Genomic DNA, 70711 nt, shown 5'->3' with positions numbered 1-70711 from the left:
TGGGGGTTCTCAGCTGTCTCTGGTCAGGGTGTCCCAGCTAAGTCCAGGAAAAGCTGGAGATCTTCTCTGGTGACAATGCTGAGGTCACGCAGGGTAGGGAGGCTGCTGGTGGGGGCAAGGGGTGTGTGGCCTCAGGAGCCAGGATTGCTCAACTGCTGGGCCTGGAAGGCAGTGGGAGTCCAGCCTGGCACCCAGCAAAGTCGGCCCCACGCCCAAAGGGATGCTTAGATCTTCACTTGCAGAGCCTGTTTTCCAGAGAAATTTAATTCCACATTGTTTGTTCTCTGCTCCGCAGACGCCTCAGCTGAGGAAACCACGGGAATCTCATTTGAAGAAGAATTTGGCCCCTGGAGCCCCCTCCCCACTTGCTGGTGGGAGGGTGCCAAACCTTTGGTCACCCGCCACCGCAACTGGAAACCCCAAACCACAGGAATGCAGTGGGGTCACCTGGGGACAGAGGGGGGGTGGCTGGACAGTGAGTGGGCAGCAAACCTGTGGGCCTGTGTCACATGGGGGTCTGCTGTCCTGGGGTGGGAGCTCTGGACCTGGAGTGCCCAGACCTCTGGGTGAATCCAGGCTCTGCCACTCTGGTCTTGGATCTTGGGTGGTCACATCTGTGGCTAACTATGCTCACCTGGCTACTCTGGCCCTCAGCCGGACGAAGGCAAGGAGCTGAGATCCGTGGTGAGGGAAGCCACATAAGGGGGTAGGGGAGAGAGGCAGGCATGGGAAGAGGTGAGTGAGGACAGAATTTTCTAGTCTGGTGCTCTGGAGGCTGAGCTGGGACGCACCCAGCGCTAACAGGTGCCTTCTAGTATCAGGGGAAAGGACCCACATCGATGATGGCATCAATTATGGGTCGAGCGCTGCTCCAGGCACTTTACAGGTTCATAGCATTTCTCCTTACAGCAATCTTTCCATGTGGATGTCATTATTCTTTTGTAGACGAACAACCTGAGGAAGGTGGAGGAACTCAGCCAGAGGAACAAGTGCAAGGGCTGAGGTTGGACAAAGGCAGTCATCCCCTGCTACTGTTCTTTCCACACCATGTCATGGGTCCCCGACTCGGCCCTCAGGCTTGTTTCTTGGTGGGATTACAGTCAAAATCGTAGTATCTTTGAACTAGAATAAACCTGGTGCAAGTTGTCATTATACAGATGGGGAAATTGCGACCCAGAGAGGGGGAGGGTCTTGTCCAGAGTCACCCACCAGAGAGCAGATCTATTGCCTGAGGCTCATTGACCACTTGGCCCACACGGGTAGAGAAGTGTCCCTTGAGCCAAGGCTGTCTGTAATACCCAGAGGGACAGAAACTTTTTGCTCTGCCGAGTTCAAAGCCTATCTGTTGGTCTGATCCTGCCTCTGGTCCTGAGAGAGTGTGAACGGCTCCGTGCACCCTGTCCTCACCAGCATGACAGCTCCAGCTCCAGTCATCAGGGTTCAGGAGGGCAATACTGGTAGGGGGAAGGCCTACTCTATGCTGTCTTGTCCTCAGAGGTGTATGTCACCTGTGTTGACTGCTTCCCAGCTCAGCTCAGCCACTGTCTGGAAGTGTCACATGGAGGGCTTTCTGGGAGCAGCCTACACGCTAGGTGCTGGGGAAACAAAGATGAAATAATGTCCCTGCCCTCAAAGAGCTCATAGTCTGGTGGAGGGGGGCAGATCTTCGATGAAGCAATGACTATTTCATGACATCCTTGTCCTACAGGAGGGTGTGTAGGCACAGTGGGGGAGATCAGAGTGGGCTCTCCAGAGGACGCAGGACTGCGCTGAGACTAGAAGAGTCCCTGGCCAGGTGGACAAAGCAGAGGCTACTGGTTTGAGAAAGTGGGAGTACAAGTGCAGAGGAATGGGTATGTGAGGTGGAATGAGGGATAATCTGAGTAGTTGGAGCAGATGAGGTGGAGCGGTGGTAATGATGGCATGCGGACATGAGGAGAGCTGGGCGTGATGCCCTACATGGAAGCCTTTGTGCATAAGCAGGTGTCCTTAGGGCAGTGAGGAGGCACGAAAGATTTTGATCAAGGGACTGACACAACCAGATCTGTGTTTTGGAAGGCTGACCTGGGATGGCCCAATGGGGGTGAGGAGGGCAGCCAGGGAGCCCATGTGACCTGGGTGAAAAGGGTGGAGGTGTCCTCAGGCTGGTCAGTGGTGACATGGACAAGGGAGGGGCAGGCCTGAGGGACTGTTGTCTGTTGGTTGGGGGCAATGGGGAGAAGGGGGTATGTTTGTGGCTTGGGTGACAGGGTAATTGGGGTAGCGTTCATCCCAACAGGGAAACTGGAGGTGTAGGTCTGGTGGTGGGGATGGGGACTCATCTGAATTAAATTTAGGACTTGATGATTTGAGGTGCTCATGGGACATCTACAGAGGGAGGTCTGGGTGATGGTGGGTTGATATAAAGATTTGGAGATCAGGGGACAAGTTAGGACTGGCGTTAGAGATCTTGGGGTAATCCCTAAATCAAACGCAGATGAGTTAAGGGACCACAGAATGCTCTGGAAGCGGTACAGGATGACTTTGGCAGAAACGGTCAGTGCCCTGTCCATATCCCTCTGGCACTGCAACTCTGCAACCCTGCCAGATGGCTTTCTCTGCAGCCGGAGTGCCCAGCCTGTGTGTAGGACAGGCCAGGAGTGTCCCCAGGAGTATGGAAGCCACAGCTCCCGCCTCTTAGGAAGTGCGCCCCTCGCTGTCTCCCAGAGGTTCTCAGCAGGATGGAGCTGGTTGCTCAGGGCTGCACGTCAGGCCCCACCCCCGCTATGGGCTTCCTCCCCTGCTCTGTGCCACTTCCATTTTCCTACCAGTGCTTCCTGGGCTCATCTCCCAAGTAAATGACTTGCATGCTCATTCTTGTCTTAGAGTCGGCTTCTGGGGGAACCCAACCTGAGACATCAGTTTACTGAAATAGGATGAGGGTCTGCTGGTTGGAGTAACTGCTTCCCACCTACCAGTACCCTGACTCTCAGCGGGCCTAGAGGTGGCTTGCAGGTGTGTTCACCTCTGTGCCTCCAGCACCAGAACAACCAGGTCGAAGGATTGCTCAGCAAGCTGTTGAGTGTAGGAATGGATAAACCCACCAGTGGCTTCTTCCTTTTAGGATCAAGAGCAAACTCTTCAACAAGTCGCAAAAGGATCCTTCCTACCTCTCCATCCTCATGTCATGCCATCCTCTCCTCCACTCGCCCAGCTCTGGGCCCCTTCCCTCTCCTCCCCCTCCATTTTCCACGCTCCTTCTCCCAGATGGTACATGCAGTTTTCTTGGCCTCCTCTGCTCCTTTGTCCCATCCGCCCTCTGCCCCAGGGAAGACGTCCCTGACCACCCCTCTCCAGCCCAGCCCAGTGGGGTCCTACTGTTCTATTCTCCAATCGCACTCTGTGTATCTCTGCACGCTCCCTAGCAGACACATTAGTTACAGGCTTCTGGAATTACTTAAATATGTTTAGACTGGTATTTTTCAAATTTTTTGGTTGTGACCCACAGTGGGAAATACATTTTATGCTGGGACCCAGTTCACATAATACATAAATAACTGAAACAATGCTTTTCCTTACTATGTGGGATACACGGATACTTTCCATCCTGTTCCATCCCGTCTCATTCCATTCCATTCCATTCTGTATTTCATTTTTAAATGTGCTGGCTGTGGCCCACTAAATGGACTGCAGGTTCACAGTTTGAAACTCATCTGGATGCTAAGCTGGATGCCTTAAACTCAAGATAGTAGTGGCCAGATCCACTTAAAAAAAGATTTATTTATTTATTTGAGAGAGAGAGAGAGAGAGAGAGAGAGTGAGGTGGAGGGGCAGAGGGAGAGGGAGAGAGAGAGAAAGAGAGAGAGAGAGAATCTCGAAGCAGACTCCCAGAGGGAGCCCGATGCAGGGCTCCATCTCACAACCCTGAGATCAGGACCTGAACCAAAACGAAGAGTCAGACGCCTAACTAACTGAGTCACTCAGGTGCCCCTAGATCCATTTTTACTCAGCACTGTATTTGCAGGGCATAGTACAGTGCCCGGCACAGAGAAATGTCCTCCACCAATATTTGTTGAGTGACCGAATAATAATGTATGAATACATATGAATAGGTGAATGAATTGTCTACCACACCCAGACAGGAAAGTGTGGCTTTGATCAGATTCTTCCGTTACTGAAAAAACCAGCCCACTTCCTGTGGCTTTGATCTGCAGCCTTCATTCTAAACTGCCTTGCCTCAGCCAACAACTCCCCACAGCTCATTTCCTGCTTTTTGGCCACCTTATCTCTCTCTCTAAATACTCCTCAGCTTTCCCTTTCCGGGTGAGTGTGCATGCCTCCCTGAGTTCCTTCTCCCCACACCTCTGGCACAGGGTGGGGCTGACCTCTTGGTTCAAGTACTTCCTGAATCCCAGCCCCCTGTGGTACAGGGCATTTCTAGGTCAGGTGCGTCCCTGGGTTGGGCTGGGCATTGGTCCACCATCTGCTGATGGTCTTTGGGGTAGGAGCAGCTTGAGTATGACATTGATAGACATTGATGAAATTACAAACTATGAAAAATACCCTGAAGGAAAAGCGGAGGTTGCCTTGAGGATATGTATTGGGGAACTTTCCACTGGGGGATCAGGAAGGGCTTCCCCATGAAAGAGACAGTTAATCTGAGATCTGAAGATGACAGGATTCAGGCAGGTGAAGAGGATAAAAGGGGGAGAAAGAGCTGGTAGGGAGGAGACTGTAAGTGCAAATGTCCTGAGGTAGGAGTGATAACAGTTCACTTGCGGTGCCAAAGGAAACTCAGAGCCACAAAGAATGAGGGGCTTACAGTGACAAGGCTGGAGAGGTAGCCAGGTACCAGCTCCTGTGGGCCAGGTTAGAGATTTTGGATTTCTCCCAAGAGCAGTGGGAAGCAACGGTGTTTGAAGAAGTATAATGACCCTATGTTTTGCAAGATCCTTTGTCTATATTATGGCTGAAGGATGGAGGTGGTGGTCAAAGTGAGGAAGACAGGAGACCAGTTTGGAGGCTGTGGCATCTCCGAGACGGAGTGGGGAATGCAGGCACCTGCCCGGCCTTAAGAAATACTGTACTTAGTGGGTCATTTATTCATTCAACACTTTTAAACACCTACCAGGCATCTGCTCTGTACTAAATGCCTTGAGCCAAAGTCAGGCTGGTCTCTGCCTTCAGGTAGCTCAGTCTTTCTGGAAGGACAAGCTAGAGGCATCTCAGCCAGGTTGAAAGTACAAAGTGCTCTGGGAGGTTCAGATGGCATGTGCCTTGGGGAGGGAGAGCGGGCACCTGGAGTGGGTACTCTCTGCAAGCGATGTCTGAGCTTCTGGCAGAGAGAAAGCAGGGTTCTGGCAGGGGAATCCATTAAGGTCTCCTCTCCACTCTGCCATCATCTGCAGGACTCTTGACCCCAGGAATCTATTTGGCACCCCTCCCTGAAGAGACCCTGGAGTAGGGGAGCCTGAGGGTATGAGAGGACACAGCGTCTCCCCAAGTGCCTGGGGCAGCTGCACCCACCAGGCCAGGTGAGGGCCCGGCCCAGTTCTCACTCTTTTCCTGCCTCTGAGTCACTCTCCTTGGAAGTGCTGTCGTTTGCAAACGTGCTTACTCACAGTCTCCACCCTCAGTCCTGCTCTTCCCTGGAGAAGGGAGTAGTGGAGGAGCCCTGAGGTGTCTCAGCCAGCAAGTCTGATCTTCTACCCCCCGTCAGGGCTGGGTCTCCCGCTTGGAGTGGGAGCTCCCTGAGGGCAGGGATGTTACTTTGCCTTGAAATGGAGGCTCCTGCAAGACCTTGAGGAGTGTTCCCTCCCAGAGGCCCTGTTGCCAGTAACCTTCCCGCCATCTCCGTGCCTCTCAAAAGGCTCTGAATGTCTCTCCCAAAGTCTGGAGGGCAAGTGGTGGGATGGGTTTGTGGGGCTGCAGCCGCTACCTCCCTATCTGTCCTCTGGGTGCTGAGGACTGGACTGTTGGGGGGTTCCAGCAGGGCTCGGGGCTTGGGCTGTGGGGAGCATTTGCCGCCTTTGAGGTGCTTCCCCACTCTGCCCGTTTCATCCATAAAGCCCCATGGCCCAACCCCTGCTGCGGCTGCGAATGGAGCGGGATTTATGGGCCTGCTGGGGATGCATGGTGTTCAGGCTTCTGATCTCAGGGTGGCTTTTATGACTGCCTTGGGTTGCTGACAGTATGCACTCCCTCCTCTACCCCCTGCCTGGCCTCAGGGGTCTACTTCTTAGACCAGGAAACAGACCTGCATATGGAGAGGAAGAGCTACCTTCTGGAAGGTCGGAAGGAGAAGAGACTCTGCTGACCAGCACAGGGCCTTGGGGCAGCCCCACCTTTGGTCTCCAGGGCTAAGAGCTCCAGGTGACCCAATCTAGCCCCCTACCTTCCTGCCAGGGAGGGATTCTCTCCAATGTGAGCTGTGGGCTGAAGCACCCTCAAATTCTTGCTCTGGTCTTACTGCCTTTGGGTGTCTAGTCAAACCTCCTCAGATCACCTGGAGGGGTGCTTGGGAGAATAGGTTACCTGCTCCCCCCGCCTTTTTCCCCTGGCATTCTGCATCTTTGGATGGAGTATCATGGGGCCGTGGGACTTTCAAGAAGGCAATGGGTTTAACAGCTGTGCAGAGGTGATGATGGGAAAAGGGAATTAATAGCCAACAAGCATTTACTGGATTTTTCTACAACTAGTGGGGCGGGAGACAGCTCCACAGGCTTCAATGTGCAGGTGAGTCCAGAAGACCATGTGGGACCAGGCAGGCACAAAGGGCTGTGAGAACATCTGAGGGCCCAGGCACAGCCTATGTCTTTGAAGGCCTCAGAAGTATCCCACACAAACTCCCTTCTTGAGGGACTGAGGAAAAAACTTGGGAATAGCACCCAAATTTGGCAGGGCAGGACCACAGGGAGTAAAAGAGAGATGTTCAGGGGTGCCTGTGTGGCTGTCGGTTGAGCATCTGACTCGGTTTTGGCTCAGTTCATGGTCTCAGGGTCATGGGATCGAGCCCTGCACTGAGCCCTGTATCAGCACCCGCGATCAGTGGGGAGTCTGCTTGAGATTCTCTCTTCCCCCGCCCCTCCTCATGCTCTCTCTCTCTCTCAAGTAAATAAATAAATCTTTAAAAAGAGAGGGATGTTCAGAAAGTTCAGATACTGAGGGGGGAGGTGTTTGGCGGAGATGGCCTCAAGGAGAAGCCACATTTTCAAGACTTCTGAGATTAACAGTGGGGGGAACTCAGGAGCAGCAAAGGTGAGAAAACTGCCCTGGCCCATTCCAGCCCCCGCCTGGGAAACTCCTAAACAGACAGGGGACTCCTGGTTTCAGCACACACAACACAAAGGATTGCGAACAAACCCTGTTCAAAGGTATTCCTAAGCAAGAAGGTAGGAGCCAGACCCTTTCTTCAAACAGAGGCCTACCAGTAAGTGTGGATGAGTAAAACAGTTAAGTCAAAGCTAATGCAGTTGAAGGGGATGGGCATTGAAGAAAGGCATAAGCACCCCAACTGTTTGGCCTGCTCCATCCTCCTGCCCATCTCAGAGGTTCTGTAGGGCATGATGTACTGCCACCCCCTGGTAGGCAGTGACGGAAGGCTGTCCTGGGTGTTGGGTTGTGGCAGAGCAGGAAGAGGTCTCTGTGGGCACCTGCCTAGAGCTCTTCTTTTTATAGCATCTGTCATCACTGCCTGCACCCCTTCCATTCACTGAGTTCCTTCTCTTGCCAGATTCTGCAGGAAACCTTGGAACTACCCAACAAACCCATATCCAGAGTCACTTGGTGGCCCCCGAAAGAACAGACAGAAGTGTCAAAGCCCCATCTGACCCATGGTTTTCGGGTGGGTTTGGGGATGTGGGAGTGAGCTGTAGAACCCTCTGTTCCTCCTGGGCAGCCTGGGCTGGCTGCAGGGTGTGGTGGAGCTCGGAAGGTCTGGGTGTAAGACAGGTCCCAAGTCCTCTGCAGTAGTGAAACTTCGATAGGCCCCAGTTTTCTTGCTTGTAAAATGTGGCAACTCTCCCTGCCCCATCAGCCTCCTGTTGTCAGAGACAGAGTCTCCACGTTCTGTGACAAGACACTCTGAGTGAATTCTACTCTCAGAAGTCCCCCGGGCCTACTCTGACCCTCCGTGAGCGTCCCTGCGCATCCTCCTCAGTGTGGGAGGTGTCTTCACAGCCCTCTCCCTGCATGTCCCCGGGATGAGTGGCTCTGCATGGAATGTCCTCCCACACCGTGAGCTGTAGGAAGTGGACCATGGCTGAGTGGAACTCCCTGTGGTCACCTCACCTACCTCCCAGACACATACAGACACAAACACATCCATATCCTGAGGTCTTGAAGAGTTTGCCACACCCTGGAGAAGGCTCTCCACAAAGCATTCCCTCAAAGTCCTGAGTCACCCAACTCCTTCACTCTGGGCACCCCGCTAATAACTGGTATTTGTGCTTTTAATGATCACGTTTCCCTGTGCACGGGAGTGTGCAGTCGTGGTGGGGGCAAGTCCCCGTTCTGCCACTTAGCAATGGCACGCCGCTGGTCACAGGTTATTTGCTAACTTCAGGTTTTTCCATCGATAAAGGAGAGATGATAGCACGAAACTTACGAAGTGGCTGGGAGACTTAGATGAGACAATATGTATGTGACAGGGTGGAAATTATTAGGGCATGAGTGTTCCTTCCCAGGCGTTCCCTCCTCCCTGCACATTGGAGTAGATTCAGCTTGGCTCACTCTGTTGCTTTGCCCCCCTCAGCCTCTAAGGACGGTGCTGACTTGTCAGAATAATCGTTGGGCAAATGTGATGTAGAATGGAGAGGAAAGTGGGTCGGGGCAGGGCTAAGAGAGGAAGGACGTTTGAAGGAGGAGGGGCGGGGAGAGCAAGGAGAGCTACACAGCATGGCTGTGGCTCATGAATCCCTTCTGTTGGGGTTCAGGCATTCAAATCAACGAGCTGAGTTTTTTCAAAATTTTCATTTTTTTGGGTTGCTTTCGTGGATGATAATACCCCTTGAGACTGGATCACTTGGGTGATGACCTTGAAAGTGATACATATGTCAAATGCTTGGCACACGGTAGGGACACAGGAGGCACCACGACCCGTGCTGTATCCACTCTGTTTTGGATGATGCCTGTGGGCATGTGCACTGTCTCCCACACTGGACTGGGTGTTTCCTGGATGTGGGTGTAACCACATCAGCCTGGGAGCTATGCTTTGTCTCCCCACCCCATTAGACTGGGGGCTTTTATTTTTTAAGAGAGGGAGAAGGAGAGAGAGAATCTTTTTTTAAAGATTTTATTTATTTACTTAGAGAGAGAGAGAGCAAGTGAGAGAGCAGGAGTGGGGGAGAGGGGAGGCAGAGGGACAGGGAGAATCAGGGAGCTCGTCGCTGGGCTCAATCCCAGGACTCCAGGATCATGACCTGAGTCCGAAGGCAGACACTTAACTGACTGAGCCACTCAGGTGCCCTGAAGAGAGAGAATCTTAAGCAGGCTCCATGCCCAGTGCTGAGCCTGATTTGGGGCTCCATCTCACAACCCGGAGATCATGACCTGAGCCAAAATCAAGAGTTGGACACTTAATTGAATGGACCATGCAATACCCCTAGACTGGGGGCTTCCTGAAGAGAGGGACTTTGTATTCTTCGTTAGGCCAACAACTCCCAGTGTGGGCTGTGTTCTTCCATCCACCCCCAGGCTCTGTGTGAGGCCCTGGAACAGGGTCCTGCTTATAGATTGTGTCACATCTCTATTTTGCCTGACTAATGGCCTGACCCTTCCTGGGTGGGAGGTGAAGGTAGAGGGAAGGAGAGGGGAGAGGTCCAGGCCCAAGATGTTTTCTTCTGCCATGTGCTGCCCGGGAAGGTAAAGAGAAGAATAACAGGGAAAGCATCCTGCCCCAGCCCAGCCCCAGAGCAAAACATGTCATTCTTGAGAATGAAAAATTCTATCCCCACCCAGTGGGTTCCCATAAATCCAGGTGAGCTCTGTCTAGTCCTCCTGACTGTCTCACGGGGCAGGGCAAGGGCCAAGCCAAACCAAGGTTCTGTCTCGTGGAGTTGAACGTGTTTACTTGCGTTTGGCATAGTGGCAGGGCTGGAGGCACAGGTCATTATGACAACAGCTCAGAAACTCCTGCAAGAAAGGAACGAGGTGTTTGCAACGTGGACAAGTCCGAATCTGTCTGTCTGGGTCATGGCTTGGTTTTTGTGTCTCAGCCTGGCTGTTGTTTAAGGCTGTCCATAATCCAGTTTAGTTTGTCACAATTCAGTTATTTATCTGTTGAAACGGTTATTGAGTGCCTACTATGTGCCAGCTACCGTATTGGATGCTAGGGAGGAATCTTTTTTTAAAAATTTTTATTGTTATGTTAATCACCATATATTACATCATTAGTTTTTGATGTAGTGTTCCATGATTCATTCATTGTTTGTGCATAATACCCAGTGCTCCACGCAGAATGTGCCCTCTTTAATACCCATCACCAGGCTGACCCATACCCCTCCCCCCCTCCCCTCTAGAACCCTCTGTTTTTCAGAGTCCATCGTCTCTCATGGTTCGTCTCCCCGTCCGACGTACTCCCCTTCATTCTTCCCCTCCTGCTATCTTCTTCTTTTTCTTTTTTCTTAACATACGTTGCATTATTTGTTTCAGAAGTACAGATCTGTGATTCAAAAGTCTCGCACAATTCACAGCGCTCACCATAGCACATACCCTCCCCCATGTCTATCACCCAGCCACCCCATCCCTCCCACCCCCCCACCACTCTAGCAACCCTCAGTTTGTTTCCTGAGATTAAGAATGCCTCATATCAGTGAGGTCATATGATACATGTCTTTCTCTGATTGACTTATTTCACTCAGCATAACACCCTCCAGTTCCATCCATGTTGTGGCAAATGGCAAGATCTCATTCCTTTTGATGGCTGCATAATATTCCATTGTGTATATATGCCACATCTTCTTTATCCATTCATCTGTCGATGGACATCTTGGCTCTTTCCACAGTTTGGCTATTGTGGACATTGCTGCTATAAACATTGGGGTGCACGTACCCCTTCGGATCCCTACATTTGTATCTTTGGGGTAAATACCCAGTAGTGCAATTGCTGGATCGTAGGGTAGCTCTATTTTCAACTGTTTGAGGAACCTCCATACTGTTTTCCAGAGTGGTTGCACCAGCTTGCATTCCCACCAACAGTGTAGGAGGGTTCGCTAGGGAGGACTCTTAAGAACAAGATCAGGATGCTGCATTTAAGGAATCCTTCACCAGAGGGAGAGGGGTGTGCACAGCTCCTTCTCTTGGAGAGAGATGGGAACTACAACAGAGGTGTGAACAATGAATCTTCTGGTGGGTCGGAGAAGGCTCTGTCAATGTGGGAATGTCTGAGCTGAACCTTGAAGACTGAGCAGGTTCTCAAGAGGTGGAGAAGGGGGAGGTGGGGATAACTCAAACAAAGTGGGGCATGGTGAGTAGCTCAGCATGAGATGGGAAGGAGGAAGAGTAATTAGCATTTACGGGGCACCTACTGATCTCCAGGTTCTGTGCTAGGTGCTTTGCATGTGTATTATCTCATTTAATCCTCCCAGTAATCAAGGAGGTAGGTATTGATGAGGAAACTCACATTTGGGGAGAAGAGATGATTGAACCAGGTTCTGAATCAAGTTTGTGTGAATCCAAATAATCATGTTCTTTTTACTAGGCCAGTGGTTTCTTGAGCATATTCTATGAAACTTAGGATTCTGAAGAGGTGCTTTAGGGACATGTCTGATTTTAGTTTCATATTTAAAATATATTTTCATCAACACACACTCAAATGTTGTGTAATAAAAAAAAGTTTTCATTCCATGTCTGTGCATATTTTTGAATTTCTTGTAAATGTGTCATTGATTAGGAAGACTGCACAGTCTGCTGAGGTCCATTCGTGTAAAATTGTGAAAGACAACAGACGCCCATGCCCACCAGCCTTCATTACAAGGCAGATGGGACTTCTAGTCCATGATGGTCAGCTAAATGCACATCATCTTCTCTTTCTTCAGAAATATCTTAGAAGAATAATAAAAATATACACCTTTCCAAAGAAAAGGGTTAGGGGAAGGGTATCTGTGGCAAGAGAAACCTCAACACATTTCTGGAGGAGTGGTTTGGTGGAGGAGTGGGGACTGAGGAAGCAGAATAGAGGGAGCTGCAGTCTGGAATGCACCTGTCAGGGTCTGCAGCTAAGCTGGGGGCTGACCCACCCACAGAAGCCTGAAGAAGCTTGGGACTTGGATTTGCTGGGTGCAGTGGAGGGTGGCAAGGGGGGATATGTGGCTGAAGACGGGGGCTTAATTGAAAGTCTGTAAATGGGACAATCAACTTCCTTGACCCTTGTGTGCAAAGTGCTCAGTCAGGCATGCAGAGTGCTCAGCTCTACCCTGTACCCTTATATTACTCCTTCCCCCTAAAATGGAGAGTCTTCTTTAAAGAAATTGAACAGTTTGAGGAAGACTAGGAAAGCTGGATTTGAAGGTGGCATCCTCCAGTAAAGCACATCGCAGGCTGACATTTGGAAATCCCAAAGCATAAAGACCAGCTTACTCTGAAACAAAGCCTGCCATTCATCTCTTCTTATCCATGTGAACAAAGCTTCCAGGAAACTTTTCTACTGCTTGATTCTTAAATATGAATGGACAACCACAAGCCAGAAGCTATTTAAGGAAGCCTGAAATATGAAATAGAAAGACAAAGATAAACAAACTGAAAATAAGACCTCTGAGGCAATCAAAACAATTTATAGGTAGAAGCTAAAAAGAGAATTCAAGAAGGCACTGAATTTATAAAACATAAGTAGTGTTAAGAAAAGGGAGCAATTAGGGGAAAAAATAGTCCTGGAACATGAAAAATATAACTAGTATTCAGTAGAAATATTGAAAGTTAAAGTCAGGGTAATCTCTCAGAAAATAAAGCATAAAATAAAATAATCAAAATTTTATTAGAGAATAGATAAGAGAAAAAAAAACAATGCAGGAAGTCCACATTTGATGAGTAAGTATTTTAGGGAGAAGCAAGCAGGGGAGAGAACTTTCAAATAAATAATTGAACAGAATTTCCCAGGCCAAAAACACTCAAGTCTTTAGAAGAACACAGCTCATCAAGCCTCCTGCATAAAGAACACACAAGATTTAGAAATTTCTGAATACTCAGGAAAATGAGAAGGCATCTCTTAAAAGTTCCCAGAGAGAGAAAAAAGTAACCTATGAAGGAATGAAAATCAGAAAAGCACCAGATTCTCACCAGCAGTGCTAGATGTCAGAAGACAGTGGAACAAGATCTTCAAAATTCTGAAGGAAAATGACTTTCACTTTAGAATTCAGTACCCAGCTAAACTGTCTATTAGGCACCAGGGCAAATCAAAGACATACGGAGACAGATAAGGGCTGAGGAAGTTTACTTGCCACAAACTCTTTCTTAGGAAGTTATTTGAGGATGAAGATGGGCTGAAGTAAAAACGGGGGAAACCAAGAAAGGGGAAAACAGAATTTTTGTCAGCCTGCAAGTTAGCTTGGTATGTGGTTTTAATTAATTAGTTAATTAATTAATTACTTTAGTATGTTTTTGTTAGGTTTAGGCATCAGTGTTATGCTAACTGTAAAATGAGCTGTTTCCAATCTTTTTTAAGCTCTGACAGTGTTTTGCACAGGGGATAATCTCACTCTTGAATGTTTACCCCCCTCCCCAATAAGCCCAACCCATTTAGATTTTCATTTTCAAAAGTTTCATTCATTCATTCATTTATTCATTCATTCAAGCAATCTCTACATCCAACGTGGGGCTCCAAATCATGACCCCAGGATCAAGAGTTGCATGCTCTACCAACTGAACCAGCCAGGCATCCCCAGATTTTTTTTTTTTTTAAAGAAACAATTCTTTGACAATATTTTCTCTGTTTTCTTTCACCATTGTTTGGTGACCTTTGTGACAGGTCCATCCTCCATACTGCTATCCAGTATTCGTTCTTAGTCTTCCTTTATTTGAAAGAACTCAATTTTGCCAAGTTAGAAATTAAATTTCAAAGGTCCCCTTGCAGAGAGGTAGGGCAAGTGACACAGTTCAGGCCAATGAGAAAACACATGTGTACTAAATGGACTTCCCGGGCAAGATGTCATTTTCCTGATAAAAGGGACAGACTTGCCTGTCCCTTTGTCCTTCTCCCTCCTGCCTGGTATGTAGATGGCTTGCCTAGACATGGAGTAGAAATCCTGTGAGCATGAGGACAAAAGCAACTTGCTAAGAAAGTGCAGCAGAAAGACAGAATGAGCACTGGTCCGGGGTGCATCATGGAGGTTCACACCAACCCAGGACGGCCCACCTCTGCTTTTCCTGCTGCATAGGAAAAATATATCCCTTATTAATAAGTTAAGTTCAATTTTCTGTACCTTTTTTTTTTTTACACCCCCCCCCCCCCCAGCAAATTCACCTTTCAATTGACACCAACGTTAACCTCAGAGCTGCTTTCTGGAACACAGAGGTGTTTAGGTTCTATGAAAAAGTATTGAGTGAATTGAAGGCTGTCATTAAAGAGGACAATTTTCTCTTCTCCCCATTCTCCCATCAGCCCATAAAACAGGAACTTACATCCTCTTGGAAGTATTGGGAAGAAACCTTTCGGCTTTCTCGCCACCCCCTTCCTGGTTCCTCCGTGTGAGAGGGGGAGTGACCTCTCGGGTTGGTGGCACAGCGAAAAAGGTATCAAGGGTGCATTGCTCAGCCTGTTCCTGGCTCTTGGTCTGGGACTGACCTACCTGCAAGCGGCATGTTGCTCTCCCTGCTTCTGCCTCCTCCAGGCGAGGAGTAGCAGGGCAGGCCTGGCCCTGGCCCGAGAGGACTTCAATAGTCCAGCTGCTCTGCTGCGAGTGGGTGGGTAAGGTCAAATCAGGGGAGAAGGAAAAGGAAGCCCATTTGGGTCTTGGGTCCAAGCCACATCCTCCAGTCCATTTGGACCAGCAATAAAGCTGACATTTTAATCCCTACTTGTCTCCTGTGACTATTTCTCAATTGGATCAGAACTTGGAAAATTGAGGGGTGTGATTAACTAGCACCCGCAATACCCAACATCTGTTGAATAGTGAGCCCCAGTGGGAAAAGCCACAGTTAGATGAAAACAGTGGTTTAAAATGTTGATAATTATTACACAGTACTTCTCTATACTTAATTGGTTATGTCTTTTGATCTCACTATAAATGTGTATCACTTTTTTTTTCAGGGTCAGAGGCTGGATTGAGAGCGACGGGCCTCTTCTAGGTGTTGCTACCACTTACTTGCTCTTACTTGACTTTTCGGGCCTTCAGTTTTGCCAGTTATAAAGTAAGTGTGTTAGGCTAGGTGAAGGATAGGAGCCAATCCAAGCTTTGATATTCTTTCATTCATTCAACCCAGTTTTATTGAGTAGCTAATTAACGTGTGTTGAACATTGCGTTGGAGGCTGGTTATACAATATTATACAAAAAAAATTGATGACCCGACCATCTTGGGGTTTAGAATCCAGTAGGAGAGACAGACATCAAATAAACACATAAATAAATGTATAGTTGCAAGTATCTCACGCCTCATCAAAACAATTTGAATAAATTAGTGACTGGATTGTATACAAACTTCCTCCTGGGTATCACGTACCCACACTCAGGGAAAGCCTCGCTGGCTGGTCTGACAGCCACAAAAGGTGGTGCCACAAGGTTTGTGACTGTGTCAGAACCACTGTGCTCGGGAAGACATAGCAGAGAAGCTTCCAAAGGGCCGGCTTTGTGGATTAAAAAATGGCTAAGCATTTTTTTTGGAAATTATAAATTAATAACATGCTTGTTATAAAAGTTCAAGCAGTACAGAAAAAATAAATTGAAGAGAAAACATCTTTCCTCCTCCCTCTCCAAGCTCACTTGGAAATAGAAACAATGGGTAGATGTGTTTCCTTCCAGCAAGCCGCACGCACAAAGTAGGCTCCCGGAAGGCAGGAATGGGACCTGCTTTATTCACTGCAGTATTCCTTGTGGGTGCTCAGTAAATATTAGTTGAATGAGTTAAAACATAAGTAATAATTACACATAAAGGCTCAAATAGAGGTTTTGTAGAAGATCAAAAAGGGGATCACGCAATGTATGCTTTTTTCCTTGACCTTGGGTTTTGTTTTGTTTTTTTTACACTCAAAAGTCTATAATGAATCTCCTTCCATGTATCGATTCCTAATTTACACATTCTCTTTGTTATGGGTGGAATTGTGACCCCTGCCCCTGCAAAAGGTATGTTGAAGTTCTAATCCCCGGTACCTGGGAATAGGACCTTATTGGGAAATAGGATCTTTACAGATGTGATTGAGTTCAGATCAGTTCAAGCCACACTTGATTAGGATGCACCCTCATCCAATATGACCAGTATCCTTATAAGAAGAAAAGAGACAGAGCTGCTTTCTGGAACACAGAGGGAGAACATTATGGGATGACAGAGACAGAGACTGGCGTGATGCAGCCACAAGCCAGGGAGCGCCAAGGATTGACAGCCACTCCTGGAAGCTAGGAAGAGGCAAGGAAGGATTCTGCCCAGAGTCCCAGAGGAAGCAGGACCCTGCTGACACCTTGATTTTGGACTTCTAGCTTTCCGAACCGTGAGGCGATGAATCTCTCTTATTTTAAGCCACTCAGTTTGTGGTATTTGTTACAGCAGCCCTAGGAAACGAATACACTCCTCTTGAAGGATATTTAGGTTGCTTCTAATGTTGTGTTGTAATCATGCCATTTTCTGAGCAGTATGGCTGGGTCCTGGTCCTGTTTGGAGAGGGGAGCCCTAGAATTCGTTCTTTTCTCCAGAAACCCCTCGGGACAATCATAGAATCCAGCCTCGGTGGCCTCAGACTTAATTCATACCTTGGCAGGGTTGCCAGATAAAATACAAGATGTTTGCATCATATTTGAGACAGACCTATTCTAAAAAGTTATTTGTTGCCTGCCTGAAATTCAAATTTAATGGGGCCTCTGTATTTTTATTTGCTCAATCTGGCAACCCTAAATCTTGGGGCTGTGGGCAACCCACGCTATACCTGAAGGAACCCAAAGATCCTGATTTTCTGCAGGAATTCTGGAAGATTTTGTCTTCCAGATCTCTGACTTAGATCAGAGATCAGATTAGATCTCTTTGTCTTAGATCTCTGATTCTCCCCTAGCATCCTGCCAAGTTCTCAGTGGAACCCAGATGTCCTGCAGGGCCCGCCTCTCCCAGAACCAAGCTGAGCCTCCCTCCTGCCCACATCAGAGAGATCAGTGCTCCTTTGCTCCCCTCCTCCCCTGGCCTTTCTCCCTCTGGCCTGCCCCCTCCCTTCCCCATTCACCCCCACTGGGCTTGGACAAGACAGACGTGGACCCGGCCCTCAGGGAACTAACTAATCAGTCTCCCGTGTGCCCAGTGAGATGGAGAAGGAAATGCTGTGGGTGCATGTGGCAGCAGTGGGCAGGGTCTCCCAAACCTGTACTACTTAACAAATCCCCCAGGGCTTGTTGGAAATGCTCTTCTGAGTCAGCATCAGAAATCTCGAGGGAGGGGACCTGGCCTAGTGTGGATGCTCAGGGGAGGCCCCCGCCAGGAAATGACATCCAGGCTGAGGCTGAAGTTTCAGTAGGGGTTAGGCAGGTGAGGCTTCGGGGCAGTTAGGGGTTCCAGGAGAGGCAAGCGCACAAGCTCATGCAGGGAGGAAGGAAGGTCTGGCCTGTCTGAGACCAGGGAGGAGCCACTGTGGCTGGAGTGCAGAAGGCTGACAAGGAAGGGGGAGTTGAGCCTGAGAGAGATGAGGCCACTCTTGGCCAGGCCTCGTTGGCTTCCACAAGTGTCTGGTTACCCCATCCTCACATGGCTACCCTGCCCCTCCTCAAGTCTGGAATGCACTCACTAGAATGGGCCTTTCTGCTAGGTGAGGTGGGGATCAGATTCCACGACAGCATGGACCTTAGCTCTGTGGGGGCAGGGGACGTTGGATGGCGGCCTGTGAGAAACGGGTGTGGGAGTTTGCTGGCAGATTTAGAAAATCTCCATATTAGACAAGTAATGTCGAAAATACTGTTTTTGTTATTGAGAAGATGCTCGAAGTGCTCAAGTATGTGGTAGGCATACCATGTGTCCTTGTGTAGTCCCCTCCCTCTGAGTGTGGGCTGGACCCGGTGACTTGCTTCTAATGAATAAAATATGGCAAAAGTGAAAGAATGTCATTTTTGAGATTAGGCCAGTAAGGCCCGTAACTTCCATTGTGCTTGAAGCCCCTCTCTGCGACTTTCCTGTCTCACTTGTGCTGCTGAAGCAAGCTGTGGCCCTAGGAGGGGGCTATGTGTGGAGGAGCCCCCCCCCCAACAGGTGGTGAGGAAATCAAGGCCTTCGGTCCAGCAGCCCACGAAGAACTGAATTCAGCCAACAACCACGTGAGTGAGCTTGGCGCTTTCCCAGTGGAGCTCTGAGCTGACCCACCTTGGTGGCCGCCTGAGAGAGACCCTGAAACAGAGGACTCAGCTAAGCTTCCCCTGGATTCATGACCTTCAGAAGCTGTGCGATAATAGAAGTTGGTTAAAGTCACCTAAACTTTAGGGTAATTTGCAGCAATAGGTCACTAATACCAAGCATGATTTGGAAAAGGCCAGCCACACTTGTCACCATCCTAACATATATGCTCTTGTAATTTGAACTCATGGTGGGCACACTAATTTTGAAATCTTCTTTTTTTCCCTCACTTATTAATAAGGGAGCGATATCATACATCAGGGTCCATGGTCTGTGTATGTGTCCACCGGGGTCCAGCCAGAAAACAGAAACTGTGCCAATTACCTTTGCAGAATTTATTTTATTTTATTTTTTTTACCTTCACAGAATTTAATATGAAGAATCACATCACTTAATTCTATCCCAACACAGTGGGAAAGGTGAAAATCACCTATAACCAATAATCAAAATCACTCTGTGAAATTCCTCTATGTCATCAGGATCTGGGGCCTCGGAAACCCAAAAGCCGCGAATCATTTAGCTTGATGTTGTTGCTGCATTTCAGCTTCTCTGCCATTTCCTCGGGGGCGGTGGAGGCTAAGAATCTATTTTGAACACGAGCAGAGATTTCTCTCCCTCTCTGTGTCTCTGATCAGCGTGATTAGTTGAATTCGCTAGTGGGGGCGGGTATGGTGGTGACACAGCGTACAGTAAGAGCATTCCCCATTTACGTCACAGGCAACCAGCTGCAGTTTTCCAGGCCTGATTGCCCATTGTGTTAATGTCCCAGTTTACTAAACCACTTCCCTACTCTGGTTCCCAGTTTTTGACCTTTAAAGAAAAGACTCCAGTGCACACATTTATGCAGATAACACTGGGCTTCCGTTGGAATTATTTACTTGGAATAAAGTCCTAGGGATGAGATTATTGGGTCAAAGGGAGAGAACCAGCTTTATGGGTGTTGCTGAGATGTTTATTGCTTTCAAAGGAACTATGCCAACCAATGTCAACGGTTTAGAGCATATGAGGGGGTAGCTTCAGGGCAACAAGCTATTTAGTCCTGGGAAATCAACTTCCAGGACCTTTGAAAACTACCTCACAGACGAGGCCAGTGGGGTGCAGGGGGTCCTGTGCTGAGAAGTAGGAGGTCTGCAGGTCTAATGCCAAGGGGGCAGAACAGTTAACAGTGGCAACTGTGGGCAACAGGTCCTGAGTTCAAACTCTTGACTGTGCTCTTTAATCTTTCTGAGACATTTTTGTCACTTATCACACAGGAATTAGAGCAATACGGAACCTCGCGGACGTGAGATGAGGAATAAATGAGTTATTACATGTTAGGTGATCAGGTCAGCATGTGGGGACAGCACATGGTAAACACTGAATATTGTTATTTATCCCCCACGTTTGTCACTATTACCATTCCTATTATCTAGTGCCTGAGGCGTGGTCTTCATCCTTTGGTCCTGTTTCTCTAGTGGCTGACCATCTCTTCCTGTGGGCTTCTTCTGCATGAGACCCCACCAGGCTCTTGCGTTGTTCCCGAAGGTTTCCTTGTCTCTTCTTGGCTTTGAGACCTTGAGTCCAACGGTCTCTGGATGCCCCCTTGTGGACAGCTGACTTTCTCTTGTTCTCCCCACCCATACCCCCCAAAGGGGAAAACCAGCCCTGCACATGTGAGGGACCAGATACCTGTGTGTGTGTGTGGGTGGGTGGGTGTGTGGGTGTGTGTGTCTCGGGGTGGGGGAGGCCTCCACTTCTGCAGATAAACCAGGAAATAGCACGTCATGACATCCTCCTCACTGGCTAAGAAGGGGATGGGTCTCTATCTACTTATACACCAATGGGAGCTGCTTGTCCTGGTTTGCATGTTCGTACGCGTGCATATGTGCGTATGCTCAGTACCACTCTCCTTGTCACAGGGGTCTCAGGGGTTCCGTTGAGACTATCTGGTTTGAGAAGTGAAAGCACTGTGTAGACATGAGGCCATTATTATGTATAAGAGCACGTATAATCGCTCAGTTTACCCATTTGCTCATTTGGACTTTCAGTTCCACAGATATTTACTGAGTGCCTACTATGTGCCAGGTCTCCCGAGGTCTGGGGACACAACAGAGACAAAGACAGAATCTGTGTCTGCCCTCTCCCAGTCTGGTGGGTGAGACAGATGAGTAAACCACTGCAGTACAGGGAAGTGGCAGAGATGCCAAGGAAGACTGCCTGGAGGAGGTGATGTGAGCTGAGCCACGAAACTGTGGATGCCATAGCCCCTCCCCAAGCTTTGCAGCAGAGGGGTTTGTGCAAAGAGCACTTGTGGGGTTTTAGAAGTGCAGACTTTAACCCCAACTCACTGAGCTAGTCCTTTTCTTTGGGCCTATTTCCTCCTGGGGTAAGCCAGTGAGTTGGCCATGATATCTACAGTGTCTGTCGACCTTGATGTTTTCTGGTCTTTTATTCCCTCAGCCTGAGGAATGCTCTTTCCTTCTACTCTCCTGTCATACTCCACCCCCTGTCCTGAAGAAATGGAAACCAGACTGAGTGATAGAGATTGATATACCCACGTAGGCTGTGTGCACACACACCCACATGTGTGCATGTGCGCCTTCATTTCCCACCCCTGCCTTGCTAGAAACCCCCAGGAGGGTCAGAAGTGACCTGACAAGGGAGAGGTGGAATGAAGGTGAGGTTTTCTCCTGGGGTCAGAGTGGAGGTGAGAGCTCCTTTTACTTGGCCAGGTCACTTAACTTCCTGGAGCCTCCTTCCAGATCAGCCCAGGTTTCTGGGGTGGTGCAAGTTGACATATGTGCAGTGCCCCCCACTCTGTGTAGGACCTAGCAGGCTTTTGGAAAATAGGAACTAAAAAGTAGTTACATTTAAGTATATCTGTGGCTCAGACACTTGTCTCTGCGGGGGAGGGGGGGGAAAGATGTGCCTAGAACACCACCCTGAACCCCTGGGGGGCGGTATCGGACATGTATCAAACTCACTGTAGGTGACTCTGCTGTCTGGTTCCAGTTAGAATAAAGCTTATTAACTGGGTAACTTGGGCCAAGTTACTTAATCCTTCTAAGTTTTAGTTTCCTCCTCTATAGAATGGGGACTCACCAGCAACTCCCTCATAGAGGTGATGTGAGGATTAACTGAGATAATGAATGTGAGAGCACTCAAGAGGGTTGCTGGTATATAGTGGGTGCTCAATACATTGGTAGCTGCTTGTATTGGTCGGGATAGGCTAACACGTGTAACAAATAGGCCCAAGAATGTGTCGTGGCTAAGAGACGATAGAAGTTTGGTGTTTGCTCCTGTAATGGTCTCAGGAAATCCCAGGTTGGCAGTGGGGTTCATGTGGAGACCAGGTGCTGACAACTCTGCCAAGGTTGCTTTGGTCATGGGCCTCCAGGCAGTGGGTGCAGAAGAAGAGAGTGTAGAGAAGGCCCATCAGTTTCTTACCTGCCTTGGCCCCGGAGTGCATTTCTGCTCACGTTCTATTGGCGAGTCACATGGCCTCATCTTAATGCCATGGGGGTGGGGAAATGTCATCCTGGGCGGGCAGCCACTCCCCAGGGTTGACTCTGTGTACGACCGAAGGGGAGGCAGACTCTGGTAAACAAAGATTTCTATTACTGTTATTATTACTATTCCCATCCAGGGTAGAGTGTAGTAAGCATTGGGTGGGAGTGAAAGCCCAGTGGGAGCCTAGCAAAAGGGGTGATGTATTCTGACTTGTGTGTGTGTGTGTGTGTGTGTGGCAGTGAACTCTGAAGGGTCTTGAAGGAGAGGCAGGACAGCCACAGGGGGAGATGCAGAGAGCTCATTGCCACCGACAGGAATCACATGGACAGAGTCAGGAGGGAGGAAAGCTCAGGGAGAGGAGAGTCGGAGGTGGGAAGGGGTGGAGAGGTGTGTTGGCAGCCCACTAGGAAGGTCTGGAATGTCAAGATAAGGGGGTGGAAATGCAGAGTCATGCATGGTCTTTCTGCAGTGGAGTCCAGGGGAGTAGGTGGTCATGGAGACAAGAGGGAGAGATAGGGGAGGAGCTGAGGAAGGAGAAAGACAAAGGAGGTGGGGGAGGAAAGTCTGGGCTTCCCAGAAGAGAGGCTGGAAGGAACAGAGGAAAAGGGGTCTTGGGCCGACCCAATCCCCACCCTTCTCCCAGGGGCCTCTCAGGTCCCCCGACTGTCACCTGGCAGCCTTTTTTCTTGGAGATCTGCCCACTTGGGGCCCAGCCCTCCACACCCTCCATACAGGGGGAGGTTTTATCTCCTCTTTCTGCTTTGTTCTCCTTCCAGGAAGGAAGTGGCTCCAGATGCCGTGGGTGGGACATTCCTTGGCTCTACTCAATGTTCCCGGATTTCTCATGATTCCTGGTGACAGAGCTAGCACCTCTAACCAGCCTCAGAGAGGGGCAGAGCCTTGCTCAGGAACAGCCCGCACCCCAGGAAATCCGAGTCTCGTTTTGAGCCACCCCCGGCCCTCTGGAGATGCCATGGTCATTCTGGTGCACCCAGGCCTGCTAGGCACCTGCCCTAGGAGCTCACAACAGACCGGGGGAATGCCATATTCTCTAGAGAACTGTAAACCTGTGAAGTAGACCCACGGGGAGCTATGGCAAGGGGGATTCACATTAATGTGTGCATTGGAGGAAGAGGCATTTGTAATGGGTCACGAAGGAGATACAGGACTCTGACGGGTGAAGATGCCTGGGTGGGGATTTCAGGTGGGAAGAAAGAGCCCAGCAAAGGAGGAGAGGAAGAGAAATGCAGGCCTCGGTGGGGGGACATAGGCCAGTCCAGTTTCGCCGAAACGGAGGGGTTGATGGGGAGTCAGGGGGACACCAAGGAGGGTGGGGTTGGACAGAGGAGTGCCCCCATGTGAAGGCTGTGTTTCATTGAGAGGCAGTGGGACCCTCGCGAGGTTTCTGAGTAGAGGAAGCATGGTGAGGGAACTGGCGGCCCACTCTTTATGTGGGAGCCACCTTTCCAGCTGCCTTGGCCCCGTGCTGGGATGCTCCACCAGCCTGCAGGGCAGTGCACAAGTCAGGCCTGCCATGGCACTGACCACACTGAGGGGGCCAGAAGACTCTGCAGCCGGAGATGCTGTTTCTGGTCTCAAGGATCAAGTCCAGCTCACTTTTATTTTATTTTATTTTTTTTTAAAGATTTTATTTACTTATTTGAGAGAGAGAATGAGAGATAGAGAGCACGAGAGGAAAGAGGGTCAGAGGAAGAAGCAGACTCCCTGCTGAGCAGGGAGCCCGATGTGGGACTTGATCCCGGGACTCCAGGATCATGACCTGAGCTGAAGGCAGTCGCTTAACCAACTGAGCCACCCAGGCGCCCAAGTCCAGCTCACTTTTAAAGGACTGAGCTCTGCGGGGTGTCTGGGTGGCTCAGACGGTTAAGCATCTGCTTTTTTGGCTCAGGTCATGATCTCAGGGTCCTGGGATCGAGCCCCGCTTCCGGCTCCCTGCTCCGCGGGGAGTCTGCTCTCTCTCTCTCAAATAAATAAATAAAATCTTAAAAAAAAAAAAAAAGGATTGAGGTCCTGGAGGAAGTATCAGCCTGGAGCGGAGCGCGAGAGCCAGAGAAGCCTGGGCTTGCCTCTTGGCTTCTGCATCCCCCAGCTGTGGGACTTTCGGCACGTGGGTAAACCCCTCTGGGCCTCAGTTTCCTCAAAGTGACATGAACATAACAGCACCTATTGCTCATGGGTAAAAGAAGACAAGCACCCTGGCTTACTTCAATAAGTATTAGTTTCCTAAATATTGGGATTGGCATGGGTGGGGGAAAGGGAGGATCAGCTATTCGGTGCTGTAGGCAGGCCAGCCTGGCGAAACTGCCCCTGCTCCTTTTCACTGTGTGCCTGCCGTGGCTGGGGCAAGGAAGCCTTGCTGGCTCCTTCACTGGCCCTCCTGCCTGGTAGGACGGCCAGGACCTTGGGACCTGCGCTGTTCTGGCCATTGTGACGTCCAGCCACTAGGAGCTCTGCAGCACCAGGGGCTTGTGATCTCCTGGGCATGAGGCTACGGGGTGGGGGCACTAAAATCTCTGGGCCCTAAGCCCATGCTGGCACAGCCACTGGGCCCAGGGCACCAGCAGGTGCTACTCAGGCTGGCTTGCCATCTCTTTCCTTTTGTGAACTTTCTCCAGGAAGACTGTTAGAGCGGGGAGGGGGCTTCAGGATGGAGGTTCATTTTCCCAGTTTTGGTCCAAAGTCCATGAGGAGGGATGTGTTTGAGCTGCCACCTCCTTTGGCTGGTCTCAGGGTGAGAGCGAACGGACTCATGACCCCACCTCGCTAGCCCTGGCAGGTAGTGGGGGAATCAGACGGAACTTGGTTCTTATCCTGGCTCTGTCATTGATCAGCCCGGTGACTTTGTGCACATTATTAACTGCCTCCAGCCTCAGCTTCCTTGACTGCAAAATGGGAATATAACAGTATCAACTCATGGTGTTGTGAGAACCGCATGAGCTCATGGTTACACGGTCAGTGCGGTGGCTAACACATATCAGTTTTCCTTCCTTCCTTCCATTCTGGGGAATATGGTGGCTGCCTTGAAGGCAGAGCATTGAGGCAGGAGACCCGTGGGTAGACAGAGGTAGCCCCCCTTCCTCATAACAAGCCCTTGAAATCCTTGGTCGGGAGAGAGGGGTAACCAGGAAACTGGTGACTTCACCCCCCGCCCAGGCCCAGACCTCTGGGTGGAGGCTCCTCCTGCATCCTTTGCCCTAGCAGGAGTGGCTGGCTGGAGGAGGGCAAGGGGTGGGGGGGGTGACAAGCTGGACCTGTGCTTTCCCCTTCCTGAGACCAGATCTCCTAACACGTCACAGGCCAGATGTCCCATCTCACCTCTGCCAGTAGCTAATTCACAGGAAGATGTTACTAGCAATAAAGGAATCAATGATAGTCACACTCTTGGGGCCTCCATAGCTGTTAAGGGCCTTCCGGTTCAGTCAAATGGCCTTCTTACCAACAGAACTCCCCTCCCTGAAGTCAGCTGGAGCTCGGCGGGAGTGCTGATTGCCTGCAGGAAGTGGAGGCCTGCGTTTTGGCTCTCATCTGGGCTTAGGGAGCCAACAAAAGGGGTCTGGAATAGGGCTAACCAGGGGACACACGCCAAAGGGCAGGGGTAGGCACAGCTGGAGCAGGGGGTCACCTTTGTGACCATCGACTGCTAGTGAGTGAGTGAGCTAGAAGAACTTCAAAGATTTGGTCCGACCAGATGAGACCGTGCATGTGGCCCACTGCCCACTACTGCTCCATGCTTCCAGAGGGGCAGAGTCTGGAAGGTGGAGAGAGGGGTGGGGTGAGAGGCAGGATAGGGCATGGGGCTTCTCCTGCTCATCTTCAACAGAGGCAGCTAGGACCCTCTGAGGTTATGACTACATCCACCTCGGCTGACTTTTCTCTGGGGAAAGAAGACTGAGGTGGGCTGGCTGCAGTCTCTCTTGGGCAGAACACAACTCCTAGGAGGTGTAGGCCTGGGCTGGGAAGTCAACGAGGGATCTCGTCAAAAATGCAGATTTTGATTCCACAGGTCTGGGCCTGAGCATCTGCATTCCCTATAAACCCCCAGGTGCTGCTGGTGTTGCTGGCTCAGGACCACATTTGCATGGCAAGGGTAGATAACTGGGAGCAGGGTGCTGGGGCCTATCCAGGCCTGAGGGATGTCCCTACAGTGCTGGCCGGTGACCTCTGGTGTTCCTTCTTGTTCTGACACTGTGCGTCTCTAAGACCACATGGTGGTGGGTGGCCAAAGGGCTGAACTCACCTACTCAGCTGCTCCCCTGGGTGCCATTCCAGGCAGTCTGGGGGAAGGCAACTGCCCTTTGATGGTGACTCAGAATAATAAGTTACCCAGCCTGCGAACTTAACCATGAGGAGACCTCATCACTTCTAAGTGGGGGCATCTGGCCCCAGGATATTTTTGTTTGGGTCCTTGGGACTCTGGGTTTAGAGAAAGTGCAGGGATGGAAACATTTTCTTCTTTGACAAGTATTTCCACCCAGGACCTCTCTGGGGTGGGGCGGGGGGCTGGGATCTCTGGGCGCTATGCCCATGAGGACCCTCTGGGGCCCTATACCCCCTTTTGGGGGTTGGGGATCTTATTCATCCCTTTGTCGGGCCCTAGCAGAGTGCCAGAGCTGGGGGCATGGCACACGGCCCCACCTGCCCGAGCTCAGTGTCCTGGCAGAACAGCCCACGCCTCCCAGAGACTCAGGTCATGTTGGAGGCACCATCTACCGCAGGGGAGGCCCGCCAAACCCGCCCTGCTCATGCGGGAGGGCTCTGGGAACTCAGGCCTCTCACCACAGGTAAACACCGAGCTTTGTACTCCAGGAAGCTCCGGGTACACAGACTTCAGTCTCTCCCTTTCTCTCTCAGGGCTGGGTTCCTGTCAAGGAGACAGAGAAAGTTTCCATTGTGCGTATGTGAGTGTGTGCGCGTGCGTGTGTGCGCCACCACCCACGTGGAAGTGCCCTATTATCTTTTCCTTTTTGCAGAAAATCAGGTCAGTGGTTTGACTGTTGTTGTTAACCACACGGTGCAGTGGGGTGGTGGCATGAGCGGCCATGGCCTCCAAGTGCTGATGTGTGAGGGCAGGAGGGGGAGGCTGGGGTCTGGGGCGCCCAGGCCTCCACCGCTTGGCTCTCCAAGCCTCGGGGTCGCCAGAAAGCAGCGGCATGGCTGCCAGTCTGAGGAGAGGACACGCTAGCCACATCCCCATTCCTTTTCAGCATTCCACCCCCCTTTCCTCGGGGCCTCAGCCACCTGCCGGGGGGGGGGTGAGGCCTGCCCGGTAGACGCTGCTGAGTAATTGGGGAACTGGGCTGGCAGGGAGGCAGGCAGTCACCCTCTCTTGTGGCCAGGGCTCCGCAGGAGGGGCGGGCAGTGTGGACAGCTCTAGGGTTGAAGCAGGGTGGCGTGGGGCTCCTCCCACAGGTAATAATGGCAGCCACGGAGGCACGGAGCACTTTCACACCAGCTTCCTCACCTCGCCCACAACAGCCCTTGGAGCCCTGAGTTGCTGCAGAGGGTGCTCAGAGAAAGAGAGAGGGTGAGGTCAAGGACCTAGTTCAAAGGCATCCAAACTCCTGCCCTGGCCTCACACTCCCCTTCCAGGGCCCCTGAGGGGGCCTGGGCCATGCACCTGCCGCCCTTTTGGGTGGGGGGAGGTGCGTAGGAAGCAGAGCCTCAGCCACCCTGGGCCATGGCTGGGTCAGGCGGGCTTCACTGGGTCCTTTGGCTCTGGGTCTTTCCTGAGCGCTGGTCATCTCAGGGCTCAACTTGGGAAGGACCTGCCACCCAGGCCCTCAGCCGGAATGGCTGGGGGACAGAGAGCAGACCATCTTCCGGCAAGCCACCATTCCCCCGACCCCATATACTTCTCATTTTGGCCTTTAAGATCACCGCTGCCTCGTCCACCAATCACACCCCCTCCAGCTCCCACGTCCTGCACTCTGCTTTTGCTTCCTGGCAGCTTCCTCAGAGGCTCAGACAATAGAAGTTGATGATCCAACCGCTGAGAGCACAACCTCCCCTCCCCCTGCAGCCAGAAATCATCTGTTACCCATCGCTGGGGCCCAGGCTTCCAGACTGAGACCTTGCGCATCCCTCCTACTTCTTACTGGAAATGAGCTCCCGCCCACCCCCGCTCTGCCCCTGCCCGCCCCCCCCCGCCCCCCGCCTCCCAGGGGAGGTCCCGGGACTCATCTCTGGCTCTACTCTCATGCTGGGCACCACTGTGCCCTGGGGAGGCAGGCAGAGGTTGGCGCCTGCCTCCCCTAGAGACCCTTCTGGGAGAGGAGCCTCATTGTGGTCTCTCCGGGTCCGCTCAGCTGCCCTGCTCTGGACTTGTGAGCTTACGAAGCTGACGTTGCACAGAAATGTGCTGGAAATTACAGAGTGCCTTGGAGGGAAAAACAAACTGGGGTTTCAGTTCCCATGGAAACGGCATCTATTTGCGGAGGACCCTGCGTCAGAGTCTGGACCCCGTGCTGGTGGGGGGTGGGGGCAGGCATTGGAGGGCAAGGTCATCTGTTTACCGTTTGGAACTCTTCCAGGATGGCATGTCGGAAAGGGCCCCCTTACCTTTAGTCTTGACTAATGGCTTTTCCCACAGAGGGGACTGCCTGCTGGGCATATCTCTGCAGTGCAGGGGATTTCGGGTAGATTTTAAAACTTATGAGTCAAGGGTGTGGGAAGACCCCAAATTCACCATTCATACATTTATTCCACACACGTTTTTGACCTATTCTGTGCCAGATACTGGGCTAGGCCAGCCAATCAGGAATTGGTCTGTACCTGCTAAGTTTGGTGGCTGGAGTTTCCCTTTCAGGAAGGAGCTGTGGTCATGAACGGGGCACAGCGAGGACCCGCTGAGGACCACATGACATAGGAACACCACAGGTTCACCAATGTAGCTGCCCTTGCTCTGTAACCAAAGCAAGGGACTTCTGTTCTCATGGGGCAAGGGAGCTAGTTTCCACATCTCTTGGGGGAAAAATTACCCCTAACTGGTCAAGGCATGTGTCCACCCAAGAGGGGACTATTCCCGTCATCGTGAGGGGAAGGGTGTCTTTGTGAGCTGCCCCAAAGGTGTTGTCTGGGCAGGAGGGCTTTTTGTCCATCATCACCAAGTCAAGGCCCTTCTTCTACCTTCATGTCCCAGTTAGATATCATTAAGCAAGCCAATAAAAAGTCTATTTTCACCTCACTGAACTGGTACAAAGAGCTCCTGCATCCCCTCTCTCATTGAATGTAGTTCTCCCAACAGCTGTAAGAAAGTTGTTGGAACATCACACCCACTTTCCGAGGGAGAAACCAAGGCTGTGGAGGATCAGGCACTTGTCAGGGTTCCATAGACGGTAAATGGTGAAATAGAATGGGAATCGCATGCCAGATTCCTCGCTTTGCCCCCTCCTCCCTGTCAAGGGGCACCTGGTGACCAGCCTGCACCCCCCTGCTCCCTGGCTGGCCTCCAACCTGCTTGAGGAATGGGAACCCCCTGTGTGCAGGAGAGCTGGGGCTGGTGGGGAAGGACGCTCTGTATTTTGTTTCACGGGGGCTGCATGGCAGAAAGACCACAGGCCCCTGTCCCCCATCATTTTACTCATCAGTGCCTCAGTTTCCTTCTCCGTCAACCAAGGGAGTGTGTGTGGTGATCTGAGGGATCTACGCCCATGTCTGAATTCTAATGAAATTCAGGTTCTTGGTGGCAGCCGCTCAGGCAGCCCTTCCTCCTTCCGCGTGGGTGGGTGTAAGGGGCACAGGGCCACTGCCCTCACTCTGCAACCAAAGCAAGGGATTCTGTTCTCCTGTGTCAAGGGAGCTAGTTCCTACATCTCTTAGGGAAAAAGAGACACTGCCTGGAGCGGATTTGTTTCCTGGTTAACTCCTTAATGCCTGGTATCACCTAACAGATTGTGGGGCCCTCAGGGAAGTGGCAGAGCCTGGAACAATTTTTAATAGGGAAGGTGAGGATTGGGGGCAGAAAGTAGAGGAGGAAGAAAAGGTTCAAGGCCTTGAGGTCCTGCTTGGTTTGAGGATGTGTGTGCAATGGGATCCAAAGGGGCCTCAGGACGCTGACGGTCCTTGAAGGGATGGTGGGTGATGGACCGTGTCCAGCAGTCACGTCTGTATCTGGCCAGGAAAGGAGGGGAAGAGAAGACAGGAAACAAACACGTCTGAACATCTGCCGTTAATGAGGGGTCTGGAGTTTCTGGAACCAAGGATCGGATTCCTAGGCTTGACAAGGAGACAAGATGTTGAACGCTGGGGAGAATCCAGGCGGCGAGGCCACGGTATCTGGGCATACCTCATAGCCCTTCAATGTGGCTGTTTTCCCCATTTGGAGGAGAAGGAAGCTGAAGCTGGGAAGTTGAGTGGATTCCCTGGGGCCACAGGGCCACGTAGCTAGTGAGAAGAGGGGGTGGGGTTCCTGTGACTGCCTCTCTAGGTTCGGGTGGGCGTGCTTTCAGGGGAGGACAGGGCTATTACTTTTTTGAGTCTAAGACCTTTTAAATTCTTAAGGGACCGCTGGTTTGGCTCACTCGGCCTGGAGACTCCATTACTGTTCTCATTCTTTCTAGCTGTCTGTTTCCCTCTCTACCCCCATGCTCTGCTCCCTTCCCACTAATCCCTCCACTTCCCAAGCTCTCCTTTTCTTCTGGTCCCAGCTGCTGGTCTCCGGCGGATGAGAGAAGCCAGCTGTAGGTTTGGGAACTCTAGGGGACAGAGGAAATGAGCTGCTTTCCCATCCTGTCCCTTACCCAGAGCTTTGTTCTGCTGCCCCCCAATGTAGAGGTAATCGAACTGTGCCAACAGGCTGTGGGTGAACTACAGGGGTCTGAGGGGTACTGGTGAGTGGTCACGGTCCTTTGGGTCATGTGTGTGCTGCCGTGAGGGTGCAGGAGGGATGAGGGGGCTATTGCTGTATATGGGGGTGTGTGCACATATTTGTACTTGTGTGTGTGTGTGTGTGCAGTGTACACACACTTGTTTAGATGTGCTTAATGTGAGTGTACGTCCTGATGAATGTACATCAGCAGAGCTAGGTGCAGAACTTGTAGGGTCCAGTGCAAAATGAAAATGCTGAGCCTCTTGTTTACAAATTATTAAGAATTTCAAGACAGATGGCTCAATCAGTTAAGCGTCTGCCTTTGGCTCAGGTCATGATCTCAGGGTCTTGGATCGAGCCCCGCGTTGGGCTCCCTGCTCCGCAGGAAGCCTGCTTCTCCCTCTCCCACTCCCCGTGCTTGTATTCCCGCTCTTGCTATCTCTCTTTGTCAAATAAATAAATGAAATCTTAAAAAAAAAAGAAGTTCAAGACCGAGACAGCGGAGCATTAAATCAAGTGTGGGCCCTTCTGAGTGCCGGCTCCGTGTGACCGCACAGGTCTGAGGACCGTGATGCTGGTTGTATATATGAGCATGTGTAACTTGAATGTGTGCTGCTTGTGTGGTGTGTGTCAGTGTGTGGGGGCATGCTCTCGGGCATGAAATCTGAGCCTTTTCCTCACCACCCCCAGGCCAGGCCCCTTGGCAGCTGCTGGTGTCTATCAAAGGGAAGGTGTGTTTTATTTTTGGCGTTTTGGCGCCTTTGTTGCCTGTTCCCATAGGGCCCTGGGAGGCTTTTGTTTTAGTGCTTTGCTTTAGTACTGCACACACACCTGCTGCCAGGGTGCCCCACCAGAAACCACAGCTGGGGGTGGGGCAGCTTCCTCAGCCCCTCACCCACCACACTGTACCCCTTCCAGGCATCAGCGTGTCCAGAGCCCTGCCTGGCTGACCCCACCCAGACGAGGTACCTGCAGCACATCAGAGCTGGAAGCAGGGGTAGAAATCATTTGGCCCAGCTCCCCCACCTCACAGTTAAGGAGCTGGAGGCCCAGAGAGGGAAAGCTGCTCGCCCGTGTTGCCCAGTATGTCTGTGGCAGAGCCAAAACACTTGCCTCCCAGAGCCTGCAGCCCTGCAGGGCCTGAAGGAGAGAAGGGGAGACCAAGCTCTCAAGGACTAGCAAAGTTCTGGTTGCTGCGGGGCCGTGGGGTCCCATCCCCCTGGTGGGTGGGGGCTGTACCTTTGTTATTTGATTCTTCCTCCTCCCAGGTCAGAGCTTTGTGTCCAGTCGGTCTTGCAAAATGTTGGCTGGTACATTTTGAGAATGTCGGTACAATGCCTGGCACAGCGTAGGGGCTCCATGCATATTTAGTAATGAATGAAGAGCTATTTAGTTGGCTTGTGTAGTCCAGTGGCAAGAGCATGGGCTTTGGAGGAGCTAGAACTGGTCCAAATCACTTAGTAGATTTATCATGGAGTAGCTGTGTGTTTTGGTGAAGTTACTTAACCTCTCTGAGCCTTAGCTTCCCATCTGTAAAATGGGACTCTAGCAGGGTTGGTGTGAGGATGAAATGAGTTAAGATGTGTCGCTCCACACAGCGTGGAGTACATAATACAGTTGTGGGAAGGTCGTAGTTATTCTCCCTAGCTGTGTCACCTCAGGGAAGTCACACAAGCTTCTTAAACCTGTTTCTTCACCTGCTGTCACGAGAATTCAGCGGGAGGTGCTATGCCCAGCACAGTCCCTGGCACATGATAGGCACTCGGTAAGTGTGCGCCTGTCTCCCCTTATAGGCTGGGTCTCTTCTACCCCGAGGCTCTGTGATTCCTGCAGTCACTTTGGTGACAGCCCCCTGCCACCCCCTGGTTGTCACCCAGCCTCAGAGTCTCCGGCCTTGGAATCTCACAAGCTCCTGGCAGTCCACAGTCTGCCCGAGTTGGGGGTAGGGAGACATGGCTGCAGGTGGGGTGACTGAAAAGGAGGCAGAGCGGGTGTAGTTCTTGGACAAAAATCCATGTTCTGCCTTTGACAGGAACTGAAGTCTTCCAGGTGAGGCCTGTGTCCTGATCTGAAGATGAAGATGAAGGCAGAGGGGTGTCTCCCTGAACCGCCCCCCCGGGGGCTCAGAGCTTTGCATTGTTCTTCCTGCTCCCCTTTTCCTGGATTCCCAAGGCTGGAGGTTGCCGGCCGCACCCCTTGGCAGCTGAGTGTCCCTGTGGCGGGTGGTGGAAAGAGGTGTTAGTGCAGGCAGGATGGCGGTGTCCAGGGAGTTAGCTACTGGGGACAAAGCCCAAGCCTCCGGGCAAGAGACAGAGCTGGTGCCACCGTGGGTGACTCCTGGCCCCTGGCTTGGCCGCAGAAAACACCTCCTGGGCCTGGGAAGAATGCACCACTTGGCCTTCGCATGCGACTGTGTTCCTGTTTCCGTTACTCAAGCACAGTTTGCATAAACCAGAAAAGATAAATGTGCGTGCATTTCCAGGCCTCCTTTTAAACGCTGGGAAAGGATTTGGGGCATTTCATCTGTGGAGTCCGTGGAACTTCACAACGTCAGCTATTTACTTGGAACAAACAGAAACTCTGCTGCCCTAAGCAAACTCTGACACAGGCACGAGAGGGCTCGGGGGCAAGAGGTGTTTCTTCCCCTGCCCTCTTGCTAAGGGGATGGACGTCTGACCTGGGGACCTACTGCACCAGGAGGGAGTGGAGATGGCCAGAACCGGGCAAAGCCTGCCCCCACCCTGCTCGTGCATGCCCGTGTTTATTTACATGGAGATGAGAACCTGGAGGCCAATTGTGTGGTGGTTACTATGACACGTGGAACAACCCAGCAAGTGAAATCCCTGGGGTTAGGGAACAATAGACAAAAATAAGGCGATATCCATCCTCACATTACAGGCAGGAGGAAGAGCAGTCTGAACTGGGCCACACACACATGCACACACACACATGCACACACACACATGCACACACACACACACACACACGAATCCGTGGGAGCATTCACGTGTCCTCATTTCTGATTTTGGAGGAGATTAGTTGAGATGTGTTAGTCTAGAGCTGCTTTGGCGAAGCAAGGGGCTATGCAGCCTTTTCTGCAGCAGATCCCTTGTCTGTATCTCCTTCTAGGCCCCTGACAAGACAAAGGATGGAGCTGGGGGGTGGTGGGTGTACGTGCACATGTGTGTTTGTGTGTGTGTATGTTTGTGTCATGAGGCTTCTACTCCCTGCAGTGCCCCTCAAACATCTGCTCTCACGGAGTGGAGGCTGGGAGGGCTCTCCGGGTTGTTCTTTTGAGTTCAGGGAGAACCACCCCCTCTTTTACTCCCTGCAGTTTTTCTAGGGGCTCAAACCAGGCCAAACTGGGCCATTTCTAACCCCCTTCTGGTAAAGAAGGCCATGAGCCCCCCTGTCTCTAACACCAATAAAGCTCCTTTCTCCCCATCTGTGATTTGTTCTACCTACTGACAATATTCTCCAAGTCGGACCCGTAGCTGTGTTGTCCCTAGAATGCACCCCTGCCCCACCTTCCCCTCCTTCTGCTCCCCACTCAGAATTACTCCCTTCCGCTGCCCATCTCATTTGCCTCAACTCCTACCCCTGCCCCCAAAGGCCTGTTTCTTCTCCCTCTATTTACCTTTACTACAGAAATAAATCTGACTCTCAGAAGGGGTCCTTTCTTAAAAAGATCAGTTGCCTGAATTCCTTTGGGCCTGCTGCCATATTTCTTTTCTTTTGTACCTCATTCTCCTGGACTCAGTGACAAGGACAGGGACTATTTATGGGGGCGAGGGGAGATGCTCCTTAAGGGCCTGGCCACAGGACAGGAGGGACGATGCTTGCCAGAGCAGAGTTAGATGGTCTGGGATGGGGGTGGCATAGGCCAGGGTGGACGCATAGGGGAGGACAGGGGGAGTGCAGGAGATCTGCAGGAAGAGCTCTGGATGGAGCTCGGGGACCAGGATTCAAGTTCTAGCATGGCCAAGAGCTCCTAAGAGACCACAGGTGAGTAATTTACCTCTCTGAGCCTCATTTGACTTACCTGTACAATTGGTGGGAAGGACAGACTGACTAATCTTCAGGCTGTCCTCCAGCTTGATTTATAAGTTGTGGGGGATGGAAATGGGGCTAAGGAATTGAATTTGGTTTCCCTGTGGTTAGCCACTTTTTTTTTTTTTTAGCTACCATGTATTAAACATTTCTTAATAATGATCAACAACACTTCCAGAAGGATTTCTAAGCATTTTACATATATGAATTTATTTGCTCCTCACAACAGTCCTAGGAGGTAGGTGCTATGATTTTTCCCATCACATAGATTAGGAAACCAAAACGCAGAGAGACTACGTAAGGAGCCCAAGTAGCGCAGCTGAGATTCAAACCAGGCAGTCTGGCAAATCCCGTTCTCCTCATCACCACGTTCAATGTTCCAGGCACCGTGCAAAATGTTTGCCAAATCCTCTCCATTTTGCAGTTGAGAAATCTGAGCCTCAGAGCAGTTGAGCAACAGTTGAAGGTCACACAGCTGGGCAGCCATAGAGATGAGGCTCCCAGTCAGCCTGGCTTCAGAGCCTCTGCTTCCCCCCATCCACCTCCCACAATCCTGCCAGATCCTCAGGCCCCCAAAGCAAGTTTACCCGGTACCCTTATATTGCAAAATCTCTTTAAGCAAGTCAGTTCCTCCTTCTGGGCCTCAGTTTCCCCAGCTAGAGTATGATTGGGTTGGACCAGCTGATCTTTGAGGTCCCTTGCAGTCCTGTGAATCCATGATTCTGGAGGTGTGGTGCTTCTGGCTGGAAGGGCAGATTTGGGCCCTGGGGTTGCAGCCAGGGAGGCTGGGGATGGAAAGAAGGGGGAGCTGCAGGAGATGGGGAGGGGCCATGGGGGCCAGTTGTATGAAGCAGAGGAGAGACACAGAGAGAGAAGCCCTGGGTACTGGGTGGGGGGCGCCTCAGTGAATTTGCTCCTTCTTCCTAGGGGTCCCCCAAAGTTCAGGGTAGGCCCACGAGAGCGCTGGGCAAGGGAGTAGGGGCCAGGCCAGCAATGAGCTGAGATAGAGCAGTTTGGGGAATTAACATTGCTGGGGTTTTGTTGTCTTTGTAAATACTCGGAGATGTCCAGTTATTGTAGAAAAATGTATTTGAAGCCGAGATGGCGTGTTTGTGCGGTTGGCCAGGCTTCCTGCTCATGAGCGTTCCTTTGAATTCCTCGCTTCAGGAACTGAGGATCGGTTACCTTCCTGTACCCTCATTAGGATGTACACACCAGCGGGCTCCATGCTCTTCTCAGGGGGCCCACAGGCACTCTGGGGTGCCCCCTCTCACCCCCCACTTGTGCACACACATCTGCTGCTCCACCTTTTAATATTCAGCGTGGCCGTGGCAAGCACCGCTCCCCGCTGGCTGTGCCCGGGCCGCTTCATTTTCCCCAGGGCGTGCTGGCTGACAAATGGTGCCCAGTGCATCCTGCGGTGGAGGGGAATGTCATGTGCTGATGACATTAGGGAATGGGCTTCATTACCAGGCAGGCTCTCTTCACTTTGGAAAGTTGATGGAATCACCTTTGCCCCAGTGTCACCTCCCCGTCTCCCCCTGCCAGGCCCCCACTGGGCCCTTCAGACACCTCCTCACACATCACAGATTTGGGCTAACCTCCTTTCTGGCTTGGAAGAATCAGCGTTCTGGGCAGGCATCAGGGCACCCAGGGACGTGGATCTATGTGGAGGGCAGTGGTTGGTCCCCGATCCCTGCCCCTCCATGATGGGTCACCGGACATTGGCTATTGCTGCAATGGTGGTCTGGGTCATGGATGAACCTGGCTTTCAAGCATCCAGCAAAGTGTGCAGCCTATCACATGGGTGCCATCCCAAGCCTCCTTAATCCAGCATGCTGTGGTCTGTGTGCCCAGGGGGAGGCCCCCCTCTAAACACCACTGTGGGGAGCTTGAAGGGACTGACAAAGGGTTATGGGCTCTAGTTCCAGACCGAGAGGGGACAGATGAGCTGACCAGTGAGCAAATGTTGCTAAAGGTGAGGTTACAGGGACAACTTTGTTCTTTCCAAAGCTCAGCTCAGGCCGTGTCTCTGGGTCACTGCTGATGGCACAGGCTTGGGTCCTCTCCCACGAGATCTGGAAAGGCATTTGCAAGATGGGCACCCTGGGCTTCCCCTCCCCCTACCTCTTTCAGCCTCCTGGGCCTGTGTCATTGGATGGGCTCAGAGCATAGCTAGGCAGACCTCATGGCTTGGATCATCTCTGAGAAATGAAGGCCAGGGAAAGGAGAGAAGAGGGCGTGGTCAGGTGGGAGGTGGGGGCTTGCAAAACAGGAACATACCCGTTTGCCATTTACCAAAAATTTCCCCCCTTTCTTTTAAAGCTGCTGTTTCCGCAAGGGAAAATTTGTATTTGTATGTGAGTAAACTGCGCTGTCTTAATGAACTGAAAGCAGGACAAGATGAGAGTTTTTTGTCCTCACGACTAAGAACAAAGAGCAGCTCATTGCTCTTTGGCAGCTCGCACGGTCATCACCCCCTGGCCCCTAACCTCTTTCGCTGCCCTCTCTTCCATCGGAGCAGAGCTGAGACCCGAGAAGGACTCGCTGCACGTCATTGTCGCCCCAGAGTCCTGGCCGGGAGCATGGCTTTGGCCGGGCAGAGGCAGCTGGCCTCGCCTGCAGGAAACACCACACTCTTCCCCGAGGCCGGGCAGCAGCCTGATGAGAGGGGGCAGGCGAGGGGCAAGTGTGCTTTCAGGGAGGCCTGGAGGCTGCCATTGCTTGGCGGCTCAGATGACAGTGGAAAAAGAGATGGAGGGAGGAATTCAGAGACTTTGACCCACTGGCATCCCCTTTCCCTGACAAGCCAAGAAGTCTCCCCACCATCTCCGGCCTCGGAGACAAAGCCTTGTTTTCTGGAAGGCCTTGCCTCAGCCCTCGACTCTCAGGGAGGATGTCTTGCTAGGTCCAAAAGAGTTTCATTCAGAGGACTCGCCAGGCCCCCTCCACCGGTCTACCTGTCACCAATCTCCCTTCACTCCAAGTGTGGACTGTTTCCTGACTTCCACTTTCGGTTTTAGGTCTGGGGGACAACAGCCTTGGTTTTGGAGTGTTGCAGGATTTGGTGTGGCTCATCAGTCACAACGCTTTGCAACCTGGGTGGAGGTAGCTAGGGCCACAGGGGAGGCCCAGGCTGCCGCACGGGCTCTCCCCACAAGATAGAGCTTCAAGGCTGGGACTGCCTTTCCCTCTGCAGCATCTGGAGCCCAGTCATCTGCTGTCTGTCCCCGGCCCTCTAGTCCTGGCAGAGGAGCCTCCTACGGGGAGAAGGTGGTGGTGGTCTCGGCCTCCACGCTCATGGAGGAGCGTCGGGTGTGGCGGCAGGAGGACCACTGCCGGAGCCGCTCCTGGCTCAGGCAGCCCAAGTCCTTGAAGAGCTTGAAGAGGTCGCTTCGGAACTTGACGCCAATGAAGGCATATAAGAAAGGGTTGACACAGCAGCGGACGCAGGCCAGGCTGTAGGTGATGTCGTAGGCGATGTTGAGCTGCTTGCTGAGCTCACAGCTGCTGCTGCCGGTGATATTGAAGTTGGCCACCGTCTGGGCCAGGACCACCCCATTGTAGGGCAGCTGGAAGGCGATGAAGACCACGACCACAGCGATGATGACCTTGATGGCCTTGTTGCGCTCGAAGTTGCGGGCCTGGAGCAGGGTGCGGATGATGACGAGGTAGCAGAAGCTCATGGCCCCCAGGGGGATCAGAAAGCCCACCACCATCTGGGCCACCTGGATGGTGATCAAGTCTTCCACGTGCTCGGTGATGAGGGAGCACCGCAGTGCTTGCTCACTGCTGCTCTTCTGGAGGCCGCTGTACAGCAGCTCTGGCGTGGAGAGCACCATGGCCAGCATCCAGATGCCCACGCAGGAGAGCTTGCTGATGAAAAGGACACGGGCACGGTGGCGGTGGGCCGAGACGGCCTGGACAATGGCCACATAGCGGTCGATGCTGATGCAAAGAAGCAGCAGCATGCCACTGAAGAAGCTTATCTTGTAGATGCCAAAGATGATCTTGCAGATGTGCACGCCGAAGGTCCAGGACTTGGCCGCGCTGTATGCCCAGAAGGGAAGAGTCAGAAGGAAGAGGATGTCTGCCATGGCCAGGTTGAGCAGGTAGGTGTCGGTCATGGTCTTGAGCCTCTTGAAATAGATGTAGGTCAGCACGACCAGCCCGTTGCCCAGCAGGCCCATGAAGCAAATGATGGTGTACATGATTGGCAGGAACCAGGCTTTAAAGTTCCGCACGTCCTTCTTGAAACATACGGACTCATAAAGTGTGTAGTCCACCGTGGTGTTGTCTCCAATGTAATCATCTGTGACCTCATCTTGGCACAGGCACACCTGCGGAGAAGGGAACAGGGCAACACGATCCAGCTTAGCTGAGTGGGATCCAGCTCAGTTCAGCTAATCTTGCTGCCCTGGGATTGCCCAGAGCAGTGGTTTCAACATGTGGTCCCCATCATGGGCATCATCAGCATCACCTGCAAATTCTCGGACCTCACCTGAGACCTACGAACCAGAATCTCGGCGGCGGGGGGGGGGGGGGGGGGGAGGGAGGCTCTGGAATCTGTTTTTCTAAACTTTCCAGGTGGTTCTTTGGTTTGAAACCAGTGTTTCCCAAATTTTAACATGCATATGAATTACCTGGAGATCTTGTCAAAATGCATGTCCTGATTGACTAGGCTGGTACCTGAGATTCTGTGCTTCTCAATAAGTAGCAAGGGTCTGTTCTTGCCAACTCAGAGAGGCTCAACATTACGTGCCCTGACAGTGGACTGGAAATCGTCTGGGCTTTGAGGTCACATGAGACTTGGGCCGGATAAACACACTTTATCTCTGAGCCTCAGTTTCCTCATCTATGAAATGGACATGACTACTATCTCCCTCACGTGGCTGGCGTGAGGTGCTTAACCTCGATTCTGGCACCCAGAAACTCCAGGAGAGTAGGAATGTGAGTCTTTCATCTTGAGTCCCCTTTTAGAATCTGCTAGAAAGAGTTTTCCAGGGAGCCTACAAAATAGTTCAGCTTTTGAGGAAAAATCCACGTCGGGGTTAAGGTGGAGGAGAGCCTGGGGCCAGAAGAGAGGACGGCAGATGCTCTGTTAAGAAGCCTGGAAGCCCTGGTTTGGGGCAAGCTGCTGTGACACCGGGTGGTGAGTGACTTGCAGAATTCTACGGATCCCCAGGGCCCGAGGCACGGTGCCGAGCATGCGGCAGGGGCTCCAGCAACTTGTGCCTGAGTGCACTGAACTGCACAGCTATTACAGGGGTGGAGGATGCACCGCTGGGCCACAGCCTCCTCAGCTGCGACAGAGTCCTCCCTGCATCCCCAGGAAGAGCAGGTGGCTACATCTCCCACTCTCCCTCTGCACTCCCACCCTCTCCCCCTACCTCTCTGTCTCTCTCTTCCTCGCAGTCTCTTTTGGCAGATCCTGATCAGCTGGGCTCAGCTGCTCAGGGCCTTTATTTAGGTCGTCTGCAGGGCAGGGTGAAGGTCCAGGCAGCCTGCTGTGATTTTATCAAGGAAGGAGGGCTCCTGCCCCTGTACCTCTGTGCACAGTGACGGCTGAGCCTCTGCAGCCTGGCAGCTGGGCTGCAAGACTGCCTGGGGAAGCTCACGGCCCCTCCTCTGGGAACTGGGCTCTGGGCAGCTCACTGTGATGGGTTTTCACGCAACTGGGGAGCTGGAGGGACTTTAGAGATGAGGAAAGGGAGGCTTTTGGAGAACTTTGCTTAAGGTCACACAGCCGGAGTGGAACGTAGTCTCTTCCCCACATCCCGTCTCTGTCTTTCTCACTTCCAAATCCTGACTTTCTCACTGTCACAGAACGAGGACAAAATAATATCCAGGAGCCTTTTCTCTGGGCACTGCTGTCTTGAGAAAAGTCAGTGGCACTCCCCTTGCCCTCATCTGGGCGTGACTGCAGCCTGGGGGTCCTGGGGAGGCTGGCTGCTCTTGGCCACCCGTGATAAGTCCCAGGGTTTTAAGTCCGGGGTCCCCAGACATAAGGGGGTGCACCCAGCCTCTATGAAGCGTGCTCTCCACCACCCTGTCCTGTCTTCTTTTTCTACCTTTTACTACTTCCGGACTCCGGGCCACTAGGCATGATGCCTCTGCAGCCCACGGTCCCACCACATCCTGCCCCATCGAAGCCACCCCCATTCCCCCAAGCAAAGAGAAGAATGAGCCCCAGCTGTCCCTCATCCCTTCCCCAACCTTCCAGCCTCCACTTCTAGCAGTACAGCCCCTCCAGAGGCCTGAAACGGGAAAGAAAGAGAGGAGGGAGTGGTGATGGGGAAGGGGGCCAAGCTGTGGGCTGCAGCCCAAGCTCCGGGGGGCCTCTGGGATGGGGTTTTGGGAACAGTGCCTAGCTTGGGGCCTGCCTCTGGCCGGAGCTCCTGGAAAGCTGCCCCTCTGGCCTCCAGACTTGGGGAAGAGCCAAATTCTGAAGGACTGCCTCTCCAGCTCTGGCCTTGGCCTCCCTCCCGCCCCCCCGCCCCCCGAGAGCTCCCAGCCCCAAGAAATGGAAGAGAGTAGACTATGAGTTACAGTTTCTTCTAACTGCAGCCCTCGGTGGGGCCAGCTTTCCTGTCTCCATTTCTGGGACTGAGAAGCAGAACAGTGTAAATCGGGGGACTTTGCTCCTGCAGAGTTTGGGCCCTCTAAAGTACGTGCGCTCCCCCCACCCCCAGTGTCCTGGGCCCCATGCTTTCTTCCCTCCCCACTAAGTGGGGCTCAAATGGGATTCTTTATTTCACAGAAGGGACTGGGACCTCCAGGGGAGGCTTTGACTGGACGCTGGGGGGAGGGAGACAGCTTTGTGCAGTTCCTCTCCACAGACTCAGATGGAGCCCACATTTCTGTATCCTGGATGGGGACAGTGGAAGTGGGGTGGGGGAGAGGGTGGTATCTTATTTTCCTCTGTGTTTTAATTTAAACGGTGTCGAGGACAGTCAGAGACCATGTGTGGCTTTGTAGGGTCACTCAGCAGATGGAGCGGGGCAGCCATCAGCTTAAGGAATGGCGGGTGGGTTTGTGTCTGGGTCTCTTTCCTTCCAGCAAGTGCCCACCTCCTCCACCAGGACCCTGGGGCTGGGAAAGGGTGGGCTTGGGGATTGAACAGAGCTTTTGTTGGCCACAGATCTCACCTGGAAAATGACAAGGAGAGCCACCACCAGCAGGCTTTTCATTGGTTTCCCTGTAGGAGACAAGGTGAGAAAGTTACTGCTTGTCAGGGACAGCTCTTTGTTAGGAAAGAAAGCCTCAGGGAGGGTGGGGGCACTGCTGGGAACTTCCGTCACAAGCCCCAGGCACCACGGTTGCCTGGAACATCAGAACCAGATTGTGCCTTGAAGCACCTGGCAGGCCGCCAGCCTTGCCCGCCCTCACCTCCACTCCCTCGTCCTGGAAAGGAGTGGGATCCGAATGCAGGGCAGCCCCCGCGCCCCACCCCCTTCTTGGCTCTTCAGGGCATTTTCTGGAGTTGGAAAGCCCACTCTGGTCCACACCACCCCTCAAGGCTGAGTTTCGACTGACCCTGACTCCTGGGTCTGAGTGGCCCCTCCCACTCCAGCTTGTGTGGGAAGCAAGGCCCTGAGGGGAGGGGGGTGGTAACGTGTGTGTGTGTGTGTGTGTGTGTGTGTGTGTGTGTGTCCCCTGCACGGCTCCATCTTTCCTGCATCCTGGTGAGTGGGCAGCCCCATCTGCGGTCCAGAGTGTCCTCTGGGGGAGGCCAGCTGAGAAGATAGGCTGATGCCACAGGGCTAGGTGGAAGAGTGAGGTTATCTCCTGGCATCTCAAGGATGGGAAAGTGCTTCAGGGACCCATCTGCTCCCCATAACCCCCAATCGACTGACATTCATTAAGGCCGACTGGTGGTTGGTGTGCAGTTCTACCGCACACCACTGCTAGTGCAGACCCAGAATCAAGAAGGCATCCAGGGGGGGTGCCCTGGGTGGCTCAGTCGTTAAGCGTCTGCCTTCGGCTCAGGTCATGATCCCAGGGTCCTGGGGTCGAGCCCCGCATCGGGCTCCCTGCTCGGCGGGAAGCCTGCTTCTCCCTCTCTCACTCCCCCTGCTTGTGTTCCTGCTCTCGCTGTGTCTCTCTATGTCAAATAAATAAATAAAATCTTAAAAAAAAAAAAGAAGGCATCCAGGAACCATGTCTTGATGGATGAATGAATGAATGAGTGAGTGATTGAATGCCCCGCTTCCCCTTCTTCCAGGGGAGAGAGCACCAGGGTGGCCTGAGGGGACAGTGTGGCACAATAGAGACTATTCTCTGAGGTAACTACTTTTTTTGCCTGCCTGAAGTGTGTGTGTGTTTGCTCTTTCACTTGTTTCTAATCTGGAGCCTCTCGAGATGTGGGAAAAGGGAAGACACTCAGCTATGGGAAGGGACCCTGCCCTGGCCTGCGCAGAGCAGGGTCGGAACCTGGGCACATTCTGGAAGGCGGGAGGCTCTCTTGAGTCTGAGCAGCATGTTGAGACCCCAGGTTAGCACAGGCCTGGTGTGCTGCGGGCAGAGGATGGACCCTTGGCTGCTCAGTTCTGCTTTGTGGCTGAGCTGAGTGCTGGAGTGGGAGATTATTTCCTCTGAGGGCTGAGCAGGGAGGACAGTGCACAGGGTAATTTATCTCACCTAACCACCTGGGAGCACCTGGAGGGCGGGAGTTGTGCTTTCTTACCTTTGTAGCCCCCACCCTGTAACCTGACCCTCAGGCCTTCCATTCAGGGCCTGGCCCACGGGACAGTCAGTAACTGGGATGCCACAAATGAATGTCAAGGCAGGACTTGCAGGCCGGTCACACCTCCAGTCTCAACAGGGACAGGGAAATGCTTGGGAATCTGCTTCAGGCACCTTCTGGAAGCTGGGGGCCCTCCTCCTACCGGGGAGGGGTTCTGCTCCCCAAGAGGGAGCAGGTTGCCTGATTCTCTGTCCTTGGCTACAGCGCCACCTGCTGGAAGTCTCTCTGCATGACACCCAATTTACTGCGTGCTCCAGGTGGAGGGCCTAAGGTGCGGGATTCTGGGCTTGGGGGTTCCTGGGTCAAGGAGGAAGAGCTTCAAGCCACATAAATAAATTGGTATTTCCCCCACCTCAAGCAAGTTATACTGCACACCACTGCTAGCCACGTCTTTCTAAGGCAGTGCTTTGATGCCAACCGCCACCAGGCCTCCTAAATGCTGAGGACCTCTCTAACCAGCCCTAAGGAGGAAGGCCCTGAAGCTCAGTATGGCAGTCAAGCCCCTCACCGTCTACCTGCACCTGCTTTCCTGGTGTGTCTTCTCTTTCTGAGGACAGGCACCCACTGTCCCATTGTCCCCGGCTTGTGCCTGAGGTTCTGCAGTCCTGGGTGGGAACAGATGATTGTGCAACATCCCAGCTCCCCTCTCCCATTCCCCTTCCTCGCTGAATTACTGTGGGAGGCCCCACTCAATCCCACATCTCTATCTTCAACATGCTCTTGTCACGGTCCAATGCACCGCCCATCCTCCACTGACTCATCTTAGTGTGAAGTGCTCGAGGTTTCTTTAAACATGTACAAATCTTTCGTTACTCTAGAGAAAGCCCGCTTTGACTGTCAGTGAGAACTGAGAAACCTCAAAGTTTTGATAAGTCACAACGGGTAGATACAAGGAGTAAGAACTGTTTCTATTTCACTCCATCAACCCCTTCCCCTGGGCCCTGTCCCATTTCTTTGTCCCTGGCAGAGGGGAGGGGAAAGGAGGTGTGTGTGCGTGTGTAGATGATTTCTCATTCCAGGTGTATTGGAAATGGTGGATGAACAAGGATTTGTAGAGCCAAGAAAGGCCATTTTCAAGAAAGGTAACCAAATGGGAATTTAGGGGAATCTTGGTGTGTGGCAGGAGCCTGGTCAGAGGCCATGAGTCAGATCATTTCTGTCTGTTAGAAAGTCATAAAGCAACAGGCCTTGGGCAGCAGCTTGGGTGAGGCCACTGAAGTTGGGAATCTCAGGGGTTGAGAAGTGGATGACTTATATGTTGGGTATTTTCTGAGTTCTTGAGTTTCTAGTAATAATCATAATGAAAAGAAAATTCCCTAGAACTCCAACCTGAGCCCCCAGCAAGGGAAACTGCTTTCCCGTCTGGGAGGAGAGGATTGCTGGTTGGTTGCTCTCCCAAATCCCAAACTTTCATCCCCACATTTTCCAGGGCCCCTAGGGAATCATGGCTGCCCATTAGCTGGCCCCAAAAGCCACCCCAAACTTTTTCCTCTCTGGAATTCCTCACCTGCCAACACAACTTTTTTAAGGGGGCAGAAGAGAGGGGGAGGGAAGAAGCAGGGAGGCAGTAAGGAAATTTGGAGAGAAGGTGAGAAGCCTGGGGAAGCCTGGGGGTCCCCCTTTCAGATAGGCAAGGATGGATGGCAGCTGGTGGAACCTTGTAGTCCCGTGATAGCCACTGTTTCACCCAGTGATATAATTCAAATTCATTGAGCTTTCACTCTGCACCAGACCGTTCCGTGTATGATCATTTTCATCATCACAAAAGCCCTGAGGTAGGTACTACTGTAATCCCCATCCAGTACTGAGGAAACCAAAGCACAGTGAGATCAGCAACTTTCCCAGAGTCACACCACTGGCTAGTAGTGGAGCTGGGCTTTGAATACTTCAGTCTCCAGAAGCCACACTCTTAACCCGTACTTTGTGCTGCCTCTTAGTCTTTGTGTCGCTCTCCCTCATAACATCCTGTGAGCGATGCCTGGTGATTCTCATGCTATATTCCAAAAAGTAGAGGCCCAGAGAGGTTAAACCACTTGCCTGGGATCACACAGCTGCCAAGAGATGGATCTGAGATTTGAATGGAACTCTCACTACTATGTCACCTTACATTTCCAATGAGTCCTCTGTGTATAGGGACCTCCGTGGAGTGTGACTGGCCCCACCTCTGCCCTGGCATAAGACTTCAGAGCTCCTTCTGAAATGCAACTCACATCCCTTAACTCACCTGACTGAAAAAGAAAAATCTTCACTGGCTCCCCATTGCTTTCAGGACAAACCCCTCAGCAATGCCACACAAAATCTTAAAGACTGGTCCTGCCTGTGCCTCTTGACTCCCTTCTTAACTTCCTCCTTGGCATGGCCACATTCTTTACACCCCCCTCAACTTGCTCCTACCCTGTTTCTGTTAGCTTTTGTCAGAGCTGACTGGCGGGGAGTCCAAAGGCTGAGCCCCCAGGATGTTGGCTACATTGGATTTTCAAGAAATTGGATGTGGATGCCTTTAGGTGGGGCTTGCACCCACTGGTTCACTCTGCTCCCCTCCACTTACCACGTCTTACACCCCCTTCCCTCATTTGCCTTGTTGGCCTCTGATGGAAATCGAGTCTGCTCTCCCTGCCACATCCTGCCTCCCTTGTTCCTCCTCGTCTGGTTTGGTAACTTGTACACGCCTTTCAAAACCCAACTTAAATGCCCCCCCCCCACCCATGTTCACTACTTTTCTTTGAGCTTCCCATGTGTCTCACCATTACCCCATGAGCACTATGTCTCCCTCTGTCTCAGTGGCTTATTGACAGAAATCTCTCTCTCCCCACAAGACTGGTCATGCCCGAATTCCCCCATCAATGATAGTTGACCAGAAGAAGGTACCAAAGAGGAGAGATTTTTTCCAACAGCTACCTGAGGCGTTTCCCTCCTCCTCAGCCATGCTCCCAGGCCAGAAGGCTTTGGCCCTGCATTCCTTCAGCTTCCCTCTGCCACCATTTCAGGCCAAGCTATGAGACCCAAGTCTCTCACAGGCTCATTGTTTTCTTTTCTCTGTTTTGGAGAAGTCTGAAGTCTTAAGACTCTTCTCTCTTGAAGGTGGGGAGGGTGCCTCGGGCTGCTCATTCAAATCATGAAAGAGACCAACTCAGCCCGGCTTTCGTGTTTTCATTTTGTGTAACAGAAACTCTGCCTCCTCCCCCACCTCTTGCTCTCTGCTGGGCAGACAAGAGAGAAAAACAGATTGTTCATGGCCCATCCATCCGCCCTACCAACGGCCCCGAGTCCGTTCTGAGCAAAGGTTCTCTTAGTGGCTTCCCTTCCTACCCGTATTTCAGGCTTGGCCGTTGGGGTTCTCTCTCAAGTTGAGTGAAGCAGGCGAGAACATCCCTTTCTCCTAAACCAGAGGTTGCCCTCCCTCCCCGCATCAAAGCCTGTGAGGCTAGCACCCCAAACCTAGGTCTGGGGGAAGACCCTCAGTGGTGGACTGGGGCTGGTTCTCAGAGGCCCGTGGAGCCTGTGAGCACATCCCTCCCTGACTCTCTGCTCAGTCATTTCAAGCCTTGAAATAGTCTAAGGCTTGAAATCAACCCTTGGGGGGAGAATTTACACTATGGAAATTGGCAAGAGCTGCCAATCAGCGCCCTTCCCCCTGTGAGGGAGCAGGTTTTCCAACATTTCCCAGCACCCCATGGGGATGCACAGAGGCCACAGAGGTTTCCTTCACAGAGGTCACACAGAGAGTCAGAAACCAGTCCTCCGTGGGTGATGGCCTCCGTTCTGTGACTGTGGTAAGTGGGGTGGGGGTCTGCGGAGTGGGGTTAGGGAGCAGGCTGGGAGGAGAGGAAGCTGGAAGAGATTTTTAAAAACTAAAATCAACTCAAAGTTCTTGATGTCATTCATTCATTCATTCATTTCACAAACTTTCTGCTCACACCCCCCAAAGCATCAGAGATGGAGATGCAAGGATCAGGCCCCGCCTTCCAGGCATTCCAGTGGTGGGCTGGGTGGCGACTTTAATCCCTCTACAGTGGATCGCTGGGTCCGCCCAGGGTTCTGGGTAAACTGGGTTGGGGTGGGGGGGAGGCAGAGTAAAGGCAAGAGGCTGTGGTGTGGTGGGAGGAGGGTGAGGACGGCACAGGGCACACCAGTGAACCTTCACTTTTTAAAGGCAACCTCTTGCGGCTTTGAGGCCGCCGTGGTGCTTTGCTTGCTGGTGAGAATGAACCATCCAGGAACTTGGCCTTTGTAGCCTCAGCCGGGTCTGATTTCATAACTTTGATTTACACATGGGGTGTCTGGAGCTGGACATACCCCTCAGAACCCTCTCAGAGCTTCTTTTGTAATCCCTCTAGTTAAGCCTGCGGTTAGCCCAGAGGACAGGCTTTTCCAAGGGAAGAGTCATCTGCCAGGGCAGAAAACGTGCAGAAGTGAGGCAGGGGCCATGCTGGAGGCCTGGGCTATGACTTCTCCAGGCTGTCCCGTTTCCTGCGGCCCACCCAGCCTGTAACCTGCAAGCGGCGGCAGCAAGGCCAGGAGGATGTGGAGCCGGCTTGTGTTTTGCCTCGTAGGTACCACTGGTACAAGGTGGCACCTTCCATTTGCTCCTAAGAGCACAAGCTTCTGATCCCTGCTTAGCAGGCGAGAAAGGTGGAAAGCAGAGGGAGGACGAGGAATGGAGGGCCTGGAGCCCTCTGAGGACTTTGCCCCTGATGAAACAGGTCCCATCACCCCTAGCTGAGATGAAGACAGGTGTCGTCTGGATCACCACCAACCCCAGCCCTGTAGCCTTCTCCAGTCCCTACTGTTCTAGAAAGACACCACCTCCCCCTCCCAGCCCCCGTCTTCCCTGGTGCCAATGGTTACCTCTTCCCCCCAGGCCTGAAAGGTGCATCTGTTGTGCCTGGGAGAACAGGGTGGCATTCTCTGGAAGCAGATACTGATTGCCACCAAAGCAGAACCTGATTTCTCCGGGAGGCTCCCCCACGCGTTCCAGCCCCCTCCCCCATCTCCATTCCACAGAGTCAGGCTGGATGTCAGAGTGACCCAGCGCTGCTCTTTCCCACACAGGGAGGCTCACTCACCCAGGTCCATGACGCTCTCTGGGCAGCTGAAACCACACAGGAAGGCTGTGCCGGGTCTCGAGCTCCCACTGTCTGGGGAGGAAGTGCTTTTAAGTTGTGAGAGGAGCCAGGCTCTCTGCCCCTCCTACCCCAGCTCCTTCCTCCAATCTGACCTCAACCATGGCCCCTACGATGTCTTCTAGAACCAAAAGGTATGAGAACATGACAGTGACAGCCCACTCAGTGGTCATAGGATCATGAATCATCAGGTTATTTATATTCCGAAAACCCCTTGTATAGCCCAGCAGACAAGGATCCCAGCCCCAGGCAGGAGAACATGGGCCAGTTATTGATTTGACACATGTTTAAGCCTGACTACCACGGGCCAGAGAGTCGGAGGTGAAGGAGGGATTATCCCTAGCCCTCCCTTGCCCTGCTCAGTGTCACGGAAAACTACAATTTCCCAAACGACTTTGCCCTCCAGCTTCTTGGGTAGGTTTGGCCAATGGGAGGCACTGACAGATGATGAAAAGTAGAGGAGAAAGGGTATGTCAGAATGTTTCTGACACCTTTATCGAGATATAACTCATATATGTATATGTATATGTATGTATGTATGTATGTATATATATATATATAAAATGCACCCTTTTAAAGTGTACCAGTCAATGGTTTTGTCCATTCACAGAGTTGTGCAACCATCACCACCATCTGTTTTAGAAGATTTTTTATCACCTCCCCCTATTCATTAATAATGACTCCCCATCTCCCCTCCAACCCGGCCCCCAGCCCCTGGTCGCCACTACCAATCTTTCTCTCTCTATAGATTTGCCTCTTGTGAACACTTCACATAAACAGATTTATATATGTGGCCTTGATGTCTGGCTTCTTTCACTTAGCATCATGTTTTAAAGATTCATCCATGTTATAGCACGTCTGATAGCCTCATTGCTTTTCATGGCCTAGTATTCCATCGTATGGCTATACCACATTTAGTCTATCTGTGATCAGTTCAACATTTGGATGGTTTCTACTTTTTGGCTCCTATGAATAATGCTGCTATGAACATTCATGTACAAGTTTTTGTGTGGACAAATGTTTTTATTTCTCTTGGGTATATACCTAGGAGTGGAATTGCCGGGTCATATGGCAATTCCATGTTTAACATTTTTAAATAAGATTTATTTATTTATGAGAGAGAGAGAGAGAGAGAGAGAACGCGCAAGGTTGGGGGGGAGGGGCAGAGGCAGAGGGAGAGAGAGAGAATCTCAAGCAGACTCCACGCTGAGCACAGAGCCCATGGTAGGGCTTGATCTCATGACCCCGAGATCATGACCTGAGCAGAAATCAAGAGTTAGATGCTTAACTGACTGAGCCACCCAGGGGCCCCCCGTCTTTAACATTTTGAAGAACTGTCAAACTATTTCCCAAAGTGGCCTCACGATTTTATATTCCCATACAAAATATGTGAAGGTTCCACATATGGTTCAATATACGAAGGATCCTTGACAAAACCTGTTATTGTCTTTTTGATTCTAGTCTTCTGGTAGTTATGAGATGGTATCTCATTGTGGTTTTGATTTGCATTACCCTAATGATGTTGAGCACCTTTTCATGTGCTTATTGACCATTTCTATATTTTCTTTGGAGAAGCATCTGTTTATCATTTGCCCAAGGGCTCCTGGGTGGCTAAGTTGGTTAAGCATCTGCCTTCAGCTCAGGTCATGATCCTGGAGTCCCAGGATCGAGTCCTGCATCAGGCTACCTGCTCAGCAGGGAGTCTGCTTCTCCCTCTGCCCTTCACCCTGCTCATGCTCTCTCTCAAATAATAAAAATAAATAAAATCTTTAAAAATAAATAAATAAATCATTTGCCCATTTTTAAATTGGGTTATTTGTTTTTTATTGCAAGTTGTTAAGAGTTCTTCATTTATTCTAGATACAAGTCCTTTATTAGCTACAGTACTTGCAAATATTTTCTTCCATTCTGTGGAATATCTTTTCACCTCCTTGATGGTATCCTTTGAAGCATACAACTTTAAAATTTTAGGGCCCAATTCATTTATTTCCTTTTATCACTTCTGCTTTTGGCATTCTATCTAAAAATCTATTGCCTAATTCAAGTTCAAGAAGATTTAATTAATTCCTATGTTTTCTTCTGAGAGTTTTATACTTCTAGTTTTGACATTTAGCTCCGATCCATTTTGAGTCAATTTCTAGATATCATGTACCCTTCTACTCCCAGTATGGAGTGTGTTAAATGCTTTTTCTGTGTCCACTTTAGTTTTTTTGTCCTTTGTTCTATTAAATATGGAAAATATGTGGATTGATTTTTATATGTTGAAACAACCTTGAATTCCTGGGATAAATCACTGGGTCATGGTGTATAATCTTTTTTTATATGTTGCTGGATTGGGGTGTTAATATTTTGTTGAGGATTTTTGCTTCTATACTTATAACCGATAATGGTCTGTAGTTTTCTTTTTTTAACTTTTTAAAAAAGATTTTATTTATTTATTTGAGAGAGAGAGAGGGAGAGAGGGAGAAGCAGACTCCCCGCTGAGCAGGGAAGCTTGATCCTAGGACCCTGGGGTCATGACCTGAGCCAAAGGCAGCGGCTTAACTGACTGAGCCACCCAGGTGCCGCTGTAGTTTTATTTTCTTTTGATGTCTTTGTGTGGTTTGGGTATCAGGGTAAGTGTAATTAAAGATCTGTCAATTTTGTAAATCTTTTCAACATACTAATTTTTGGTTTTATTGATTTTCCCTACTTTTTCCTATTCTCTATTTTATTTGGTTGCATTCTCGTCTTTATTATTTCTTTCTTTCTGCTTGATTCAGGTTTAGTTTTGTCTTTTTTTTCTGATTTCTTAAGGTGAATGGTTAGGTTCTTTACATGAGATCTTTCTTCTTCTTCTTTTTTCCCCCCCTAATATAGGCATTTATAGCTATAAATTTCCAAGTACTCACTTAACTGCATCCCATAGGTGTTGATATGTTGTGTTTTCATTTTCATTCATCTCAAAGTATTTTCTAATTTCCCTTGTGAGTTCTTAGGCCCACTGATGATGATTTAGGAGTATGCTGTTTAATTTCCACATATCTGTGGATTCTTAAAATTTCCTTCTGTTATTGATTGTGGTCAGAGACTGTAATTTGTATGATCTCAATTCTTTTAAATTTACTGAGATTCATTTTATATCCTAACATGAGGTCTGTCTTGGAGAATGTTCCATGTGCACCTGGGAAGAATATGTATTCTGCTCTTGTTGGGTGAAGTAGTCTATAGTATCTGTCAGGTCCAGTTGATTTATAGTGTTGTTCAAGTTTTCTGTTTCCTTATTGATCGACTGCCTGGTTGTTATATCCATTATTGAAAGTAGGATTTTGAAGTCTCGAACCATGATTGCTGAATTATGTATTTCTCCCTTCAGGTCTGTCAGCGTTTGCATCATGTATCTTTGGGCTCTGTGTTTTAGGCCCATATATGTTTATTTGTTAGGTCTTCTTGATGGATTGACCCTTTTATCATTATAAAATGGTCTTTGTCTCTGTAATCAATTTCTGTCTTAAAGTCTATTTTGTCTGATGTTGGTATAGCCTTTCAAACTCGTCTTTGGGTGTTGTTTGCATGGTCTAGCTTTTTCCATCACCAGGATGTTTCCTTCCCTGCTCCCGGAGGCATCCCCAGCAGTGGCTCCATCTGTGATCCTAGAGCCCATCAGCCAGCCCCTGCCTCTGTGGGGCCAGCCCCTGATGAATACCCCCACCTTGGCTCCAGCTCCTGCCCTAGTTTCTGGGCTCTGGTAATACCACCTTTTCCCTACAGTATCCCCTATCCCTCCAGTTCGGGGGAAGTTGTCACTTCCTGCTGTTATTAATCTCTGGGAGGCCTCACCATGCCTTGTTTGACTTCTCAGCCCTTCCAACACCTGGATAACTGGCTCCCTATATTAAATTGCTTTTGTTTGAAATACCTAGACTGGCTCTTGTTTGCTTCAACCCTGACTGATACAGGGTGATTCCTGTCCCCAAAGAGTTTAAGGTACAGAAGAAATTAAGGTTAGATTATACCCCTGTTCCCTACAGTTATGACCAAGACTAAGCATGACATGATGCTTTACTTAAAAGAAGGGAAAGAAATCCCAGATCACACAGGGCAGGAAGGCACATGGACAAGTAGATAGAATAGGGTTTCTTCTCCCCAGACTGATGAACATTCTGTTGGGATATAGTGCAGTGAGCGCTTCCCTCTCTGGGCCTCAGTTTTCTCAAGTGTAAAGTGGGGAGACTGGGCTGCGTAACAGACACCTAAGCTTTGGCATCTGAGACTGAGGTGCAGGACTTGCTTGTGGCATCCTGCTTATGGCTTAACCACTCCCTTTATCCCAAATCCCCCAAGTAGAAGGGTGAGAGGCCCTCACTGAACCTTCCCTCCAGCCCAAAGATTTTGACTACTCTCATCATTGGCATTTGGAGCCCATTTGCCTTTACGGATATAGGAAATCTCTTGAACTAGGTGGAAAGGACTCTCAGGGGTTATATCTGGGCGGGGTGTTGGTAAGGAAGGGCAGGGCAACTTCAGTTTGGAATTCTTCCAGGAGCTTCCTCTGCAGCCCTTTTCCACGTGCCAGATGCTTCTAAGAAAAAAATAAACTTAGAGGCAGACAACCTGTGTTCCAGCCTTGCCTCTGCTATAACTCACTGTGTGACTTTGGGCAAGTCACTTCCTCCATCTAGTTCTTGGCTGCCCACTGAAAATCATGGGATTGGACCACATAAGGTCCAGGCTCTCTTTTCAGGATATTTCTGGTTATCCTCAGGGATTTTCTTTGGTTCACTAGCTGGTATAGGCCCCCATAGAAGGTCCACAAGTATACCGGGAAGGACAGGAGAATTTTGTGGCAGATGCAGCACGTTGTCAGGGTAGAGGGATAAGGGGCTGCTGATTCTGGTCTCCTTAGCAACCTCTGCCTTATGCTAAGTGGTGGTGCTCCCTCCAAATCCTTTTCCCCCCTCTCACTGTCCTGCCCGCCCCCCACCCCCAACTCTGGCTCTATGGACATTGCATGTTGTGGCCTGGGAGGCTTCAGTTTCAGTTTCCTAGCTGGTCTTTGAGCAAAACCATGGGGATTCCCTAGTATTTTTCTTTTTTTTTTAATCATTTTTTATTGTTATGTTAATCACCATACATTACATCATTAGTTTTGATGTAGTGTTCCATGATTCATTGTTTGTGCATAACACCCAGTGCTCCACGCAGAATGTGCCCTCTTTAATACCCATCACCAGGCTAACCCATCCCCCCACCCCCTTCCCTAGTATTTTTCAACACTGATTGTGAGCTCTCCTTCTTCATGATAGCATGCAATCAGTGACTATTCACTGTGAGCACATTCTTTATGGGAGGTACGGTATAGGAAGAACCCAGTATGACTTTCCAAGTCCTATCCCATCCATGGAGACCCAGGTTGGCCCACTTCCATCGCCCTTTCTTCTCTGAACTTCCATAGCATTTTACTCTGGGGACACCCAAATTGGCATGTGAACCATTTTCTATTCTGGAGTAGACTTTATGCTTCTTAAAAACAAAATTGTGCTGTGTGCTTTTCTGGGTTGTCTGCATTGCCTCAAACAATGCCATGATAAAAAAAAAAACACAAATTTTTATGTAGTTTGGTATGGTTTAATAATAGTTCAATAATGGGTCCCCTGGGTGATGTCCGCTCTCGTGGAAGGTTCTGCCCCATCCCACTTGTTATGGAGCATGTGTTGCATGTCTAGCAAGAGACGTGAAGCCAGCTTCTGGAGACTGCTGACTCTTTCCTTCTGGAGAAACTTTTTTTTTTTTTTTTAAAGATTGATTTATTTATTTGAGAGAGAGGCGGGGGGGTGGGGAGAGCACAACAGGAAGAGGGGCAAAGGGTGAGAGAGAATCTCCAGCAGACTCCCTGCTGAGCACAGAGCCCGACATGGGACTTCATATCATGACCCGAGCTGAAATCAAGCGTCGGATGCTTAACTGACTGAGCCACAGAGGTGCCCCTCCCCTCTTTTTCCTTCTGGAGAATCTTAAAAGTCAAAGCAGGGACTTCAGGAGTGAAGCCCCTTACTGATGCTCAGGGGCTCGTGGGAGTGGGCTCCATTGTGTTCAAGCTGTGCCAGGGATGTGCTCAGTCTTATGAGTAAAGGTGAGTTCTTCAAGCCTATGTTCTCCGTTTGGAGTGCCGGGAATACTCCAAAGTGTCCGTACAAAGGACACATTCATAAGAGAAGCAGATGCACTGTCCTTGCTTATATCCAGAGCGTCTTTGCACCATTAGGTCTTTGGTCTTTTAAAGACTTATCGCCTTACAGAAATGGAGACTGTTCAACACTGAGTAGCGGATAAGCAGGTGCCTAATAAACATTTAATTGATTAATGAAGTGACTTTCCTGAGATGCCAGTGCTCCCTTCACCTCTTCCTTGGGAGCTCCTTTCTTCCTTTTAAATTGACTTTGGTGGGAGTTGACTGCCGACACTAGTCTCAGCAGCAGCTTGAATAGGACCTTTATTATGGCAGAGCAGAGAAGACTTTGCTCCCAGGGAATAGGCCCCAGGACATCTGTTTTGGTTCTGCAGTGACTTCATTCATTCCTTTTACAAATATATTTGACAAGCACTTATGTGTCAGGTATGGCTCTGGACTCGGCAAATACAAGGATGAGCATCCATGGTCCCTGGCTTTACCTAGCACTTGGGGCATAGTGGGTGTATTAGTCAGCTCAGGCTGACAACATACCATAGATTGGGTGGCTTAAACAATAGAAATGTATTTCATCATCACACTTCCGGAGCCTGGGAGCTGCAGATCAGGGTCCAATGGAGTCTGCCTCTCTTCTTGGCTTATAGATGGCTACCTTCTTGCTATGTCCTCACATGGCCTTTTCCCAGTGTGTGCAAGGGGCGAGGAGAGAGGCATCTGATATCTCTTCTTATAAGGACATTAATCCTATTGGATCAGGGTCCCCCTCTTATGACCTTATTTAACCTTAATTATTCCCTTAAGAGGCTCCAACTCCAAATCTTGCCACCCTGGGGGTTGGGGCTTCAACATATGGATTTTGGAGGTACACAAACAGTTATACCATAACAGTGGGGAAGATGGGAAAATAAAGAGGCAGTTTAAAAGTATAAACGCTAGGGCCGCCTGGGTGGCTCCGTCGTTAAGCGTCTGCCTTCGGCTCAGGTCATGGTCCCGGGGTCCTGGGATCGAGCCCCGGCATCGGGCTCCCTGCTCGGCGGGAAGCCTGCGTCTCCCTCTCCCTCTCCCCCTGCTCGTGTTCCCTCTCTCGCTGTGTCTCTCTCTGTCAAATAAATGAATACAATCTTAAAAAACTAAAAGTATAAACACTAAAAATATAAAAACATTCATGAAAAGGTTACATTCAACTCAACATGGGAAGGGAAGGATACAAATAGAGAGGTACCCAGGAATATCGTGATGTTATTCTTTATACCTTCATGCATTAAACATTTCACAATACTTAAACAAATAATGGAGGACAGAATATAGTACAATGTAGTGAGAACTAACGGGTAGGGGGTGGGGCAAACCCAAGACGCCTAAGGAGCACGTAGAGGAGGCCATGAGGAAAAGTGCCAGGTCAGAGAGTAGGAGCGACCCAGGGGAAGAAAGAAGGATGGTGGCAAGTGGTCAGGAGCAAGTGCCAAGGCCAGAAGTGTTGCCCAGCAGACCTTGAACGGGTTGCTTACTTCCTCAGAATTGCTCAATTCGGGAGTTCAGGACACCGGGAGAGCCCCACTGTTGAACCTGCCCTTCTTGCAAGGGAGATGTAGCCTGTGGGCCAGATTTCTAGCCTGTTACCCGAGCAGTGGGAGGTTGCGTTTGGCACATGGGACATCTTTTGCTTTTGCTATGTTTTTGGAACGAATCTCTCTTTGCCATTGCAATGTGTCAACGGATGGTGTGCAAGGCGTTTCCTAGAATTGACTGTTCTCCGCTAGTCTGCTTGTCCCTCTGTCCATCCATCCACTCATCCAGCATCAATTTACTGAGCTCCCTCTCTGCCAGGTATTGGGTCAAGTGCTAGGACTTGAAGGCCCAGTAAGTCATGGCCAACTAATGACCACAGAGCATGCCAACTAGTGGGAAATAATAAGCTTCCACATTTGCATAGGGCTTCCATATGTCTAACCCCATTCTTACATCTTATCCATGTAACCTTCAGGGTTGCTCTGTTTGCTAGGTTTCAGTTTCCTGATTGAGGAAACTGAGATTTCAAACAAAAGAAGTGACTTGACCTCTGACTCTAAGCTAAGGGGCTTTTCCCACCATGCCAGGCTGACACTAGGCCTGACCTGAAGGACTCAGGCCATGGCTGTGCCCTCCATGCCTGTGCCCTCCCTCAGACAAGGTTTCCTGCACCCTGTCCTGCTCTCTGAGAAATGTGCGCTCTGCTTTTGGGGAAGTCCTACCCATGAACGAAGGTTTCTGAGAAGGAGCAGGGAAGAAGATCTGGAAGAACCTTTCCTAGTTATTCATTCCAATCACCCACTGATGACTTGGTGGCCTAAAGGGTAAAGAATAATGTAGCTGAACTGTTTCTGTCTGTAAAGCCCTGAACATGGTCTTACTGTTTCTTAACAATTCTTGGACCCACCTTGTATCCTTTTAATGAAATCCTTTTTCTGAATCAATTAGCTAGGGTTGTGTTTCCCAACCAAGAACCTAGGCTGCTAGAATTTGTAAAGAGCGATGTACTATTTATTGATGTGACCCATCCAGTCTTCTCAAGTGAAATGGGGTCTATATGCAAATTCTGTCAACGAACTGGAAAAATACTGATTTTTCAAGATAGGCTCCTAAAGGTCTACATTAGATGAACTGGTCTTATCATGTATATTAAATAAGACATGCAGAATGGATGATATTGACTGAAGACAGAATCCAGAAGAAATAAAAAAAACAAAGACATGTCTGAAAATAATATTAAAAAGTCTGGATTTCCCTCTCTCCTGGCTGAAATCTCTCAAAAATGTTAAAAGTTCATTTATCTTTGTCAAACTTTGGCATGAGCTGAGATATCAGACCACAAAATAAGGTGGGAAGAGTGCAGGAGCAAGGAAGACTGAGCAGGAGTGTGGTGGGAGACGTGGTCAGTGTAGGTGACACTTATGGATAGTATATTTGAAAGTCCCTAAGAGAGTAAATCTTAAGAGTTCTTATCACCAGAAAAAAAATTTTTTGTATCTATGAGATGATAGATGTTAACTAATTGTGGTAATCAATTCACATTTCTAATATGTATAAGTCAAGTCATGAATGCTATGCACCTTGAACTTAACACAGGGCTGTATATCCATTATATCTCAGTAAAACCGGAAAAAATATATATATAAAAAAAGGGGAATAACTACCTACCGTTGTTATAAAGCCTACTGTAAACTCACCCCCCTGCTACCATAAGAAAGAACAGGGCAAGTCTTGAACAGGGCAAGAAAGAACAGAGATCTTTTCTGGAAGGTATGATCTGGAGAGATCCAACAGAAGGAAGCACACCCCTGAGGCCCCTGGAGGGAGCCAGATCTGCAGAATCTCAGTCCTGCCTTGCTTGCAGCTGGAGGCCTGGTCAAAGTACCCATTTCTTGGCTCTCCCCAGAGTGTTCTAGAGCTTCCAGTCCCTCTGGGCAAGTAGATCAAGTCCAAAATAGTACCTCTCATGCCTCCCTCCACCTCCAATCTCTGTTTTCTTTTACATGGGAACAATCCATTCTCATGTGGAAGCCAATGGGAGTGGGCCTCCATCAGTGCTGCGTAACTTGGTATGGGTTTAGGGGTCCAGCCAGACAGGGATACCCCAAATTTGAGAAGTGTTCTGCTTTGAACTTACCTAGAATTTTGTAATCTGAACATCTAAAGAAGAAGCTCTTTTAATTCCAGCAGATGTGTGTATTTTGTGTTGGTTGCTCAGTATTAAGAATTCTATTTGGAGGGAGGCTATCATCTTTTTAGGGCGTAGGGCCTTTGAAGGTCTTTATCAGGCCTTGGGCCACCATGAGGGAAAGGAGCAACAGGGTGAGGTAAGGAGCTGTCAGGCGGCAGGGGGAAGGAGGCAGCTCTCCAGGAGGAAGAAAAGGGAAGGAGGGACAGGCACAGACTAGCATGAGGCCTCAGGTCACCCTGACACCTGTTGCCACGGACCGGTGGTGGTTTCCTGCCACTTGTCAGGACACGCGTGCACAGAGAACACAATGGGTTTGCCTTAACAAGAAGATGCTTCCTGTTTTGCCACCTGGGTTCAGTGCCGAGAGGAAGAGTTTATGGGTCTGTGTTTCTCATGTCGCCAAACTCTGTGAGGGAAGGAGTGAGGGCAGGTGAGGGTGGGGTCTGGGGAAATGTGAAAGGAAAAGCAGGGGAGCCATTTGTCCTAGAATGGCTCAGAGAAACCTCATACCATTCTAGTCTCAGCCAGTGGGGGGAAGGGATGGTCACACTGTCCTCCTATCCCAACAGCTCCATGCCAGAGCCCCTGTGCGTGCCTGACAGTTGCCCAGAATCTCCTTGGTTTTTTTGTGTCTGGTGAGAGACTTTTGCAGTGACCTTTACCTTGGTGAGGTGGCAAGAGCGGCTGGAAACTTGGACTGAAATAGCCTCGTGGTGAAAGCAGAGGCCCGAAAAGGTGATGCTGATCTCAGGGCAAGTGATGAATGAGAAATCCCGCATTCCTGCGCCCCACCCCCCCAGATGGAGCTCACCACTGGGCCAACCCTACAAATTTCACAGTAGAGTGTGTACACTTTATTTTAATTAAGTTTAATCAATTCATTAATTTTAATTAAGTTCAATCAATTTTTAAAAGATTTTATTTATTTGAGAGAGAGAGCATGCACAAGAGTGAGAGCGCGAGAGAGCACACGAATGGGGGGGGACAAAGAGAGAGGGAGAAGCAGACTCCCCGCTGAGCAGGGAGCCCGACATGGGGCTCAATCCCAGGATCCCGGGATCATGACCTGAGTCGAAGGCAGACACTTAACCGACTGAGCCACCCAGGTGCCCCTAATTAATTTTAATTAATTAATTAAGGTGTGTGAGAGGGTAAGCTTTATTTCTACTCTCAAAACTCTTGCAACTTTGCATAAAGTCCTCATCTCTACCTCGGAGATGGCAGAAATTGTAATAAGCAATGCACCGCCATGCACAACACAGTGAATTTTAATATCCCCCCACCCCACTTTGGGTGGAGGGAGGTCACACTCTATACTTTCGGAGACACCCCAAAGGTTGTCTGGCACTTTGGTCCAGAAAGGATTTGGTGCAATTTCTTGCTGGCTTAGGATACTAAAAGGCACATAAAGTTTGGTTGCTCAACCCCTCTGTGCCGGGGTGGGGCAAAAGGTGGACAGGGAGGTGGTCTGGGACAGAGAGGCAGACCATGGGTGTGGGCTCAAGTTCTTGTCGACAAAGGTAGTTAATCCTGGCTGGCTGCTGGGGTGGCTGAGGGCCGCCTGAGTGCTCAGGCTGGGTGGATGCTGCCTTGGTGGCCTTCGTCGGCCCAATCCACCAGCTCACTGCTCTGGAACCATAGTTGGATCTCCCTCTGGGCCCCCTCCATGGAGTCGCTGGCATCGATGATGTTCTTGCTGATGTGGATGCTGAAGTCCACCCCTGATAGTGCCAGGGGCAGCCTCAGTGGAATCGGGGTGGCCTAGTCCTATCATGGCCTTTGAGGAGCAGACCGCATTGCGGCCATGGCTGCTGCTGGCCAGAGCTCATGTAGGTGATGAGGGCCGGGTAGAAGGGCTTCCTCTGCAGGTCATGGTAGTGCTTGGCAAGGACTCTGGTGCCTGCAGCATCTTCATCCCCACCAGCCTGAAGTCCCTCCTCTCAGAGCACTCGATCCCATCCCCAACAAACCACTGCTCCACCCCATTTGGCTTCACTGCAGCCAGGGTCTGCTCCCGGGTCCAGGAGGACCCTCCCGAGTTGGGGCATATGAGCAGGCTCAGGCCCGGGGCCGAGAGCCACTCCGCAGCCCAGGCTCCATGGTGCCTGGTGTGTGAGAGGGTAAGCTTTATTTCTGGCCTCTCTCTCTGACTTCCACCTGTACCCAGCCATTCTGGGCCAAATTTGAGTTCCCCCAGAGCACTGTGCACATCCATTCTTCTGGGTTCTGACAATGCTCTTCTCTCAAGGAGAGAAGGCTCTTTCTTCTCCTGTTAGACTCCAGCTCGTCATTTTAGAACCAGCTCCAGTAGCCCTCAGCTTCTGAAGAATTTGATGCCGCAAGCCCAGAGCATACCATTTATACCCAATGCCCACAGCATGCTGTTCACATTGCTGTGATAACACCTCTCAGTCTAATATTTATTAGTGCATCTTTCTCTCTCCATCAGTTACAACGAAGTGGCACCTTGTTTGTTTCTTAGATGCTTAACCCAGCACCTGGCATATTCTTGGTGCTCAGACCAGTGGGTATTAAATCAAACTAAAGTATTTTTCTGTTGATTTGACCTCAAACAGGATTCACCTAGAGCTCACGAAATAGTGGCCGCTCGTTGGTAGAGCTAGGGAGGAGATGGGCAGAGGGGGGGTACTTAATGGGCCTGTCTTGACCTAACTGCATGACCACCTGCCCCCTGCTCAACGGTTAGTGTCAGCTTTGGCTTCTGAGTAAAACTCATAGGGTCCATACTCTGGGAAGGCTCCCAGATTGCTAAGGCAGGTCCGCAATTTTTAGGATCTTACCTACAGTTTGAGGAAGGGAGGGAGCTGATACTTATTCATAGTCTGCTCCGTGCCAAACCCGGCATCACCGCATTTAATTTCCCAACAATCCTATGAGCTAAGTACTCTGGGATGCCCATTCTATAGCTGAGGAAATAGAAACTCAGAGAAGTTAAGGACTTTCCCAAAGGGGACTGATAGCCTGTAGCAGAGAGCAAGGAATGGAACTCCCCCATCCATCTCTTTCCCCTAAGCAACACTAGTTGGTAACCAGGAACCCAACTTCGTAACCGCCGAAAGCCCCGAAGTCGAACGCCTCTGAGGCCAACACACCAGCAGAAGAGGAATTCCCTTACAGACTGGGTGGCCGCGCCGGACTCACTTCTGAAGCCGTCTTCACGAGCGTTTCTGATTGGTGGAGGGTAGGTCACGTGCTCGTGTCCTAGCTTCAAGGGAGCCTGGGAGTCCGAGTTCTTGATTTCTTGGGGAAGGCAGGACCCTAAGGGAATTTCCTCCAGAAAGGCCATTCATAAGATGATGGGCATCTACGAATATGACAGATGTTCAGGACACTGACTCATCCTAAATGCCACAGAAAAAGAAGTTATTTTAGATGCCCAAAACAAATGTCTCTTTCAAATCCTGCTTCTTTCTTAAAATGTGGTTTGAAGGAAGAATTTTTATTACATAATTTTTGGGGATATAACTTACATATAGTAAAGTTCACCTAGTTTAGTGTACACATCTAGGGGTTTTTATAAATGCAGACAGATACGTAACCACTACCACAAGCAAGATCCAGTGTACAACAGTTTCATCACCCCCTATGGTTTTTGAAGCAAAGGCTTTTTAGGCAAAGAACAACAATAGCACTGAAGAGATCCTATGTGTAAATATCAACATATGCAGACAGAGAGCCTCCCCCTCCTTGGCTCCCGTCCCAGGGGTAGAGAGACAAAGATTACAGCAAAAAGACTGAAATGTTTTGAAGTATCATCTCTTTTCAAATGTCAGGTTTAGGGTTTAATGCAAGAAGATGGATGAGATTAACTGCTGTGGTTCTAGCTCACTGCATGGATTCCTGCTTAGTTTGACAGGCAAGCAACACCTTGAACAAATGCATAGCTTCGCACGGATCCGGGAGGAGGGAGGCCCGTCTCTGACCTTCTGAGTGCATTCCTCGTCAGGCAATAGTGGGTCTGTGTTCCCGCTTCTGCATCATGCTCCAGGTCACAGGATCCAGAAACCCCTGGGGTTAAGAGGTGGCCAAAGACTGGCACTGTGTAGGGGTGGTGGTGTAGACGTAGCTTAGATGTGCAGGCAGAGCAGGAGGAGGAGGAAGGGGGAGTGAACTGCGGGCCTGGGCTGGAGGGCTGGAGGGAAGTTCTCCATGGAGTCTAAGAATTCTAAATTTGAGCATGGCCTTTTAGGTCATTATAAAATATACTTTTCATTATGCAAACATAGATTCTCAGAGTAGAATAGAACTTATTTTATTTGACAGTTTATTAGCTTGACTTATAGCATAAATATCTGGGCATGTGGTATGTAGGCCTCTATTGGTTGGTGCGCTTGCCCAGGCACTGCAGATGTTCGAGGCAGGCCTAAATGAATGCATTGAGCTTCCTCAGAGATAGTTACCAAAGCTTCCTGCAGGCCAGGCTCCCTGATAGTAGCCCTGTACCCCTCTCCCAGGGAGCTGAGGGAGGAAGAGAATGAGCACACATTTTTAGATGTTAACCATGTGCTTGAATCTGACAGGAGCCCAACTACCCTGACCGCTGGGTTTATCATTGCCAATTTAAGATAAGGAAATGGAGGCTCAGTGACGTGTAAGTGCCTCCAGTGTCCAAGCTGGGATTCCAACTCAGATCTGTGGAGCTGCAGATCCTGTGGAGCATGCCCCCCTCCCCATGTTGCTACCAGGGAGTTACAACCTGCTTCTGCTTTCCTCCTTACCAGGATTTGTATGGGGCAAGGAGTCAGTCACTTAGACGGGTTGGAATGAGGCCGGTGCCACTGTTTTGCAGGGGAGGGTAGGGGGGGATCCCATATATGTTTCCAGAACCTTCTCTGGGTTGACACTATATCTGTTTCCAAGCAGAAAAAGGCAAGGTATGGGTAGCTAGGGTAAGGAGAGGGCAAACACTCAGGTAAAGGAGGTACGTGGGAATTGGCTGTGGAGCAAGGGAAAGAAAGGGAGGCGGGGAGGGTTCTGCACAAAACCTTTGGCTTTGAGTTGTTCCCGATTTCAAATCGAGGTCCCACTATGAGCTGATTGTTTGATTCTGACAGAGTCGTCTGACTACCTGAAACCTCAGTTTCAATGCCTGTGAAGGTAAGATCACTCACAGAGTTTCTTCTGAGTCTCTGGGACGATGACCCGAAGCGGAACCAGTGAGGCACCTGGCCTGGAGCAGGTTCTCCACAGAGCTCTGTTCCCCTTCTCCTTCCTCTTGTTGACTGAATCACTGAGCCCATTTTGGCATTCTGTAGATCTCTACAGCTGAGAAATCTAAAAATAAACTTGAATTATGGTGGGTTTAGCCTCGAGGTCTCTGACAAGCACTTCTGTGTAAATAGCAGAAGTGAAAAAAAAAAAAGCCATTTCATTTCTAGTATTTGAAACCCAAGTTAAAGAACTCTCATCATGTGGGCAGCTCGTAGTGGAGGGACGGGGGTGGTAAGGGCTCAGATTTGGTATTTTTTCGTGTTGTTTTTGTTTTTGTTCTGTGATGATGTGTGGGACTCTCCAGGGACGTGTCACAGGGCTCTAAGGAGAAGGGGGAGGTGAAGGTGCAGTAAGTGGGAAATTTGATTCTGTGTCTTACTGCTATAGGACAGAGCTGGGGAAAGGGGGAGTGTAGGTCAATGGGTGGAAAAGGGGATCTCACACTCAAAGGTCCTGTGGCTATCACGTCTCTCATACCTCTGGCTTCAGGTCACAATTGAGCAAGTTTCTTAATTCCTTTTTCGGTGAGCTTCTGAAGAAAGGCCATCTTTGGGGACTTGCCTTATTCCTAAAATGCCAGTATGTCTAAACTTAAAGTGGGTGGGTGTGGGGTGCCTGGGCGGCTCAGTCGGTTGAGTGTTCCGACTCTAGGTTTTGGCTCAGGTCATGATCTCAGTGTTGTGAGATTAAGCCCGGTGTTGGGCTCTGCACTCAGCAGGTGGGGAGGGAGGTCTGCTTCTCTCTCTCTCTCTCTCTCTCTCTCTCCTTCTTCCCCTCCCCCTGCTTACACACATTTTCTCTCTCTCAAATAAATAAATAAATAAATAAATAAATAAATAAATAAATCTATCTTAAAAAAAAATAAAGTGTGTGCTTGTGAGTCACAGAGACTCATGAAAAGAGAAAGCAAGAGGCTGGCTTACTTGACCATGGCCCACATTGATGGGACTCACAGGGTCTTTGTCTTATTGTTATTTTTAACAAAATGCCTTCCCACCCCTCAGATCTAATGTTCATTCTTCCTACAATCCATGTTTTATAGGCTCAGAGAGATGAAGTGGATTCCCCCACGGTCCTAAGAGAGAGAGCCAGGACTTGTACTGGCTGCCTCCTTCTTTATACAGGGCTGGCATTGGCCATCCCGAGAATGGTGTGCAAGTTGGGCTCAGGACCTGAGACCTGGAGAATCCGGGTCACCCAGACTTCTGCCCTATGACCTTGACTTCTGCAGCTCTTTTTAAAAAATGAACATAGTGACATTCTATGTCAACGTTGTCTTTTTTAAAAAAGGAGTGAGTAACCCAAGTAAAAACCTACCATACTGTGCTTGATATTGCATTGATCTAGAACTCTCTGAAGGTGACAGTGGACAACCACATGATCTCCTGTTCCCACTGCAAATAACCAGAGGGAGGGGATTTAAGTGTCAATAACAGGCTGTGGGATAGATCCAAGGGGGAGCTTCCTGATTGTAGAGGGTTGTAAGAGCCGCTGAAGAATGGCAGTGACGCCTTTCCAGTCCCTGAGCCTCCAGCACCTGTCGATGTTTGCCAAATACCATCACCCCTCCCCGCTTGCTGGTGTCTGCATTCATCCTTCTGGAGCCAGCTCAAATGCCCCCACCCCCCACACCAGACTTCCCAGCATCCCCATGAAGAATTACAAGCTTTCCTTGCCTGCTCTGCAGTGTGACTCTGGTACTTCTATTTAGCACCCATGTTGTTCGCCTTAAAGCCAAGCCCTTGAATCCCTCCCTCCCTGAGTGCTCGGAGGGCAGGGATGTATTCCATTCATCCCAATCACCAATATCTATCAGCGCTTGGCACATAGTCAGTCCTCACCAAAGGACAGCAGAACTTCACCGTGAGTTGCCTATTGGTGGTTTTTAATTGTTTTTAAATTTTGTTAAATTTGAAAACTCAATCCCCAATGCCAGCATGCATATAAAAATAAGGACTGTCATGCTCTGTTGGTAGGGATGTAAACAGGTTTGACTTTTCTGGACAGTAATTTGAATTACTTTAAATGGCCTTTTGACCATATAATTTTCTTCTATTTTCTCTTCCCTTCCCTCCCCCTCTCCTCTCCTGTCTTCTGAAGGGGTTAGTGAATGGCTTTTCATAAAGATATTGCTATTGTTATATTCCTAGCAATGTTTTTTAAACAATAGCAAAAATGGGACCAGTGTTAATATGGATTCGGGTAAATCAACTGTGGTTTATATCTATGAGAGAATACCATGTAGCCGTAACAATCGATGGTACATGAGTGTGTATTAATCAAGTAAGCAAAGTGACAAAAACCCATCACAAAATAAGAAGCATGGTATGGTTCCAATTTTAAAGAAAACATAAGGATAGGTCCATGGGAAAGTGTCTGGGAGGGTTTACATCCAAATGTTTTAACCCTTTTTTTGGGTGGTGGGATTTTAGGGGATTTTAATTTTCTTCTTTTTTATTTTTCTGAATTTCCTCAGTTTCCTCCAATGAACATGTATTACCTTCAGAACATGGAAAAACATCTTCACATGTCTTTAGTTGATCCTCTAAGTAAACTCCTTGGTCCTCAAATTCTGAAAACCGCAGAAACGAAATCAAAATATAGGCAGTTGAGGTTGGAGGTGCTGTTGGAAGTTCTCTGGGCCAAGAGGTTCTCAGACTTGGTTGCACGTTTGAGTTACCCATGGAGCCTTCAAAACTCTGCTGTTCAGTCCACACCCTATACCAATAAATCAGAATCCCCAGCGGGGGATCCGAGCACCAGAGTGTGTTACATCTGCCCAGGTGATTCCGATGCACAGCCAACTCTGAGAACCCCTGCCGTTGAGTTGCACTGTTCAACACAGCAGGCACTAGCCACATGTAGCTATTTACGTTTAATTAAAATTAAGTAAAATGAAATAAAAGTTAAAAATTAGTTCCTTAGTCACAGTAGCCACATTTTAAGTGCTCAATAGCCACATGTGGTTAGTGGCTACCATACGGGATAGCACAATTACAGAGCTACCCCTTAATTTTCAGGACAGGAGACCAGAAGGGCCTCCTTCTAGCAAGGCCTGATGCTCGTGGAAGGAGAAGGTCCCTATTCTTGCCTACTCCAGGGACTGCAGAACAGATCTGCTTGGGCCATCAATCATTGTGTGCCTAGAAAGTTCCTTCTGCTTTCTTGCATCTACCCTATCTTCCACCTCGAGTGTGGGGAAATTTTATGCCACATGTTTATTTTCAAGGGCTCGATAGGGCCAGGCCCTTCTGATCTGTTCAGCTTGGTCAGGCCAGCAGTCAAGCTGTTTACATGGAATCCAAGCGCTCAGTGGAGAGTAGAACAAGGCTGTGTTTTCCACAGCTGCTGAGAAAGGTGAGTGAGCCAAGGCAGAATAACAAAAAGCCACTTCAAAAACATACCAGAAAAAGTCAGAAAGCAGAGACAATTAGAGGTTTGAGAGACACACACTCCCCCCCCCAAAAAAAAACCCTGACAAAAGAGCAAAAACAAGTCATGGGGGAGCCTGTTGCCCTGATGGTTTCAAGACTGTCGCGGTTGCTGACTTGAGAATGGGCCTGTCCCCATGGTTCTGAGAGGGGCCGGGAGCTGAGGCTGTGAGGGCTCAGAAACTTCACCTGAGTTCTGAGAACCTTGCAGCTAGGGAGGTGGGACAGTCCCTGAGAGCTTGAGACTCTGGGAAGACAGGGGTGTGTGGAAATGGTGGGGCCAGGCTGGCTGGGGAAGAGTGTTTTAGCCCAGAGACTGGCCACCTATTAGGCAGCCAAATCCCACCTGGCCCTGGGCTTCGGAGACCTACTGCCTGGGAGGGAGAGGTCTGCATGGACATAGTTCATCGTGGAATTCGAGGCCCAAGGCCACCCAGGTCGCCATGAGGAGACCTGACATGAGGAGCCAACCACAGAGACGCCAAGACAGAAAGGGAAACCTGGTGCTCCCCTCCCTGCCCCCATTTCCCAAACTACTATATGACAGTGAAGTATATAGTGAAGGAAGCCCTGGAGTTGGAGGACTTGGGTTTCAGTCCCGGGCACTGTCACTCACTTGCTGTGTGACCTTGGGCGGGTCAGTTTACCTCTTGAACCTTAGTTCCTTGACTTGCAAATTGTAGTGTTGGCATAGACCAATGGTTCTCAGGCTGGGCTGCCTATTGGAATAACCTGATGAGTTGTAAAAAGAAATGAGATCCTAACTGTTCTGGGATATAGCCTGGCCTCAGGAATTTTCAGAGCTCCTTGGGTGATTCCAGGGTGTAGCCAAGATTGAGAACCACTGGTCTATCCAGTGTGTCTCAAGTATAACATAGGAGAGCATAGGGGCCATCTTGTTAAAATTCAGATCCTAATTTTATCGGCCTGGCATAGGGTACGAGACTCTGCATTTCTAACAAGTTCACAAGGGATGCCCATGGCCACACTTGAAGTAGCAGCAAGTCTATCTTTAATGTCCATTTCTCTCTGACTAGCAGCAACTCAGTCTGGGTTTTATTTTTGGAACTGGCATGGGTCGCATATTTCTGCCAATAGACACCATCACTTCTAAAATCTTTCTTTTCCCTCCCTCTCTCACAAGAATCACTTAAATTCTCACTTGTCATTTGAATTCTGACAGATTTGAGTCAAATTTCCCTTCGAGGGCAGAAAATGAAAGATAAAACCAGACTGTGATGTGAGTTCCAGGTGGGGTGGGGGCCGTTTTACTGGGGGGAGGGGTGGAAAGACTCCATGTAGCTGATAATAACAGGTATTGAGTCCCCACTTCTGCTGCGCACTGTTCAAGTGCTTTATACAAGTTGTCTCATTTACTCCTCATGACAACTTCATGGTAAGTACTGATAATGCCCCTGTTTACACATGAGGAAGCTGCAGCTTAATGAGAATCAAAGACTTTTCCAAGCAAGGAGCAGTCTGGGACTTGAACTCAGGTGTCTGTGTTGACTACTAGTCCACGTAGGGCAGGGGTTGAATCTGAGCTCTATGCCTGGTCAGACCTAACCAGACCCAACCAGATCCAGCTAGACCCAACCAGATTCTATCAGACTTAACCAGACTGAGCAGACCTGGCCAGACCTGACCAGACCTGACCAGATCCAACCAGACCCAACCAGACTCAACCAGACCTGGCCAGATCTGACCAGACCTGACCAGATCCAACCAGATCCAGCCTCTTGGCACCAAGTTGTTGGCAGGGAGAGGGGTGGGACGGGGTTTGCATGAGTTTAGTCTAGTCAAGCAACCTCTCCACTCACCTTCCATACCTCTCCAACCAGAAAAGGGGAGGTGGTAACAGTTTTCCACCCCAGCTGCTGGGGCCAGGCCTCAGGGCTCTTGCATGGAGTTTGGCACCTGGATTCACACTTTTCTCCACTTGGCTGTCTGTCCCTGCATAAATCTTTGCTGCCTGCATCTTTTTCTACTTGTATCATTTTCTTTTCTGCAGGGGAACAGGCAGTGTATCTAGCTTTGTGACTGTTTTATCTTCCTTTTGTAGGCTTGTCTAGGAGCCTAGAGTAAGGCTTATCCCCACCACATCTCCCAAATAGTGCCACACAGAAGCTCGTCTGAGGCTACCAAGATTGCTACAAAGTCTAAACATCTCAGATTCTACTGAGTTCTTAGCCAAAATGGTAGTCCATAGGCCAACGTAATAGTTTTTCCAATTTGACTCAACCCAATTTGTCTTACTTCCTGATATCAGGAATATGGGCCTACAGTGGGGGTAGGGGGTGAGAAAGAAAGAATGAAGATGTTCTTATTCCTTTACTAGATCTTGAGATCCTGGAGGCAACGATTTTGCCTTTTCATTTTTGTATCCCCAGTACAGAATGTGGTGCTGGCCAGACAGATGCATAATATTTGTCAGATGAGTGAATGAAGGTGCCTAGGGCAACATTCCTTCTTGCACCGAATGACTGGCAGCACTGATAGCTTGTCCTGCTTGGCAGGAGAATCAGCACAGACTGAGCTTGCAAGGTCCCCGGAACCCTGTGGGCACAGTTACTGGGAAATCTTTCTCTTTCACCACATCTGCTTGGGTTCTGCTGCAGCTCAGGAAGGTGAGGTTTCCTTACAGAGTCCCAGCCCCCGATAGGCTGGGTATGTTGTAGAATGCTAACATTGACAGCGATCAGGAGGGGCCCAGCCGGCACTATTTAGGCAGCTCCGGGATTATAGAATGTGCGAATGAGAAGACCCCTCTCTCTTTACCTTCCAAGAAGGAGGGTCATCATATTCTCAAAATTGGGTTTGGATATCTAACCTTGGAGGCTGGGATGAAAAAAGGTAGAGGGTTCAATCTACATGGAAGAGTTTTCCTCTGCAGATAGTTTTTCTCCCAACAGGAAGGAAGGAAGGAAGGAAGGAAGGAAGGAAGGAAGGAAGGAAGAAAGAAAGAAAGAAAGAAAGAAAGAAAGAAAGAAAGAAAGAAAGAAAGAAAGAAAGAAAGAAAGAAAGAAAGAAAGAAAGAAAAGAAAGAAAGAGAAAGAAAGAAAGAAAAAGAAAAAAGAGAAATCAAATATATGCCCTACCTACACCAATTACAGGTGCAAAACGTGCCTCAGAATCTAAAGTGACTGCATTGGTCATTTGGGCCCCAGCCAGGGAAATGTTCCCATTTATTCAATTTGTGTAAGAAAATGTTCTTGAGGGCGCCTGGGTGGCTCAGTTGGTTCAGCAACTGCCTTCGGCTCAGGTCATGATCCTGGAGTCCTGGGATCGAGTCCCGCATCGGGCTCCCTGCTCAGCGGCGAGTCTGCTTCTCCCTCTGACCCTCCTGCCTCTCATGTGCTCTCTCTCTCTCATTCTCGCTCTCTCAAATAAATAAATAAATAAAATCTTTAAAAAAAAAAAAAAGAAAATGTTCTTGAGCCAACTCCTAAGGCTCTGTC

General features: G+C 50.1%; 1 protein-coding gene and 1 pseudogene across 1 annotated transcript; both read right to left on the bottom strand.

Annotated features, from left to right (window-relative positions):
- Positions 1–35035: 35035 nt before the first annotated feature.
- Positions 35036–48767, bottom strand: CCR7 (C-C motif chemokine receptor 7). Its single transcript, XM_028089785.2, has 3 exons — positions 48665–48767; positions 42001–42050; positions 35036–39192 (listed from the first exon to the last, which is right to left on the bottom strand). Exons 1-3 carry the CDS (start codon positions 48672–48674, stop codon positions 38113–38115), a joined length of 1140 nt encoding a protein of 379 aa, XP_027945586.1. The 5' UTR covers positions 48675–48767; the 3' UTR covers positions 35036–38112.
- Positions 48768–59980: 11213 nt separating this feature from the next.
- LOC114198422 (nucleoside diphosphate kinase D, mitochondrial pseudogene) lies at positions 59981–60509 on the bottom strand (annotated as a pseudogene).
- Between the last annotated feature and the right edge of the window lie 10202 nt (positions 60510–70711).

The sequence above is a fragment of the Eumetopias jubatus genome, unplaced genomic scaffold, assembly GCF_037043125.1.
Source record: "Eumetopias jubatus isolate StellerSeaLion01/CBP00866 unplaced genomic scaffold, mEumJub1_p1.0 scaffold_10, whole genome shotgun sequence".
NCBI lineage: Eukaryota > Metazoa > Chordata > Mammalia > Carnivora > Otariidae > Eumetopias > Eumetopias jubatus.
This window is presented reverse-complemented; position numbering and strand designations above follow the sequence as displayed.

What these genes read in the sequence shown, in the direction of transcription:
- CCR7 (XM_028089785.2), bottom strand. An exon ending in CTCTCCTTGTCATTTTCCAG is followed by an intron (nt 39,193 to 42,000) that starts GTGAGATCTGTG and finishes CCTTCTCCGCAG; the next exon opens with GTGTGCCTGTGCCAAGATGA.